This window comes from Amborella trichopoda, chromosome 13 (genome assembly GCF_054954075.1).
Source record: "Amborella trichopoda isolate Santa Cruz 75 chromosome 13, AtrichopodaSantaCruz75HAP2 v2.0, whole genome shotgun sequence".
In the NCBI taxonomy this organism is placed as follows: Eukaryota; Viridiplantae; Streptophyta; class Magnoliopsida; order Amborellales; family Amborellaceae; genus Amborella; species Amborella trichopoda.
The window spans coordinates 9,415,196-9,487,284 of NC_142348.1; the positions used below are offsets into that span (position 1 = coordinate 9,415,196).

The following is a 72,089-nucleotide window of genomic DNA, read 5'->3' on the forward strand; positions in this document are numbered from 1 at the left end:
CCCAGCCCATTGCCACCCCTAGCCTGGCCATATTATTGGAATGGCCCGTGAGGTCCAAGCCCATACTCATCTATCCGATTATGATTGGGTTTAGTGGGAATTGGATGACCTCCAAAAATTTAAATAGTTTATTTTTAAGGTTCACGATTATTTGTCTTTTCATATTTACTGTAGTGATTGAGATTATCAACCTGCGAAAATTTTTATCTGAAATTCATCTTTCACATTTATTGTTGGAAGGAACCCACATTTGAGTAGAAATACACCAAAGAATTTAATTATAAGCCCTAAAATCCGAAAAGGACGGTCTTGATAAGAGACTGATAAGTAGGTTTCTAAAATTTCTACAATGGCCCGATGCCTGGGTAGCCCTGCCCTTCAAAAACTTGGGCGTCCATCCTAAAATGTGGCCTGAGGGAAGGGCCAACACAGCTAGCGGGTCAGGCCAAGCCTAAGCCATGATATGGCCAGCCCAGTCCTACCATATTTCCCCTATATTTTTTCTTTTTTTTGAATTGCATCTGTTAGACCCAGCCTAGCCTTCAGCAAACACTGGACCAAGGCCGGGGTTTGGCTAAGTTCATTTCAATCTAGTCTGGGCTAGGGCAGATACCGGATTGTGCTATAAAGATCATGGCTTGGCTAGGGTCAGGTCTGGCCAGGCCCATTGCCATCTCTAAAATGAGTGCTCATAAGTGCCCATCGTGCATAGGGGACGAGCTGGAGCTTGACCCGATCAACAACTGGGTCCGAGGTTAGGCAAGCCTCGTGCAAACTAAGCCCTGCCAAATTCAGGGGTGGAGGGCCCTCGGCCAACAAACCCTAATTTAAGATTCATTAATCATTTCTTAAACACATTAATGATGGTCTTTCGTTTGTTTGGCCGTCCCGTATGTGTGGATTTGGCCTTTTTATGTTTGCTTTGGAGATTGATATTGCGTTTGGCATTTTATTAGAGAAATGCCAAACGAAGCTATTAAAAAAATATACTGGTAAATGTATAGCATATTAGGAAAGAAGTTGAAACTTTATGGCAGCTTTGTTCACATGAAATTGGTTTTAGACATTTTTATATAAAAAAATTCTCTCACGTGATTAAGTATGCATCTTGCAAGTAAAACCCATTGTGGTTATATGATATATCAAGCTGTTATTACCATTATAATAACAAGATGCTGTTCAGCATAACCACCGTAACAGCAGATCGTTGGACCATGAATTTAACCCTAAGAAATACAAAGGTCCATTTTGTGAACCAATAACAGATAACAACAGCCATTCCCAAAAAAAAATGAGAGATGTCTTATCAAAAAAAAGTTTATATAGAGTTGAGACTCCAAACTATCAAATTAGAGCCCACCTCAAAAATTTCATTAGTGGAGGTTATTTTAATGCCCAAATATCCTCAAATTAGTCATCTCGACATCAAAATACATAGACATGTGAAAAAAAAAGATTTCAAGTTTTGGAAATAATGCAATCTTGTAACACATTTTTGGACCGTCAATTTTAAATATTGTCAAATTTTTATAGATCAGCTCAATCTACACTATTTTTGAAGCTTTAAATTTTATATTTAAAGATGAAAATATATTTTAAATCTATCACAAAGAATTTTAGTATTCAAACCAAATTTCGCAATACTATTTGAAGGTGGACTTTACTTTGATTGTTTAGAGACACAGCTCTATACAAACCGCACCCACAGCTCATATTTAACATAGCAATTGTAAAAGGAGCCCCTTAGTTCAAATCAGACTTTAAACTCTTGGCTGAGCCCTAGCCCAATTCGTGTCACTTGGTGAGCCCGAATGGACTTGCCAGGGCTTTACCCAAGCTAGAAAAATCCTTGGGGGAACAAAAAATTTGGAAAGAGATTTTTTTTCATTTTTTCTTATTTTTTGTTTTTTAGAGGGGTTGTTTGTGGAAAAGAAAGGAAGAGTTTGGGTCACGTGCCTGGGGCAGGGAGGGAGAAAGACAACACAAGGCAAATAGAAAGATTGCATGGGGCTAGGAGAAAGGGAGGGAGTGAAGGTAGGTGTTCAAGACTTGGTGAATTTGAGTTGGACTCGGTTGAATTACTCGGCTTGGACAAGATAAACTAAAAAAAATATCTCGATACAAAATTGTCCTTGAATTACCTATGCGGTGTTCGCCTGATTACAGTAGCAACTCACACGAGTACCATAAACTCGGCATGATCTTTACAACACTGAGGCAAGTTGCTACAGTATTCCCAAAGTACCATTGTTGAGAAAAAAGAAATTAGACCATTTACCTTTGATACAAGGAGGTCACAGTTACTTACAACTATCCAATGTAAAATCTGATAGCTTGGGTGTGTCACAATATCTCATTTGAGCTTGGTCAATAAAATAAATACAACCACCGAATTTCACTTCCAATGGTCAAAGATTAAACGTGACCACCTTACACTAAAGATAAATGATGTCATTGTATACTTTTCCATTTATCTATTATGTAGCTATCTTTCAACCGAAGACCCTTTCTCTCAAATATTTCTTCCTAAAAACCATCTTCGTATATCTGGCTCTGCAACATTAAAAAGCCGAACATTTGCTCTCTACTTGCCATGAAAAACCCTTTGGTGTAATTTCTCATCGCCACATATTTTGATTTTTCTTGAATAGCCTTCCTTCAATTCCATTTCCCACTGTCAATTGTCAGCTAGAGTTAACAGAACAAGGCTTGCTTGTACCGGGAGGTTATTGGAATCTGATGGACGTAGAGTCTTGGTTTTCTCTGCATATTCTTCAGGCCCTTCTTTGAATCCCAGTTTTACTTTCCTCATCTCCTCTCTCTCCCTTAAATCCCATTTTCCATTTTGGAGTGAGACCAAGCAACGTACTCGCCTGGGTCAGAGGTAGAGGCTGAGTAACTCACCTGATTTTGAAATTACTGAAAGAGAAAATTAGTTCTCAAAATTGAAATCCTATAGTTTCATTTTTATTACAGCATCCTTTGCAATTACATCATCATGAAAGCCAATGAGCCATTACTTTTTCCATGAGGTCACCCAAGCAACAATCCACCTGAACTCATATGACCAATGCCACATCATATGCTTGTAGGGATCAAGCAAAGAGATTGAAGGTGGAAAGAAGTATAAAAACAGAAGAAGAGATTGCATCCATCATTCTCAAAATGAAGTTAAGGGAGATGGTGGTATTGGATTATACCTAGGTTCACGAGTTGTCTTCTTAATGTGGTTTTGACAGAGGGCTTGATTAGACTAAGGTATGACCAAATGTGATTAATTGGTAGAGATGATTGGCTGAGTTTTTTTATTACCCTATGAGAAAACCAAAGGAAATTTTGGGCATATGTTTCGGCTACAGCATTTGGTGGCTCGCTAAACTTAACGAACATCATGAAACCAATTAGAAATCAAGGGATTATACACAATGAGACTATTTATCATTGTTACAAAGAGGTCATAATTGCTACCAACTATTAGATGTTAAATTTGATGAATTGGGATATTCCACAAAGTTCGAAAAAATTTTATTTTTTTGAACTATGAGTTTAGTCAATGATACACTCACAATCATCGGATTTGAAATCTGACGGACAAGAATCTCCTTGTATTAAAAGTAAATGGTCTCTTTTTATACTTCTCCTTAAAATAAATATTGCTAATAAAAGGGCAATGATGTATTGATCATTTCCTAATAAAAGGATAATAGTATTAGTTGCTTTGAAATCCGAGGAGGCTCACCACCATGCTCCATAATGAACAGAAAAATAAGCTATAAAAGAAAACAAAAATAGAGAGCTTTATTTAAACTAAAAGATTAGGAAAACTCTACAAGCTAATATTTAACCAACGGGTCACCTTATTCAGTGAAAGCATTGGTGAAAGTTAGGGTAGAAGAGGAGGGAGAGTGGTTGTTGGCCCATAACATTATTGTTCACCTGTGAAAACCGTGGTCAATTACAAGTTGGATTTGAAATCATGACAAGATTTTATGTAATTCAAATTTTCAAATCTCTCTCTCCTAGAAAAAAGGTTTATACCTCCAAGGATTATTACGCCTTTATCACAATATGGACATTTCTGTATGGCCAGAATCTGACTCGAGGGAAGATCTCTTCTTTGGAGAAGAGAATGAAGGCTTAGGAGGCAAAACTAAAGTTTGCGAGTTACTATCAAGCATTTCAACCACCTTGGTTATACTTGGACGGTCCGTTGGGTTGATTTGTATGCACCAAAGACCAACTACCATCATCCTTTTTGACATTTCTTCTTCCTCTCCTTTGATATCTCCCACTTCAAGATCTCCTCCACATTCAAGGCGAGAATACACCCAATCTGGAAAGTATACTTCACTAGAATTAGCTCGTTGATCAAAATTTTTTCTCCCACCAACCATTTCCAAGAGCAACATTCCAAAGCTATACACATCGGATTTATGTGAAACAACCCCAAATGATCTTGAATATACTTCAGGAGCCATGTAACCAATCGTTCCTCGAGCACCAGTTAGTGATATTACACTTTGTTTATTGGAGTATAGCTTTGCGAGACCAAAATCAGAAATCTTGGGGCAAAAGTCTTCATCCAACAAAATGTTATGAGGCTTGATATCGAGATGGAGTATGCGAGTTTCACAACCACGGTGCAAATATTCGAGCCCACGACTCGTACCAAGTGCCACTTTATACAGTGATTCCCAATGGAGGCAATGGCTTCGCGGTTTGTCAAAGAAAATGAATCTTTCGAGAGAGCCATTGGGCATGAAGTCATATATAAGAGCTTTTTTCTGACCATCAGCACAGAAACCAAGAAGGCCAACCACATTTATGTGGTGTATACGGCCAATGGTTGCAACTTCATTAATAAATTCTTCACCACTACCCTTTGGCTCTGTTAGCACCTTTACAGCAATGAGGCGCCCGTCAATGAGCTTACCTTTATATACACTTCCAAACCCTCCCTGACCTAACTTTTCCTTGAAGTAGTTGGTCATTTTTTTGATGTCCTTGTATGAGTATCTTGTGGGCATTTCATTTCTATAATTCTTAAGGAACTCCTCAACATTCTGGCCCTCTACTCCTTTGGACATTTTAATTATTCTTTTGGACATCATAATAATTGCTATTGTTATAAGTATTGCTCCCATTGTAATTGTAATTAAAATACCTGTAAGAAGAGAAAACAAGTTATGAGCAGCAATGGCATGGTGGCAAGATGTATAGCAAGAGTAAGATCTGTGTGATATGGGTAGGAATAAAAAGTTTGTGAGGATAATGTTGGAGGATGATAAATGAATTTTTCAAACTCTACCATAGCAGGTCATGCCAATCTCAAGCCTAGATAAAGGAGGAGGGTTATGTTTGTAGGCAGCCACATTGTAAAACTTTTCCACATATTTTCATGAATCTTGAACTTATTAATGGAACAGGATTAGTGTTTCTAACCCCAAACAATTGAGATAAGGATAAGACGATGATGATGTTGAATATAATCATAAGTGAGTCAGTTATTTGAATTATTCATTCTAAAGAATTACAATTTGCACTAAACATCAATGATTTGGATTATTCATTCTAATTAAGCATAATTTGCACTAAACATAAAAATATATCCATCCAATTAGATAGTCATTGGAGAAGTCTGATTAGCAGGCATAATATGGATGAGAGAGAGATAGAGAGAAGGTCATTGATTTGGATTATTCTTTCTAAAATAAGTACAATTTACCCTAAACATTAAAGTTTCATCCATCAATTAGACAGCCAAAGGTGAAGTCTGAAAAGTAGGCATAATTTGGATGAGAAAGAGAGAGAGAGAGAGCCAGAGAGAAAGAGACCTATTATTACTTTCTTTTTTGTCCTGACTCGGTCATTACCTGCAAAATAGCAATCCAGATAAACAATAGTAGAAAGAGAAGAATAAAACGAGTAGTTAATATAGAACATTAGAAAAAATTACTTACAACATATTTCTATAACTAACTATGATGACATCATCTGGAATGTTTCTCAATATACCACAAAATTAGACTAGAAAAATGAAGACCTTGCTATATACATCATTTACTTGCTGGGTGAGTCGCAACGGAAAAAATCAAAACTTGACAACCAACAAGTATAGAGCAGATAGAAATTTCTTGCCCCAAGAAATGATCCACATTTCTTCTTAATTTTTATTCTTTTATGATTTTTTTTAAGGACTATTATTATGAAACTCAAGGTCATTGATTTGGATTATTCATCCTAAAGAAGTACAATTTGCACTAAACATAAAAAATCTATCCATCTAATCAAATAATCATTGGTGAAGTCTGAATGCACGCATAATTGGGATGAGAGACAGAGACCTACTATCAATTACCGGCAAAATAGCAATTCAGATAAACAACATTAGAGAGAGGAGAATAAAATGGATAGTGAATAAAAAAATGTTAATTAGTTAGTACATACTTATATGTCCAACCGTGATGCCATCGGTAAGAATGTTCTTCAATTTACGATAAAATTAGACTAGTAAAATGAAGATCTCGTTATATACATTGTTGGCTTGCTGGACAAGTCACAACAAAAATAACAACTCAATAGCCAATAAATATGGAGCAGATAGAAATTCCTTACCTCACAAAATGATTCACATTTCTCCATGACTTCGCTTCTTTTTCGCTTAAATACACTTACTTTTAAAAAATTAGAGGGTGTCTTTCTCATCGTTAGGCCATAATCTTGAGCTGAAGACATATAAATAATGCAAATCCATGAGTCTCAGAGGAGTAGACTCAAGAGATTCTTGCGCAAAAACCAAGAAGAGAGTTTGTCCGTGTCTGCCAAAATGTGTATGTGAAAATATATTATTATGACCTCAAAATATTTAAAGAAAAAGAATATTTAAGGAACAAGAGAACTAACCTATAGAGGGACAAATTCCCTTTAACTTTCATATAATGGAAAAAAATTGATTTTTTATCGAAAATTGGGGCTACATTAGACCTCTATAGCGGTCAGAACACCATTGATTTAGGTTTTGAAGCATATCTACATCTATCATCAATCAAACCAGTGTACAATACTACCATGGCTAAGTCTAATTGATGCTACTTTCTAATGACTAATTCTATTGACTTCAAATTTACATGATGAGAGAGGACTTAAAGACGAATCCAACAATCCAAGTCTCACCTGAAATAAAATAGCAACGAGGCAGATATTTCCATTCAAAGTTGATGCATTTTCTATCGTATATTTCAACAGTAGAACTGACCATTGGGGGCACAATCGTATCATCACACGGACTTACGGACCCTAGGAACTTGATAATCTAGTAGAAGGGCTCATGATGCATATCTTCACAAATTTGGAGCCAAAACGCTCCATATCTTGGTAGATATTTAGTTTGGCGATCAAGCTTTTGCATAGTTTTATGACTTCTATTGTAGCTTCAATTGCATCCACACGCCAGATCCATAGATTGCCACCCTCCCATAATTGATAGGACATTGGGGCAAGAACCCAAAGGTCTAGGCCCCATGAGAAAACTACTTGCAGATTGGGAGATATCTCAATAATAGTGCCGGGAGGTCAACCTAGCTCATGAGTACAAACCTCGTAGATGACTGATATGAGCCTTGGTTGCCGATAGGTACAGATAAGGGTCCGATAATCTTCAAATAATCCTAAACTTTAGGAGAGGATTATTATACCTACATATGACTTTCCAAAAGTTTTGGATCAATCTCCTAATAACATTAGGGAAATGGCAGTTAGGGAATCTTATGGCGACCAATGAATTTCGTTGATGTATCAAATGATGTCTAATTTGTATAATTCTTGGACCAGAGGTATATAAGGTCTTATCGTCAATATCTGCAAAATAACACCTCAATTTGATATGATTTGCTGAGGTTTCACAAGGTCCAGATGTCAAACCCTCTTTGATGAACGACAAATCTAAATACATAACAAATAACACCAATCTCCTCTAATATCATGCGGAGAGGCATTTAGGGACTCTTGGAATATAAGTCCCAGATTTTGATCTCATATCAAATTATTTGATAGTCTTTTATAACAAACCATTCACCAAGATATATGACCGGGTTTCACGATGTATCAGGGCCCTAGATGGCAAGTCCGCATTTTGCTACACCTGGCTAGATATTTGAAGTGTATTGTGCAAATATATTCTATAATCAAGTACATTAGCTTTTCATCATGACCTGTAGTATGTTAAACATATATGGGTTTGACAACTGCTGGGCTCTATCATTTTAAGATTATCTCTTTCCTATAATTGTGGAATTTCAAAGAGTGTTTTCCCTTGCATTTTAGCTCAAAAAACACATCCAACAGTCAATATTTCTTCAGAAGCGAGAGAAAATGACAGATAGAGCCTATTATTTTTGTACAAGGAGAAAAAGGAAGAAGTGTGTAGGGAAAGGAAGGAGGAACTGATGTCATGTTAACCACTCGATTCCTTTCCCATTATATCTTAATAATAAGTTATATCATGGACTTGCTAACAATAAGACAACTTCTCTTCTCCTCCTAATTTGAATGGTATTTGATCTAGATTACACTCATCCAAATTAATCATTTATTTAGTTTTGATAGGATTATGTCAAAATCAAGCTCACCAGAAAATTATGATTAAATTAGCATTTCCGCTAGTCTTATGAAACTTTATATATCTCATGGGTTTCAAATCTTAGCAATCCTAAAAGTTTTGGGCTCATTACGCAAGCTAATACTCATCAATTAATCAAACATGCTCATGGAGTCTAAGAAATCATTTACAAAAAGGACATATATCACATGTAATACTTTTCCCAAAATTGTCTTTAATAGAATAAACTCAGTAAAAACTTATATAATTACAACATATAAGTATCATGTTATATATGAATGTCACTGTATACCAAATGTAATGTGATGCCAATAGTCTTACTCCAACCATGTTATTATTCTTTTTTCACTTGACAACTTTCTTACCTCTATTCCGGCTAAATGAATTATCACGATATGGTAGCAAGTTAATTAGCAACATCAAGTCTCCACTCTTTAATATAATCTTAGGATAGTGAGAGTACACAAGGTCACTCGATGATCAACATTTCGCTCACAGTGCAATAAGAGTTAAGATCATTCTATTCACCTTTTATGTATATACAAATATTTATAATATCAATATTAGTGGTCTCGCTAAGCCAGTGCAACTGAATCACACATCGTGGTGTAATTGATAGAAAGAACTAGGATGCACGTCGGATGCACTACATGCAGGTCTTAGTCCAATCGCATCCCATTTTTGCCTCATTTTAACTAATTGCTCCAAGGTCGGCCCAGCATAAACATTCCCATTTCAAACTTTGCTTTTGTATCATCATCATCATCCAAACCTTATCCCAATTATCCGAGGTCCACTATATGAATCATATTCCTCTATGATAAGATGTGGCAAAATTTTACACTAGCTGCCTAACTAACCCAACTCCTTTATCCGGACTTGGGATGGGTTAAGGGAAAGTTTAAAGTCTCCACCCTTATTAGACCAAAATGTAACTAATCACAAGAGACAAAAAGAGAAAAAAAATGAATTTGGCTCTTATCCTTGTGAGCAAGAAAATGTCAAAAGATGCACGAAATATGATGCCATCTGGGCTGTCAAGGAGGTAACTCAGCAAAAGAAATCATTAACACACATTAATACTGAGGAGGTGACCCAATAATAGAAATTATTAACATATATTACGAAAGAAATAAGGTAACAAAACCACTGTCAATGTGCAAATGGGTACAAAAACCAATGTGAGATTTGATAAACAACAAATAAAATGCTATAAACAAGAATCAAAATGTGCATAATAATTGCACCTTGCAATGTAAAAGGAAGAAAAATGCAGACTTTAACTTTGGCTGATAAATAGGGATTACAGACTGCATCTCGCTCAGCAAGGGATCATTGTAGAAAAAGAAATCTGACGATAAGAAGGAATTCAAATTTAGAAGTTGAGCGGTGACAAAATAAAAGCAAAAAAATAAAAAGAGTTGAGATTTTGCAAAAGGAAATATTGAATAGGTAAGTTGAAAAGGGCAAACAAACATAACGAAGATGAGAACCCAGGTTTTAAATGATAGTATAAGCAGTTCAAACAAAACCAGGAATAAAAAGATATAGTTACAGATATGGTAGCAAAAACAATTTCATAGAAGCAAGAACTATAACTTTTGTCAAAACAGTAGGAGCAAACAATGATAAAAAGAGGAGGCATCAGGTTCACTATGCAATCAAGAATATAAATAAACAATCAGAAGAAAAAAAAAAAAAAGTGAAAACACCAACAACCTCAGCAAAAAAAAAATGCAAGCAACAAAATGGTCTGAAATTGAAAAAAAAAAAAAACCAAATTGGGGTTTACACGCAAAATAAAGAAAGAAAGATCATTTCTTAGTTGAGAATAATGTCACAAAACCCGACGAACGAAACCTAGATAATGCAAAAAAATATGAGGAGATGAAAAATCATACAATAGAAAAAGAAAAAGATCTCATTACATAGTAATAAGGAAAAAAGGTTTCTTAAAAAACAAAAAAGATCTCATCACATAGTAATAAGGAAAAAAGGTTTCTTAAACAAACTAAGATCGAATGAATATATGGGGCCCCTGAAGAGAAAATAAATTAAAATAAAATAGAGTAGCCAACATGTGGTTCAAAATATTTGGATCAACTTACTCTAGACAAATATGAACCACGGAGCTTAGGGGCCTTGTACCACCCGGTTGCCACTTTGAAGAAATATGAACCACAAAGCTCAAATTTGGCTTTCGTATACAATTTTTTATTAAGACGTATGTTACATGAAACATGTTGGTTCCTGACATAGAGCCTCAACCTTTCATCGATGTCATAATTACAAATCACACGTATGTTTCATCTGCCTATGTCTCGAAGGTGATTAATGCTATGTGAGTGTTGGACCTCACTTTCTGATGATTTAAACAAAAAATATCATGTGTCTTTGTGCATGTGAAATGTATGTCCAAACCCTTTGTGCATGAGCAATACATAACACGATAAAACAATCGTATAAATGGAAAAAGATCCATATAACATCCACGGAATGAATGAGTCGTCATCAAAGCATTTTTCTAGGTAATTAGTTTTGCTACACAAATTTTGGACCGTCATTATTCTTTAATATGGGTCATAGTCTCAATGAGGCCAAAAGTCTTCATATCTTTTCTCACTATTTGCAACTGTCCTTTTGGGCCTATCTTTTATCTTTCTTAAGCATTCCACTTGAACTAGCTCGCACCTCCTAACACGTGTTGTATTGGATTTGTGCCGCCCATGGCTAGCACATGTAAGTTTACTTTCTCTCATCTAATCTTATTGGTACCACACCTAAATTCTCCCAAATCTATTTATTGAAAGTTGGATTATGCAATCAAACATGGTGTATATAAATTAAAATTTTTGAGAGAGAGATAAAGAGAGAAGAGATAATAAGTGTAGTGATTTTATGAGATAGGAGAGCATCCTTTTATAGATTTCTTATGTCTTAGGGTTTGCATCAATTTGTATGGTCAAATCTTGATCGTCGATCAAGGAAGACTTGTGGGGTGAGAGATGTGAGTGATTCATCCCTTTGATCCACCATCAAGATTCAAAGGGGTGTGTGCTAGAGCCTCTTCCTCCCTTTCCTAGTACCATTCCCATCAAATCTTTCAAATAAAGAAAGTTTCTATTTTTATATATCTAATTCTTATTTGTTAGATCAAGCAATCTAGATTCAAAGATTTACTAAATATTTCAAATATTTAATCTTATCATATAAGTTGGCTATACCCAAAAAAAAAAGCCAACAAACAAGGGGACAACTGTCACCCAATCATGGTGAAGACGTTAGTCACAATGGGTGAGGCGTGCCACCCTTTGGTGACCATACGTTGCCCCACCCAATCCCACATGTTCAAAATTGAGCCCCTATATTTATGGAGGTCTCATATATTTTTAGAAAATATTTTATTTTGTATTTGAAATTTTAAAATCTTATATTTTATTTAAAATATTGAAAAATTAATTTTTTTCTTAACTTATAAATCCAAATGACAAAAATAAAATATCAAAAGATTCACAAAAATTCAAATAAACATCTAAAAATCATATATCATAAAATTAATTAAAGCTAATTAATTTTGATGGGAATGGGATCCGTTAGATCTAGGAATTTATCAATATACAGGAGCACTCCACCTTCAACTGCGGATCACGATCCACCTAGTTTTCTCAAACTAACCTAACAGTTTCCATGACTCACAGTCCACTGCAGGGGCTCATGATTGGACTACTCAAAATCAACCGATAGACTAAGGGACGCAAGCCCATTATATGGATTTCAGGTTCTCCCCTAGAGACCAAAAAATTATGGTCCTTCAGACCATGATGCAACCATGACTCTATGGTGCATAGGGGTAATCTTTCACACATGTACACGTTTCACCCTCATTGGTGAGTCTCAATATGGTTATCTATGTACATGTCGTGAGATGATATAAGGATGAGGTTTTTAGTTATGCCTCTAAAAGTTGTTTATCACACGGAAGGGCCATACAGTCCCTCAGCTCTCATCTGGGCATACTCCGACATCATCTAAGGCTAACCTACAAAAACTTTCTCAATAGATCCCTATGCTCAGGTATTTTGGGTTTTTTCAAACTCGGCTGGCCTAGCACGTCGAGCCTAGTCAAAAGTATTGACAAATCACATTTGCCCAATATGATCCACAAGAGTACCACATTCCCACTGAGCTTATGTTTCACAATATAAAATGCTCATACAAACTCTCATAAGGCTTTTAAAAGACGTATAAACAAAACATTCATTTCGAATTCTTTTCTTCTTGTCTTACTACTCATCCATTTAAACATCCTCATACCTGCTACACTCATTCTATGAACAATAAGTATGACCGTGAATAGAATCAAGGACTCCTAAAACCCATACCTTGATATGATTATATTACAAATCTCTCAATCTCTCGGCATAGTCAAAGTATCTGTCATACAGCTAGTGGGAATATGTGTTATGATTATGCTCAATCATGCTTAATGCATATGTGCTTTGTTTCAATATTATACTTGGATCCTCTGTGAAAGCTATTGCTGCAGTTTGTCACATAACTCATTTTTTGAGACTCTATACCTCCTCGATGGTGGCCTTGGAAACAGGCCTCAACTTTGCTTTTAAATAAAATCGACGGTTTAGGTTACTGCAACTTTACGTTTACAAGTAAAATTACGAGCTTGATAAAAACTTTTTTCTTAAAATAATTTTTGTTAACTGCCTTAATTTTCCCTCTCCAAAATTTATCATCCGGGTCATTGTTAACCCCCTCCCTCATCTGTCATCGAAGCGAAGGACCCAAACCCACTTCATGTATATTTTTAACATAATAATAACCAAATTAATCATATTCTTTTAACAATTTTAAAGTAATCGAAATTGAAAACTCAAGAAAAGCCCATAACGGGTCTTTTTGTCTACAATCACTCGGAGCTTTTAATAAAATATTTTCAGGGCACAAACTACAAAAAAACAGGGCAATTTCAGACAAGTTTGGGTATGTTGGGAATGTTACTGAATCCTCTTATTGTTTATTTTCCAAAACAGAGATGAAATTCTAAATTACTGAAAGGTTTTACTTTCAGTTATTGTAAAAGCATTATGGGGAAGAGCTCTATCTAATGCTTCCTATTTCTCAGCTCCAGCAATGAAGAGAATGGGTTAGGGATGGGATTACTGGTATCAAGTGGAGGACATGCGTCAGGATAAGGCTGGTCCTCACAGAAACACATGAATCCTGGCGGGCTCTGATTATATCCGCACCGGCCACCCGACTCCATGCACGGTGCGCACCCATCTGCAGTCCATGACACATTGAAACCCGCCTCCACAAAGAGTCGGAAGAATGTCTCAAAGCAAACCTCTCTAAAACTGGAACCTCCACCAAAAACCGACAACGTCGATAATCAATGGATAAGCCATAAGGCATGGCAAAAGAATTTCCGAGGCAAGGCACCCGAATCGCAGTTGGCCAGCTACAAAGTGATGCAGGACAATCCATATAAACCAGAAGCGTCATGACTCCAGTGGAGTAATTGAATGGATAATTGTCAAGGGTGACATTATGTTTAGGATAGGGGCATTCCATACTGTCAATTATGCTTTGAGCAACTACGGAAATGGTGCTAGTCTGGTAATCGATATGTCTCACTTGGTATAATTGATTGGTCAAGTTTAGGAGGGGGGTGTTGTCGATGCAGGTGAGATTGAGGCCCCTGTTAGTGCAGAATTCTGACCGCCGGTAATTGACTGTGAAAGGGTAGCTGACACGAATGGCACCACAATCGTAAGCGCCACAGGCCTCATACGGGGAATCCGTAGAGAAAACAGGAACCCAAAAGAGAGGAAGGAAAACAAGTAGAGCAACAAGTGGTCTTGAATGAAACAGTGGGTGTTTAGAGAGAGAAACCCAAGCATCAAGTGGGTGTATAGGGAGAGAAAGCCAAGCATGGTTGCAAGAGGAGAAAAAAGTAGAGAGAAAGCTCGATGGGTGAAACTTGAAGATCTCTTCCTCATTATTTATTTAATGGGCGTTTACTTTTATAGGCACAATTGTTTCAAATTGGCGAGTGATGAAGCAAGTTTGAATTGATAGAGAGAAAAAAGTAAGTTGTTTATGTAGAATCGGAGCCAGAATAATTTGACCAGGTTGGGTTTCTTCTCCACGGTTTTAATTGTGTTATAAAGTGTGAATATTTTTCTTTCAAAAATATAGGCAATAATACCCACCACTATTATTGGGGTGGGAACGGGTCCGGTAGGGTCCTAGTACGGCTGAACCCAGACTGAAATTCATACATGGGACCCAGACCCGGAACTGAACCCGGTCGAGCCTAGAATACCTTGATCCCAGAACTGGACCCAGTCGAGTCCAAAATACCTGGATCCGGACCTGAACCCAGAATTTACTTGGGCCTGGTGACCTGCACAAAACCTCTTTCGAGAATGCAAAATAACTTGATCCCCTTTCCCATTCAAACTAATCAGGACACGTAAAACCAGCATTTTTTATGTGGTTAACGGTTAACCAAAGAAACATCCTGCCAATCTAAAAACAATTATATGGTCTCTAAAAATTTCACAAAAGCAATGAGGTAAGCTACTCACGAATCATGAATGCCACAAGTAATTGATAAAAAATATCAACAAAAATTAATGCAGATCAAAATCTAGTGGCTAATAATTTTAATTTTATTTTTGTTAATTTTATTTATAAGAATGAATTATTGAAATTAGGATTTTTAGGTTTGGTTTGATAAAGTTCACCAATAATGATGCTGATAAAAAATCCAGTATATAATCAATTTCACAAAAACCAAGAGCAATATAAGAGCTAAGTAACCAAAGAACTATATATGTCACGACAAATTTCTTGAAAAAAATTATAAAAGAACTGTGGAAGAAACCGAACATGGATAAGAATGAAATCAACCATAGAAGAATACCGCTGTCACAAGCTTCCCCATCCTTGCAGTAACAAGCAATCGTCGTTCTATTCAACGCACAGCGGCCACCAGAACTAGTGCAATTTGAGCACTCTGAAGGAAATTGCTCCCATTGAAGGGCAATACCCTCCTTTAAAAGCTCCAGAAGGTTCCAGGATCCATTGCCATGTTTCATAGCCTTAAGACTGGATTCTAGCACAGGATACTGAATCCAAGAACAAGTATATGAAGGAGTTATATCATTTACTATTTCTTGTTTATCAGTGTAATAAGTCTCCTGGGTCTTCTCGCACCCTTTAAAGGCCCAAATGGTTTCTTCGTTATTGAGGGCAGAGCGAGTATCACAATTGTAGAAGATGCTGATATTAACATAGGAGGAAGGAAGATGGAAACCCTCGATGTGGTCTGGAAGGGTAATTTTGTCAAGTAAATAAATACAATTCCCATTGTCAAAGAAATCAGATAAGGGAGCAGTGATATTGATAGTGCGCTCAGGGTAGGATATGTTCTTAACATCATACGATTTGTCCAGGAATTTGATAGTGGTTGGGGAGCTTAACCCTCCACAATCAATTTTGAAGAGTCCACATAGCTCTGGACTGGAAGCAGCAGAGAATGGGAATTGTATATTGATGCCCGAGCAATTGACAGGAGCGCATTCTTTATAAGGATTAAAATCGTAACCTCGAGAGAGAATACAACAAAAGAGAAGAGAGAGAAACCAAGCAGGTAGAGTAGCAGCCATGGCTGACACCGAGAGAAGATGAAGGAATCAGTGTGTAAGAGGTGCCCTCAACAGAATTCAACACAAACCAACTGGTAATAACCTCTAGAACCCTAGAGAGATCGTCAACCGCAATTCACTTCCAGAGAGAGAGCAAGCGAGTTATAGGCTTGGCCAAATTCTGGCACCCTTAAAAAGGTGCTGAACTTTGCTTATAGGGCAGGAAAGACTGAAGAGATGACTCCGAGTCCTCACCAGAGAAGTGGAAAAGAGGACCCCACACTGCAAACAATCTCACAACCTTTGTGTATATTTCCAAAGACTCGGATTTCCTAAAGTATAGTCCAAGTCATTGTCAACCTCCAAAGTCTTTTCTCTACTTTGATTCCTCTTTTTCAATCAAAGAAAACCAAAAAGAAAATGGGCCCCAAAATAAATAAACTACATATTTTCAACACGTAAAGCGACAATCCCAATTAAAAATTGAGTAGAAAGAAAAAATCACACTTCGCCTTTAACGCACGCAAAGAGAAATTGAGAGGACAAAAGTCATAAATTTATCTAATCAATAATTCATCGATCGAGATTTCAACGAAATGATTTCACATCATATTAGTCTTTACCAATATCAGCCCAAATTAATTCTAAAAATTTTGCAAAAACCCAGCTATGATATCAAAATTTAAAAAACCAATCCTTTATCATCAACCGCAAGTCACTTCTAGAAAGAGAGCAAGCGAGTTATAGGCTTGGCCAAATTCATGTGCATATCTGTAAACAGGAGAGAGAGAGCTTAAAATTTTGAACACTTTGGAGTTGTGCTCCTTGGGAGTCAAGGAAGACTTGACTGTTAAGAAATTTACTAAAAAAAAAAAAAAAAAAAAAAAAAAAAAAAAAAAAAAAAAAAAAAAAAAAAAAAAAAAAAAAAAAAAAAAAAAAAAAAAAAAAAAAAAAAAAAAAAAAAAAAAAAGAAGGTTGGCTCCTGGCCCCGGAGTAAAAAAAAAGTTTATGTAAGGTTGCAACCTTAAAATGTAGAAAAAAAAGTTTATGTAAGGTTACAGGAATACTGATGTGGATCATGTGCTTATAATACCTTACGTAGTTAAAATCAGTGTTTTTGTCCTTGAATTTGATAGCTGGTGGTTGGCTTAACCCCGGGCAATAAGTTCTGAGAACCCACAGAATCCTGGACTGGGAGCAGCAGAGAGGATATTCTATACTGTATGCCCGATCAATTGAAAGGAGCAAAGGGTTTGTAAATACTAAGATCATCACCCTGACAGAGAATGCAAAAAAGAAGAAGAGACAGAAAGCATGTAGTCAGAGCAGCACCGGTGGCTCTAAACTGTTGGGGATTCACCATGTGTGAACATGTGAGTTTGTGTGAAAGAGAGAGAGAGAGGGAGGAGTTCACCACTGTGTGGGATGATGATTATTGAGCAAGAGTGAGGCACTGAGTGATGTTCAAGATGAGAACCTCCGCACCCACACCACTTAAGGCTAGAGACTTAAAATATGGGAGTTCTGCCCCTTGGGAGTCAAAGAAGACTTGACCCTGACCCTTTATCTATTTAGCAGAATAAACAATTAAAAAACATATAATAAAAGGAGAGAAGCCTTAACTCTTGAGGCATGTTAGAAGAACAAAGGAAATATAGACCACTCATTCGGAAAGTTGGATAAATCAAAATTTTCTCTCCAATATTGTCCTACCAATGCAACCCTGGAGTTCCAGTGTAAACTTTGGCAAAATAAATGGATTTCAAATCTCTATTTCAATGGTTGGGTGGAAGTTTCTCACACTAACAATGAGCTTCACCAAAGCCAGCAAATATATAATAAACTAGAAACAAATTTGATAACCGGATCATTAGATCTGAAATTGTTGGGATTCATTCCACTAAAAAAAATCAAAGGAATCAGATAACTGCCACACGATCATTCAGAGGTCATACTCGTACTACAAAATTAGGGAAACATCAAGACAAGCAGACAACTTTGGGGTATATAGGGAATATTTAGTTTCAGCAAGATTATCTTATTTTCTTTTAGTTGTTGGAAAGTCATAATGGAAAAGAGCTACATCTGATGCTTCCTATTCCTTAGCTCAGACAATGAAGAGAATTGGATAGGGATGGGCTTACTGGAATCAGGTCAATTATATTATCCGCACCAGCCAACCGACCGTATGCACTGTTTGCGCATATCTGCAGTTCATGACAGATTGAACCCGGCCTCCACAATCCTGTGTAACCCCCAGAAGACAAAAGTCTCAAAGCCAACCTCTCCAACACTGGAACATCCACCAGTGGCTTACAAACTCCACATTCATTTGGATAAGCCACACCACAAGGCGTTGCTTAAGAGTCTCCAAGTCAAGAAACTGAAACTGCTGACGCCAAGGACAGAAGGCATTTCTGACGTTTAATGAACGGGGAATTGTCAAGGGTGACATTATGACCAGGATTGGGGCATTCCTTACCTTCTCTTTAGCAGTTAAGCAGTTATGGGAATGGTGCTAGGCTGGTGATTGATATCTTTTACTTGGTATATTTGTTTGGCAAGGTTTAGAAAGGGGATGTAGTCCTTGCAGGTGTGATTGAAGCCATTGTAAGTGAAAATAACTGGCTGGTGATCATTGACTGCAATTGTCTTTATACTGGTAATCTGCTGAAAAGACAGGACATCCCAAGAGAGCAAACAAGAAGCATAGGGCAACAAGACCTGAGTCAAATACTTGAGTGTTTAGCGAGATAAATCTAAGCCTGGTAGCTTTTATGGTGGCAAGAGAGAGAAACCAGGAGTAGAAAGAGAATGCTCAAAGGGTAGCCCAACTGAAAGATCGCTTTCTTACTCATTAATTGCATTTTACTTTTAACCATACAGCAGTTGAATTTGGGCTTTCTCTTTAGAAGTATAAAGCCACACGTCCAATTGTGAGGACCCTATGAGGAAATTGACCAGTGATACCAAGGATTGAAATAATCAGTGCAAACGTTAATGAAAAGTAAGGCATTTTAGCATTTTATTTGTAAAGCTAACGCTCATATACCTTAACAAAAGGGGTTTCCAGTGGTTGCATAATTCTTAATGAATAGATTTGGGTCCTCACTAAAACTCATGCTCCTCATCCCTGGGTATGAAGACTATAGCCCAAAGCTAAAGGAGAGAGAGTCTATGACTAAATACCTACATATGGACAAGGCACCATACATACACAACCTGTAAATGATTTATATGTATGTATACATGAATACGAAATAGGTTCTCTCTCTTCTCTCTCTCTCTCACTCTCTCTCTCTCTCTCTCTCTCTCTCTCTCTCTCTCTCTCTCATCCTTGACAATGAACAACACATCCTTTTCAATCTGCTCTCTCACATATTCAAGCAACCTGAACTTAAATTTGGATTGCCAGGATGGAAAGGAGACAATCCAAAGGAATGAAAGCAACAACTGTACTGCATTTTGTAGATCATCACAATATGAAAAACTTTATCTGCAAGACAATCACTTCACCAATAAGAGTGAAAAGAAATAACTCAAACCTGGGCATCTAGAGCCTTACAACAAATACAAAGCAGTAGTCACATAGGACATATAACAAGCACAAACTACAAAAAAACAGGGCAATTTCAGACAAAAGTTTGGGTATGTTGGGAATGTTACTGAATCCTCTTATAGCTTAATTTTCCAAAACAGAGATGAGATTCTAAATTACTGAAAGGTTTTACTTTTGGTTATTGTAAAAGCATTATGGGGAAGAGCTCTATCTAATGCTTCCTATTTCTCAGCGCAAGCAATGAAGAGAATGGGTTAGGGATTGGCTTACTGGTATAAAGTGGAGGACATGCGTCAGGATAAGGCCGGTCCTCACAGAAACACATGAATCCTGGCGGGCTCTGATTATATCCGCACCGGCCACCTGACTCCATGCACGGTGCGCACCCATCTGCAGTCCATGACACATTAAAACCCGCCTCCACAACTCCTGCATAAGAGTCGGAAGAAAGTCTCAAATCCGACCTCTCTAAAACTGGAACCTCCACCAAAAACCGACAACGTCGATAATCATCTGGATAAGCCGCGCCAGAAGGCATGGCAAAAGAATTTTCTCCGAGGCAAGTCGCCGGTGGCAAGCTACTAAGCGATGCAGGACAATCCGTGTAAACCAGAAGCGTTATGACTCCAGCAGAGTACTGGAATGGAGAATTGTCGAGGGTGACATTATGTCTAGGATTGGGGCATTCCGTAGTGTTAATTATGCTTTCAGCTACTACGGAAATGGTGCTAGTCTGGTAATCGATATGTGTCACTTGGTATAATTGATTGTTCAAGTTTAGGAGGGGGGTGTTGTTGGTGCAATTGAGATTGAAGCCACTAGAAGTGCAGAATTCCGGCCGTTGGTCATCGACCGCGAAAGGGTAGTGGATACTAATGGGACCACAATCGTAAGCGCCACAGGCCTCATACTGGGAATCCGCAGAGAAAACAGGAACCCAAAAGAGAGGAAGGAAAACAAGTAGAGCAACAGGTGGTCTTGAACGAAGCAAGTGGGTGTTTAGAGAGAGAAACCCAAGCATCAAGTGGGTGTTTAGAGAGAGAAACCCAAGCATGGTGGCAAGAGCAGGAAGAAGCAGATAGAATGCTCGATGGATGCAACCTGAAGAAGCAGAGAGAAGAGAGAGAAAGCTCGATGGATGCAACCTGACGATCTCTTCCTCATTCACTAATTAATGGGCTTTTACTTTGAAACGCGCATTCGTATGAAGATGTGTTTGCTGCGAGCAAGAGGAAGGTGCTCGGTTATTGGAGGAGATTGGCAAGTGATGGAGCTGGTTTGAATTGTATTAATCGAGAGGAAAAGTACGTCCAGCCACCAATTGCATTAATGGAGAGGAAAAGTACGTCGAGCCGCCATAGTTTGACCAGGTTGGGTTTATTGCCTATAAAGTGAGAATATTTGGGTTCTTTTAAAAAATATAGGCAATGATAGCCCACCTAATAGGGGTGGGAATGGGTCGGGTGGGGTCTGGGTATGCCTGGAGCCGGATCAAGACCCGACCGACCCGACCCCAAATTCATACATGAGAGACTTAGGTCGGGTCTAAAATCTCGGGCAACCGGAACCAAAAATTACTTGGGCAATAATTTATCAACTTTTTAATAAGAAGATTTGTAAAAAAAATGAAAAGCATGTACAAAATAATCTATATTAATATATATATAACCAGCGTTTTAAAAAACGCCGAGTCCTCGAAAATCGTGAAAAGGGACCGGATCGGTTAAAAAATCGAAAATCGTCCGGTTCTAGAGAGAACCGGACGATTCCGCACAGTGACTCGCCGATTCACTGTGCGGAATCGGCGAGTCCGTGAAGAACACGGGTTGCACAGTGTTCTTCACGGGATTCTTTGAAATTTGTCATTTTTTGATCATTTTTCTTGTTTTTTTTGGCATGTGATCTGATTTGCAGGCTGTAAACAGCTTTATTCAGCTTTTTCAAGGATTAAATGGTGGAAAAATTTGTTGTTTTTGGATCACGAAAAATTCGGTGTTTAGGGTTTCCGCCTTTTCTGAAATTTCATGCCAAATAGGGCATGAATCTTTCAAAATTTGTAGGCATTTTGATCTTAAAGCTGTGAATCAAAACCTTTTGTTACTAATTTGTGATAATCGTTAAGAAAATCAGAGTTTTTTGGAGATTGAAGGCTTCGGTTCACAAAATCAGGTAAGAACTTTGGGTTTTTTTTTTTTCCACCATTTGATTTATTTCACGGCATATTTTGAACATAATGAGTTCAATAATTAGGGTTTTTAATCTTTATTGTGTCTAGTATGATTTAAAATTTTCAATTTTATGTAATCTGGTCAATTACAGCAAAAAATTTGATATGAACACTGAGATGTCTGCGGAACCAAATTCCGCTGTTTTTTTTTTTTTTTTTCCGCCTTTTGATTTTGTTTTCATGATATATTAGAAATAATGTGTTAAAAATTTAGGGTTTTGATTCCTTATATTGTTGTTTATCAGAAAGTATACTCAATTGGATGTAATTTATTCACTTAGAGGTGAATTTTTGAGTTAAAATCGCTTATGTAAAACGACTCTGTGAAGAACATAAATTATTATTATTATTTTTTTTTTTTTTTGTAGCCCATGATAGAATTTTTTGTAATCCATGATCGAATTTTTTGTAATCCATGATCGAAATGTTTGTTTTTTTTTCTTGTAATCCATGATTGAATTTTATTTTTTATTTTTTATTTTTGTAACCCATGATAGAATTTTTTGTAATCCATGATCGAATGTTTTGTAATCCATGATCGAAATGTTTGTTTTTTTTTGTAATCCATGATCGAATTTTTTGTTTTTTATTTTTTATGTAACCCATGATAGAGTTTTTTGTAATCCATGATTGAATTTTTTGTTATCCATGATGTAATTGTTTTTTTCTTTTTTTGTAATCTACGATCGAATTTTTTGTTTTTTTTTGTTTTTTTTTTTTGTAATCCATGATCGAATTTTATGTAATCTATGATCGAATTTTTTGTAATCCATGATAGAATTTTCTGTAATCCATGATCGACTTTTTTGTAATCCATGATCGAAATGTTTTTTTTTTTTACTTGTAATCCATGATCGAATTTTTTTTTTTGTAACCCATGATTGAATTTTTTGTAATCCATGATCGAATTGTTTTTTTCTGTTCTTGTAATCCACGATCGAATTTTTTGTTTTTTTATGTTTTTTTTTTTTTTTGTAATCCATGATCGAATTTTATGTAATCCATGATCGAATTTTTTGTAATCCATGATCGAATTTTTTGTAATCCACGATCGAATTTTTTGTAATCCATGATCGAATTTTTAGAAAATTTGTGATTTTTTTTTTTTAATCCATGATCGAACTTTTTGAAAATTTGTTAATTTTTTTTTTTAATCCATGATCGAATTTTTTGAAAATTTTTTTTTTTTTTTTCAGGATCGAAGTTTTTGAAAAATGATGATTTTCCGAAAAGATGTGAAAATCGTGACAAGGTTTTAATTATCAGGAGGTATTAAACCATATTTTAAATTTTTATTGTTAAAGTTTTTGTTGAAAAAATTGTATGTTGATGGATTATTTACGCAAAAAAATGCATGTTATTATATTTTTAATACAAAACTGTATTTTTTTTATCTGTTGTTCATGGATTTTTTAGTTGGAATGACTGATGTTCGCCGGCTCTTTGAAGAATTGTTTTTATTATTAATTTTTTAATGCAAAAAATGTATGTTCTTGATAATTGAGTTGTAGCCATGTTTGGAGCTTGCATTTTGTATTATTCTAAATGTTTGTAATTGATATGTACGAAAATATTATTGTCAAAAAAGGTATTTTGCAATAACAAATAACAACGAATATGACTACATGAACTACCGCAACATATTATCACTACATATGGTAATTATTTTTCTTTTTGAACTGTCAGGTTAATTTAAACTTTTTACATCTTAAAACAGTTGAATCATGTTAAGATCTACACAACGTCGTCTATCATTTTATTTTTAGATCGTATGTTACTAATTTTATGCTATTGTAGTCCATGTATGTTGATATACTTATTCCATGATAATTCTATGTTTATCCTTTTGTGTGATGTGAATTAAATGTTGAATGGCGGTTCATGCAGGGAAAGAACATATCAATATTCGCATATTCATTCAAAAACATGAAAATTCTTAATGGAGTACCCTCATTTCTTATTGAATTCCTAAAAAACAATATTTATAATGAATTTTAATAATTTTTTCGGATTTTTTTGAAGCTTTATTCTGACCGATTCACCCGATTCCCGATCCAGATCGCCGATTCGTCGATCCGGATCGATTTTTTGAAAGCCCGATCCGGGTCACCGATCCGGTTTTTAAACCATTGTATCAATGGTTTAAAAACCGGATAGGTGACCCGGATCAGGCTTTCCAAAAACCTATCCGGATCGGCGAATCGGCGATCCGGATCGACGAATCGGTGATCGGGATCGGAATCGGGTGAATCGGTCAGAATAAAGCTTCAAAAAAATCCGAAAAAATTATTAAAATTCATTATAAATATTGATGGTGTATATAAACTAGCTATCTCCTCATTCATCCTATGTTTGGCAATTTTTTTACCTTTGCTAGCATTAAGAATTGCCACCATCAGTTTTTTTACATTACTAGGGACACTAGTGCATGCAGAAACTTCAACCTTAACCCCTGCCAAGTGTTGCTTGAACCTATATACCCCACTACTTATCACTCTTTGACAGTAATTACAAATAATTTTGTCTTTCTTGTTGGGATCAAGTCTGACCCCATGTTGCCATGCAGGGTCTTCTGTAGATCTTGACATGATTCAACTGTTTTAAGATGTAAAAAGTTTAAATTAACCTGACAGTTCAAAAAGAAAAATAATCACCATATGTAGTGATAATATGTTGCGGTAGTTCATGTAGTCATATTCGTTGTTATTTGTTATTGCAAAATACCTTTTTTGACAATAATATTTTCATACATATCAATTACAAACATTTAGAATAATACAAAATGCAAGCTCCAAACATGGCTACAACTAAATTATCAAGAACATACATTTTTTGTATTAAAAAATTAATAATAAAAACAATTCTTCAAAGAGCCGGCTAACATCAGTCATTCCAACTAAAAAATCCATGAACAACAGATAAAAAAAATACAGTTTTGTATTGAAAATATAATAACATGCATTTTTTTGCATAAATAATCCATCAACATACAATTTTTTCAACAAAAACTTTAACAATAAAAATTTAAAATATGGTTTAATACCTCATGATAATTAAAACCTTGTCACGATTTTCACATCTTTTCGGAAAATCATCAATTTTCAAAAAATTCGATCTTGAAAAAAAAAAAAAAAAAATTACAGCAAACTCAAACAATAAAAATTAAAAATTGGGTTTAAATGTTTAATACATCAGGATAATCAAAACTTTATCACGATTTTCACATCTTTTCGAAAAATCATCATTTTTCAAAAAATTCGATCATGGATAAAAAGAAATAAAAAAAAAAAAGTACAGCAAATTTTCAAAAAATTCGATCATGGATAAAAAGAAATAAAAAAAAAAAGTACAGCAAATTTTCAAAAAAATCGATCATGGATTAAAAAAAAAAATTAACAAATTTTCAAAAAGTTCGATCATGGATTAAAAAAAAAAAATCATAAATTTTCTAAAAATTCGATCATGGATTACATAAAATTCGATCATGGATTACATAAAATTCGATCATGGATTACAAAAAAAAAAAAAAACATAAAAAAACAAAAAATTTGATCGTGGATTACAAGAACAGAAAAAAACAATTCGATCATGGATTACAAAAAATTCAATCATGGGTTACAAAAAAAAAAATTCGATCATGGATTACAAGTAAAAAAAACAAACATTTCGATCATGGATTACAAAAAAGTCGATCATGGATTACAGAAAATTCTATCATGGATTACAAAAAATTCGATCATGGATTACATAAAATTCGATCATGGATTACAAAAAAGTCGATCATGGATTACAGAAAATTCTATCATGGATTACAAAAAATTCGATCATGGATTACATAAAATTCGATCATGCATTACAAAAAAAAAAACAAAAAAAAACAAAAAATTCGATCGTGGATTACAAAAAAAGAAAAAAACAATTACATCATGGATAACAAAAAATTCAATCATAGATTACAAAAAACTCTATCATGGGTTACATAAAAAACAAAAAACAAAAAATTCGATCATGGATTACAAAAAAAAACAAACATTTCGATCATGGATTACAAAACATTCGATCATGGATTACAAAAAATTCTATCATGGGTTACAAAAATAAAAAGTAAAAAATAAAATTCGATCATGGATTACAAGAAAAAAAAACAAACATTTTGATCATGGATTACAAAAAATTCGATCATAGATTACAAAAAATTCTATCATGGGCTACACACAAAAAAAAAAAAAAAAAAAAAAAAAAAAAATTTGTTCTTCACAGAGTCGTTTTACATAAGCGATTTTAACTCAAAAATTCACCTCCAAGTGAATAAAGTACATCCAATTGACTATATTTTCTGATAAACAACAATATAAGGAATCAAAAACCTAAATTTTTAACCCATTGTTTCTAATATATCATGAAAACAAAATCAAAAGGCGGAAAAAAAAAAAAAAACAGCGGAATTTGGTTCCGCAGACATCTCACTGTTCATATCAAATTTCTTGCTGTAATTGACCAGATTACGTAAAATTGAAAATTTTAAATCATACTAGACACAATAAAGATTAAAAACCCTAATTATTGAACTCATTTTGTTTAAAATATGCCGTGAAATAAATCAAATGGCGGAAAAAAAAAAACCCAAAGTTCTTACCTGTTTTTGTGAACCGAAGCCTTCAATCTCCAAAAAACTCTGTTTTTCTCAACGATTATCACAAATTTGTAACAAAAGCTTTTGATTCACAGCTTTAAGATCAATATGCCTACAAATTTTGAAAGATTCATGCCCTATTTGGCATGAAATTTCAGAAATGGCGGAAACCCTAAACCCCGAATTTTTCTTGATCCAAAAACAACCAATTTTTCCACCATTTAATCCTTGAAAAAGCTGAATAAAGCTGTTTACAGCCTGCAAAACAGATCACATGCCGAAAAAAACAAAAAAAATGATCAAAAAATGACAAATTTGAAAAAATCCGTGAAGAACACTGTGCAACCCGTGTTCTTCACGGACTCGCCGATTCCGCACAGTGAATCGGCGAGTCACTGTGCGGAATCGTCTGGTTCTCTCTAGAACCGGACGATTCCCGGTTTTTGAACCGATCCGGTACCTTTTTCGTGAATTTCGAGTGGAACCGGGCGAGTCCAGTTCGACTCGGCGATTTTTAAAACGCTGCATTGTATATAACCTTTATATTTTATATATAACAAAAAAATGGTTTATATATATATATATATATAACAAAAAAATGGTTTATATATATATATATATATATATATATATATATATATATATATATATATATATATATATATATATATATATATATATATATATATAAATAAAGAGTGCCAAAAGAAGATCAAAGAGTATGTATATATTATTATATTAACTTTTATAAATTTATACATAAAAATATTATATAATATTTTAAAATAATAAGGTCGGATTCGGAGCGGGTTCACCTAGATCTTGGTAAAAGAAGAGTCCATGTTTAGTATATTTTCCAATATAAGGGCTTGACCTTGTTCGAAGAGGAGTCCCTCTTTAGTCTATTTATCTATGGGTGTGGTTTGTATAGAGCCTAGGCTCTAAACAATCAAATTAGAGCCTGCCTTCAAATAGTGTTGAGAAATATAATTTGAATGTTGAAAATATTTGTGATAGGCTTAAAATATATTTTCATTTTTATTTATAAAGTTTAAAGCTTCGATCTATTAAAATTTGAAAATTTTGAATATTGATGGTCAAAAAATACATTATAAAATATACAATTTTCAAAACTCAAAATCCATTTTTTTTCTCATGTTCATGGATCTTGATATCAAGATGATCGATTTAAGGATATTTGGAAATCAAAACAACATCTTCTAGTGAAATTTTTGAGGTAGCTCAAATTTGATTGTTTAGAGCCTCGGCTCGATATAAACTTTTCCCTTTACCTAAACAGCACATTTGGTTTTTGTGAAACTATTTATGGAGAAATATTTTTGTATAAAAAAATTCACTCATATAGTTATGTGCAAGAATATTTTTACAACAATTAATTGTCAATTGGTGTAAAAAAACACATATGACTGCTTAATGTAAAAATATTTCTACGTCTAATCATACAAAATATTTATAATTGCACAAAAGTTCTCTTAAATTCAATGTTAACAAAGTCTCTCGGAACTGGTAATTTCTGAATTTCATGGTGACAAAGTCTCTCGGAATGACAAGGTTCAACGCTGACAGGCGTGTGAGCACTCCTTTCCGTCGATGTCTCTGCAAGAGGCCCTTCTAGATAGATATATTTTCTATAATATCCCAATATGAAAAACCAAGGGTGGCGACCGGCAGGGCGAGCCACGGCAGGCTCGGCCAAAAGCAAGAAAAACTAAAAAAGGTCGAAGAAAAAAATAGGGCCTAAGCCGGCCAAACCGAACGGGCGCTAGCCCTAGCCTTAGCCCAGCCCTCAGGCAACTGTTTTCATCCCATAACCTACCTTTTTAGGCTAGGCCTGCCGTCCGGTCCATTGCCAGCCCTATGATTTACCTTAAAAAAATATAATATTTCGAAAGGACAAATTCCAACGGTGGCCTAATATACACTTCACCGATTAAAACTTAGCTTTGAGGTGTTCCTAACTTCAAGATATGTAAAGAATCATAAAGATAATTTGTAAAATAACAATTGCCCTTTCTGGGTAATTATTATATATATATATATATATATATATATATATATATATATATAGAGAGAGAGAGAGAGAGAGAGAGAGAGAGAGAGAGAGAGAGAGAGAGAGAGAGAGGGAGGTCTGATACTGTGATCCCATCTTGTTGTCATTCAAAGGTTTGGAAATCTCAAAGTCTATTTCTGTTCTTCATTTATCATATGAACAGCCAGGGAGAATTCAAACCTCATCCCAAAATATCTGTTGAATTTAGAAGGGGTCAGAAGTTTAAGTTTGAACATTGTTTAGACAAATCAAAACAAAGAGTATGAGAGATGCACCAGGAATTTTAAGCCTAAAAGGTGACGACCCAAGAGAATATGATCCATTAAATGAGAACACTATCGGATAACAATTGATCGAAATCAACTTGTGAAATTTCGGTGCCGAAACCGTATAAGAAAAAGACTCGTTGGTCAAGAAGAAGAAAATTAATGGCTGTTGTGATTTCCTTTATTACTTTTCAAATAGGAAATTAATAGCTGTTGCGATTTCCTGTATTTTCCCTATATTTCACCCTATAAGAAAAAGACTCGTTGGTCAAGAAGAAGGAAATTAATGGCTGTTGCGATTTCCTTTATTTTCCCTACATTTCACCCTTTTGCAGGTTTTAGTTCTTTCATTTATCAGATGGGAAAAATAAAAGGTTTTTAATGGTTTACCTGAAACAGATTTTCGACCAACCAGCTACCAGAATCACAAGCATTAAACATTACCCACATTAAAACATTAAAATCTAAAGGATCTCAAATTAGTCAATGTGGAAACAAACGTTAAATTGGGTCAACAGGCTTAGCACCAGTCATAAAAGGAGGAGTTAAACTAGGCACTAACAGGCAGGTCCTCAAGCATGAATGAAACTATTAACAGATTCAACATGAGAACTAAAGCAAGAATTAGCAAAGACCAAATCAAATTTTGGTACAAAGAATTAACAATACCGACAGATCTACTCGGACTCATCTGAGTTATTCGGCTTGGGCCAGGACCGAGAACCAGAGTCAAGAAACAATGGTATTACTATTAACTAGATTCGGGATTCGCATAATCACATCAAGAACCAAATCAAGTACTAATATGGGTATAAGCAGGAACGAGAACAGTTAAAACTTAGTATGAACAGGCCAATATGAAACCAAGAAGAATTAAACCAGGTATTAACAGAGCATACCATCACTGCAGTTTCTTGAGTGTGGTCGATCCTTGCAATAACAGACGAACCTCTCTGTACTCGTGTTGTAACCACAGCACCCACCAGAGTTTTCACAACTGATACAACCAGAGTCATCAGAGCCCCATGTCAAATTAAACCCCTTATCCACCACCCCACCAACACCACCAGACCAGTCCGATGCTGCACTCTCCAATATAGGAACAACCACCACCTCTTCACAGTGCTCATACAAATTGGCCATTGCGGGTCGGGTGAGAAAAGAATAAGAGGAATAGTTATCAGAGTTGACGAGGCAGGGTAATGGATAGCCTGAAGGAGGGGAAACTATGATATCATTTGAGCAATTGAAGAAGAAGAACAACTCAGTGTCTTGGGGGGCATATGAAAGGGGTGAATTGCCAAAACTAACGTTTTTTTCAGGTCGTGGGCACGCATTGCTCTCCAATTCTGTGTCGATTACAGTAAGAGTCTTTGAATTGTAATTGATTCCTTCGACACAGTATGCATCGGAGTTAAGATCTAAAATAGGCCTTGCTTTTGAACATTTGATCTCGAACCCTTCGTAGCCGCAGTAAGGTCCATCCTCTCTTTGTAACCAAAATGGGTAACTGATATTGAAACCACCACAAACTTGCGAGAAACAAGCTTGGGATTGTGCATCTGCAGAAGCAAACTCGCCATTAAAAGTGACAAGGAGTAAGAGGAGCAGCATGAAGCAGCGTGAAAGCATTGGTAATTTAAATAGAGATGAAGATAAACCAGAACAGCAAAACGCAATGTGGGATTATCTCCATCTGATCACAAGCAACATGTTAGGAAAATTCTAATATAACTGTGATTGATTATACGACTTCCAAACAAGGGTCATCAGTGGTACAGTAACTCTGGCCTCAAACTTCAAAGGTCAAAACCATGGCAGACAGGGAATAAAATTTTTATTTACAAAACTTACTATTCAATGAAAATTTGTATTTATAGAATCTTACACACATATATTAGAAAAGATAAAAAAAAAACTTCCAGATTGCAAGACTTGTGCAGCTCCGCGTTGAAAATGGTATTCGCTTTTCTAAATAAACGGAGTTTCACAAGATAATTGTAATCGTGTGAAACCCTCATGCTCTCTCACCTGCCGTGTTGGAGAGAGCGAGAGAGGATGAACACCAAGCTCTCTCTCCTCTCGGTCTTTCTCTCTCCTTGGGGGAACAACGGAAAGCATATTCAAAATTTTGAGAAATTTATCGTAGACAAAGGAAAAGGTTGAAATAAGACCTAGACCTCCCATTATAATAAGATAGGTCATCTGAAACAGATTTTTTTTAAAAAAAAAAAAAAAAAAAAAAAAATATATATATATATATATATATATATATATATATATATATATATATATATATATATATTTAAACTCAGCAGGGTAAAAGGCCCTATCCGGTATTTATTAATATAAAACAAAAGGGGCCAAATACAGCTCATACACCCCGAACTCGTGCAACATCAAGACGTAATCCTTTCTTTTCAAAGACAATCCGTTGTATCATTTAGAAAACCTCTAATTACCACATATGTCCATCCCTTCAAGCGAAATCCTCCTCAACATCTACGACGATTTGAGGGTTTCTTGCACCAATCGACGACATTAAGATAGTGTTTTGTATTATTAATTTTTTTTCCTTGTTTCTTTGTGTAAGTGAGTGGGGGAGTTATCCGTTTTTTATTAATAAAAAATCAAAGGAAAACAAGTCATTATTTTACAATCCTATAATGACAGTTATGCCAAATCATGAAGTAAAAGCAGGAAAATAAAGTCCAGAATTAAAAGAAACCTTCTTAGCAAGGGCATCGGCTACTATATTGGCCTCATGAAAAATATGAGATATTGAGCATAAATGTGGTAAAAGTGTGCTTTGACAATTAGTTGTAACTGTTTGTAACTTCCATGGGGCACAACAACGGTCATGGATGGCATTCACAAGTAAGGAGGAATCACTTTGTACTTGAAGAGGAAAGTAATTATTTTTAATGGCCAAGTCAATTCTTTCTTTAAGGGCAAAAAAATCTAGATAATTATTGGAAGCATATGCAAGTGACTTCAGAAAGGCAGCAAGAAAAACATCATTGCTCTATCGAATAAAACCACCACTGCTTGCAAAACCTAGGTTCTGTAAAGATGCACCATCTGCAATGAACTTGAAATGCTGGGCATCATGGAATAAGCATGCCACTGGAATAAGGGATCTAGGTTTCTGATGACACCATGTGATACGAAAATTATCAATGACTGTTCTCTCTGACAAATGGAAAAACCCATTTTTTTGCATTTGCCAACTCCTTAATATGGGTTGAAATTCGCTTAACAAAATGTTCCCTTCTTGTAGATGTTGATTGAAAAATTCTCCTATTTCGCTCATCCTATAAAAACAAAATTATTGTGAAGAAAGTAAAAGTGAATTTAAGAAGACCATCAGATTTAAATTTGAATACTAACCAACTTCTCAACATACCAGGAGTAGAAATGCCAGGGGTGAATCCCTTACTATACCCTCATGCAACTGATCTCCATACACCCTGTGAGAATGCATTGTGAAACAGGAGATGACAAAGGCTATCATCATAGTTCCTACAGAAAGGGCATACAGAATCTAGATCCATACCATGCTGTTTTAAAAGAAATGCAATGGTAAGCAGTTGTGTAGGGCCAGCCAAAAAAACCGTTTGGCCCTAGGATGACATTTGGATGACCAAAGAGCACAAAAAAATAGGTTGCGATGGTCCTTTATTTCGAATAAAATACCAAGCTTCTTTAATCGAAAACATATCACTCGCAGAGTTTATCCATACTAAGAAATCATTTCTAAGTTGTACAGATATAGTGCAGTTCTCAACCTCGCCCCATAATCTGACCAGGGAATCTGATGTGGGTCAAGGAAGAATCCACGACTGAGAAGATCCGCCGATGTAATCAGAAACTTTCCGACCAACGAAATCCCCTAGATACTCACGTACACTGCCACCATAGGAATCTCATATGAACTGTCTTGACAACCAGGGATCAGCCCAAAAATTTACGAGCTGACCATCTCCAATAATTCATTGAACATTAACTTTCAGATGAGATAAACCCAATAGAATGCCCTTCTAAGCATGGGAATAATACGGTTTCGCCTTGACCTCCCATATAGAAATATTCTAGAAATATCTGTGCTTGAAAAATCGAGCTAATAGAGATAAGGGGCTTGCCAAAATTCTCCATACCAACTTCATCATTCATGCACTATTAAAATCGATTATATTGCGTTCCATTTAACAAGATGAACACCCTTTTTTTCTGCCACACTTGGCCATAGAAAATTTCTTTGCAGCCTTTCAATTAAATTGCAAGTTCATTTTAGTAAACTAAAGGATAAGATCCAGAAAATAGAATATGCACTGAGTACTGACTCCAATATCTATAAACATTAAGATAGTCTGTTAAATAGTAATTATTAATTTGCCTTTCCTTAATTAACCTCAAACCTTGTAAAAGAGCACAATGTTCTGCCCTTTCGCATAGTAAAAATGACATCGCCACTAGAACCAATACCAACAAGTTCCCTAAAGAAGTCCCATCAAAATTAAGCTTAATACACCTCGACAATGGTGGTATCTATCTCCCTTTAGGCCTCGCTTTGTAGGGAATTGATTAATAAAATTCTTCAACATCCACTATTGAAACACCTTCTCCCACCTTATTTATACCAAACCAACACCATAGCATTTGCAAGATTTATTTTAATGCTATCTTCATCCAAAGAAATTCCATCAATAGAAGTTCTTTTATTTCTTTCCCACATGTTCTCTCATACAATTGCCTTTCTAAAAATCTCCAAAGTCATCTTTTTTATTTTTGACAAGCTCGGCACACTCATTTGATCAATCGTCTCAACAACATCGATGATATTTTTTATAATTGTCTTAAATTCTTGATCCCTCTTTTATGGGATTGGATTCTTTTTAATTTGGGTCTACTATTTTTTAAATAGAGCATATTATTAGGGATCTAAGTTTATGGATAAGTCCTACTTATATTAAGATGGGGCCTTGGGTCTACCAGTAGATAAAGCTAGGAAAAAAGGGAGGCCATCACGTATGCCTCTTTTGGGTGGTTGTGTTTTTTCTATATACTGGATTAATTAGAAAGAGCAAAATATCCAGAAAAATAGAGGGAAACTTTTGAAGGTTTTTGTAGAGAGGGAAACTTGTAGAGAAGAATGCTTTATGGGAGATTGAATCTCTAGTTCTCTCAAGTAAGTTGCCTTGTAATTTTCTTTATTTGATTTAGTGAAAAACAACGACCGTCTTCATCTGTGGATGAATCACATATGTAATGAACCACGTAAAATCTGGTATTTTTTTTTATGTTATTTCTTTCTTACTTTATTTTTTTGTTTCTTGTTTTTCGTTTTTGTCGATTCTATTTTTTTCATACTTTATTTGTCAAAAATCACTCCATCAGGTTTGGAGCTTTCACGCACAACAAGTGGTATCAGAGCCTGGTTTTGGGTTTTCGAAATGGCAATAAATGTTTCGAATGCAAAGTTCGAGGTGGAGAAATTTGATGGCAAAAATAATTTTGGAATTTGGCAAATGAATGTTCGGGATTTGTTAGTGCAACAAGATTTACATAAAGCTCTTAAAAGAAAGTCCAAGAAAACGAAATTCATATCTGATGAGGATTGGGAAGACTTAGATTTGAGGGCTATAAGCACTATTCGATTGTGCTTTTCGAGTGAAGTGGTATTTACTATCGTCAATGAGGATTCAACTTCAAGTTTTTAATTGAAGCTTGAGAGTTTATATATGACAAAGTCTCTAACAAATAAATTATTTTTTAAGCAAAAAGTGTACACCCTGCGGATGAATGAAGGTATATATATATCCATGAATACCAGAATTATTTTAATAAAATTATTTGTGAATATTACATATTGGTATTAAAATGCATGATGAGGATAAGGCTATAATTTTGTTATCATCACTCCTTCATTCATATGAGTATCAAGTCACAATATTGCTCTATGAAAAAGATACCATAGAAATGGAAGATATGACTTCGACTCTTTTCTTTAATGATTGAGGACGAGACATGATAATGTTCTGCCACATGCAGATGGTTGAATGGCTAGAGGGAGATATGTTGAGAGAACTGGAAAGAGACATGAAAAATAGGGTTGGTCCAGATCCAAATCCAGATCAGGAAAATATAACATTTATTGCAATTACTGCAAAAAAAAAGGACATATTAAGAAAGATTGTTGGAGCTCAAAGAGAAAGAAAGATGAGCTTCTGATGCAGCCAATATAGTTGATAGAAGTTTGGCTAAGTAGAACAGATAATATGTTGTCGGTCTCGACAAATTTTGACAACTCTAAAAACTCGTGGGTTCTTGATTCAGGATGTTCCTATCATATGTACCCTCATCGGATTTGGTTTACCACATACAAGAGCATTAATGGTGGACCGATTTTGATGGAGAATGATGCAGCTTGCAAGACCATTGGTGCTATGACAATTACTATCAAGATGTATGATGGAGTTGTAAGAACATTGACTAATGTAGACACGTTTCAGATTTGAAGAAAAATATTATTTCTTTAGGTACCTTAGACTCCAATAGTTGTAAATTGTTTGGAGAAGGCGGAGTTTTGAAGATTCTTAAGGGTGCTCCGGTTGTAATGAAAGGCAAGAAGATCAGACCAAATTTATATGTGTTGCTTGGGAATGTTATCACAGATAAAGCAATAGTTTTTGTATCTGATGATGGTGATTCTGACTTGACTCAGTTGTGGCATATGCATTTGGGGTTAAGAGAACTTTGACGAAACTTAGCAAACGGTAATTGATCAATGGCATGAAGAAGTGCAAGTTGGACTTCTATGAGCACTGTGTTTATGGTAAATAGTGTAGGATGTAGTTTCGCACGTCAAAACATACCACAAAAAGCATTCTTGATTATATTCATTCATATGTATGGGGCCATACTTTCCATTGTCTCAAAAGGTGGATATCTATACTTTGTTTCCTTCATTGATGATTTCTCTAAGAAGGTGTGGATTTACACACTAAAGAAAAAGGCAGATGTATTTAAAACATTCAAATATTGGAAAGTCATGGTCCAAAGACAGACTGGAAAGAAGGTCGAGTGCTTGAGGATTGATAATGGTGGAGAGTACACTTCAGCGGAGTTTGTGAATTTTTGTAAGAGCAAAGGAATTGTTTGTCACTTCACCACTCTAGAGACGCTGCAACAGGAAGGAGTTGGTAAGTGCATGAACACGACACTTCTAGAGAAGGCCCGCAACATGTTGAGTAATGCTAATGTGCCAAAGGACTTTCAGGAAAAGGCGGTCAATACGGCGTGTTACCTCGTCAACAGGTCACCATCTACAACAATCGATTACAAACTACCGCAAGAGGTATGATATGATAAACCTGTTGCTTGTTCTCATTTAAGAATTTTTAATTGTCCTACTTATGTTTATGTGAAGGAAGACAAATTGAGTCATAGATCAAAGAAATGTATTTTCTTTGGTTACACGGATGGGGTTAAGGGCTATAGAATGTGATGCCCAGATTCTAAGTCACTAAGTTTATTATCAGTTGTGATGTTAAATTTGATGAGTCTGCCATGTTAAAGCACATTCAGAAGGATGAAGAAAAGGAAAATTGTAGCAATAGTGATGCAGTTGAAGTTAAGTTGACAACTCTAGAAAATACTCCAAAATATGTGTCAAAAATTCCCTGTGAGAGAGTGGAGGAAGATGTTTTCCATGAAGAGGTTGTTGAGTCTACTCCACTTGAGAAAGAGCTTCAACTTGGAACGAGAAAGAGAAAGAGAATAAAACAGACAGTGGTGCAGTACGGTTATGAGGAAATGATGGCTTATGCATTGGCTCCCACATGCTAATAGCCATCAACTTTTAAAGAATCTACACAGGATAGTGGCAGTAGCATGTGGAGTGAAGCCACATATGAAGAAATAATATCTTCTCAAAAGAATCGTACTTGGGATCTGTCGAAGTTGCCTAAATGCAAGAGAGTCATTGGTTGTAAATGGGTTTACAAGAAGAAAGATGAGTCACCTGAGACTGGTGGTAATCGGTTTAAGGCGTTTAGTTACAAAAGGTCATGCACAGAAAGAAGGTGTTCACTATAATGAGATTTTCTCCCCAGTTGTGAAATACAATTCTATTCGAGATTTACTAGCCATGGTTGCATTGTTTGATATGGACTTAGAGCAACTTGATGTTAAGACTGCATTCCTTCATGGAGAATTAGAAGAACAGATTTATATAACGTAGCTAAAAGGGTTTGTTGTTAAAGGAAAGGAGGATCATGTCTGCAAGCTGAAAAAGTCATTGTAAAAGCAGTCTCTTAGGCAGTGGTATATCATACATTCATGATTGGACACGGGTACATCAGAACTAAGTATAACAACTGTGTCTATTTTGAGAGATTTACTGATGATTCGTTCATCTATTTATTGCTCTATATGGATGATATGCTTATTGCTATGAAGAGTTCTTCAAAAATCAGTAAATTGAAGACTCGGTTTGCCAAAGAATTTGAAACAAAAGACTTAAGTTTAGCAAAGATAATTTTGGGTATGGAGATTTGCAGAGATCGAAAGTTGGATAAATTGTGGCTATCTCAAAAGGAGTACATTGAGAAGGTCATCGTTAGATTCGGGAGGAAAATTCAAAGCCCGTGGGTACTCCTCTTGCTGCTCATCTCAAATTGTCGGCAGTATTATCACCAAGTTCAGATGCTGGAAAGGAATAGTGTTCTTTATAGGAGTGCAGTTGGAAACTTCATGTATGCAATGATTTACACTCGTCCAGGTATTTCTCATGCCATTATTATTGTTAGTAAGTATATGGCTAATCCAAGAAAGGAACATTGACATGCGGTAAAATAGATTCTTCACTACCTAAGGGGTACATAAGATGTAGGTCTGGTCTTTGATAAAGATAACGAATGTGGTGGTTGATGTTGACCTTTCAAGTGATTTGGACTGTAGAAGATTTACTGCAGGTTATGTATTTACACTTATAGGAACTCCGATCAGTTAAAGGTCGATGCTACAAACCGTTATTGCCTTGTCTACGACTGAAACAAAATACATGGCAGTTACTGAGGCTGTGAAAGAATCCATTTGGCTTAAAGGGCTTGTAAGTAATTTGAGCTTACAACAGAAAGGGACTATTACAATACATTTGACAATGAACCAGGTATATCATGCAAGGATGAAATATATTGATGTCAGGTATCATTTTATCCATGAGATAATAACTTAAGGCAATATCTTTTTTATTCAAGATCGACACTAAGAAGAATGCTGCAGATACATTGACAAAGCTAGTTCTATTACATAAGTTCAAGCTATGCTTGCATTTAATTACTGTATTGCCAAGGTAAACACCTATAGGGTGTGTGTGGAGAAGACGATGAAATTTTTTTTTAGAATTTAAGCCAAGGTGGGAGATTTGTGGATAATCGTCTTGTATTCTTAATCCCTATTATATGGGATTGGACTCCTTTTAACTTGGGTCTCTGAGTTTTGAAAAGTAAGTGTGTCAAAGCGTAAAAGAAGCAAAGTCATAAACAAATGTGAATTAGTTTGCGAGGTAAGAAATTTCTATCTACTCCATATTTATTAGCTATTAAGTTATTGTTTCCATTGTGGCTCGCCCACCAAGCCAACAATGTATATAACAAGATCTTTATTTTTGTAGTCTAATTTTGTGGAATATTGAGAAACATTCTTAGTGATGTCATCATGGTTGGACATATAAGTATGTACTAAGTAATTAATATTTTTTATTAACTATATATTTTATTCTCCTCTCTATAATATTTATTTTGGAATGCTATTTTGCCGGTAGTTGATAATAGGTCTTTCTCTCTCTCTCTCTCTCTCACATCCCAATTATGTCTGTATTTAAACTTCAATGACTATCTGATTGGATGGATAGATTTTTTATGTTTAGTACAAATTGTACTTATTTAGAATGAATAATCCAAATCAATGACCTTGAGTATGATAATAGTGCTCTTGAAAAATTCATGAAAGAAGCAATATCTTGGAGAAATGTGAATCATTTCGTGGGGTAAGAAATTTCTATCTTCTCTATATTTATTAGTTGTCAAGTTTAAGTTTTTTCATTGCGACTTGCCCAACAAGTAAATGATGTATATAACAAGATCTTCATTTTTCTAGTCTAATTTTGTGGTTTATTGAGAAACATTCCTGGCGATCTCATCATGGTTTGACGTAGAAATATGTAGTAACTATTCTTTTTTTAATTTTTTTATCAAGTACTCATTTTATTCTCTTCTCTCTAATGTTTTTTATCTGGATTGCTAATTTCCAGGTAACGACAGAGGTAGCAAAAAAATCTCTCTCTCTCTCTCTCTCTCTCTCTCTCTTCCAAAGTATGCCTACTATTCGGACTTTACCTTCGACTATCTAATTGATGGACGGATCTTTGATGTTTGGGGCAAATTTATCTTATTTTGAATGAATAATCCAAATCAATGACCTTCTTTCTCTCTTTCTGTCTATCATACGTGTTATTCCAGCTATTCTGACTTCTCCGATGACTATCTAATTGGATGGATATATTTTATATGTCTAGTGCAAATTGCACTTATTTAGAATGAATAATCCAAATCAATTACTAAGTTTATAATAATAATCATCATCATCATCCGATCCTTACCGCAACTATTTGGGATTGGTTACACGAATCTTGTTCCACCAAAACATTTAGGATTCAAGAAAATATGTAGATTATGCTGATTGCCTACTAACACTATCCTCCTCTTTTATTTGGGCTTGGGACCAGCATGACCTTCCATGTTGGAGTTTGAAAAATTTATTTATCATCCTCCGATATTATCCTTACAAACTTTTGATTCCTACCCATATCTCACAGATCTCACTCTTGCTATACATCTTGCCACTATGCCATTGTTGCTCATAAATGTTTTATCTCTTCCTACATGTATTTCAATTGCAATGGGAGCACTACTAATTGTAACAATAGCAGCTGTCAAGACGTCCAAAGGAACATTAAAATGTCCAAAGGAGTTAAGGGCCAGAATGTTGAGGAGTTCTTTAAGAATTATGGAAATGAAATGCCCACAAGATACTCATACAAGGACATCAAGAAAATGACCAACAACCTGAGAGAAAAGTTAGGTCAGGGAGGCTTTAAAAGTATTTGCAAAGGTAAACTCATTAACGGGCGCCTCATTGTTGTAAAGGTGCTAGTAGAGCCAAAGGGTAGTGATGCAGAGTTTACTAATGAAGTGGCAACCATTGGCCGTATACACCACATACGCCTTCTTCGTTTTTGCGCAGAGTGTTGGAAAAGAGCACTTATATATGACTTCATGCCCAATGGATCGCTTGAAAGATTCATTTTCTTTGACAAACCGTAAGCCATAGCCTCTATTGGGAAACATTGTACAAGTCGTGGGCCGAGTATTTGCACCGTAGATGCGAAAATCGCACACTCCATCTCGACATCAAGCCTCATAACATTTTGTTGGATGAAGATTTTTGCCCCAAGATTTCTAATTTTGGTCTCACAAAGCTATACTCCAACAATTTAAGTATAATAGCACTAATTGGCGTGCCAGGAATGATCGGTTACATGGCTCCTAAAGTATATTCAAGATTATTTGGGGTTGTTTCACATAAATCAGATGTATATAGCTTTGGAATGTTGCTTTTGGAAATGGTTGGCGGGAGAAAGAATTTTGATCAACAAGTGACTAATTCTAGCGAGGCATACTTTTCAAATTGGGTATATTCTCACCTTAAATGTGGAGGAGATCTTGAATTGGGAGATATCAAAGGAGAGGAAGAGAAAATGGAAAAAAGGATGATTGTGGTTGGTCTCTGGTGACCAACCCTACTAACCGTCTAAGTATGATGAAGGTGGTTGGTCTCTGGTGACCAACCCTACTAACCGTCTAAGTATGATGAAGGTGGTTGAAATGCTTGATGGTAACTCGTAAACTTTGGTTTTGCTTCCTAAGCCATCATTCTCCTCTCCAAAGAGGAGATCTTCCCTTGAGTCTCTATTCGAAGATTCTCGCCATACAGAATTGTCCACATTGTTATGAGGGCGTAATAACCCATGGAGGTATAAACCTTTTTTCTAGGAGAGACAGAGATTTGAAAATTTGAAGTACATAAAATCTTGTCATGATTTCAAGATGAAACTTGTAATTGACCACGGATTTCACAGGTGAGCAATAATGTTATGGGCCAACAGCCCCTCTCCCTTCCCTTCTACCCCAACCTTCAACGATGCTTTCCCTAATTAAAGTGACCTGTTTGTTAAATTTTAATTCCTAGAGTTTTCCTGATCTTTTGCTCACAATTGAGCATGGTGGTGAGCTTCTTTGTACTTCAAAGCAACTAATATTGTTGTCTTTTTATTAGGAAATGATCGATACATCATTTGCTTTCCATTGGCAACCTTTATTTTCGGGAAAAGTATATAAAGAGACCAATGACTTTTAATACATGGATATCACAATCATTTTTGTCTGTCAGATTTCAAATCTGATGGTTGAGAGTGTTTCATTGACTAATCTCAAAGTTAAAAACAAAAAAAAAAAACAAAAATTTCTCAAACTTTGTAGAACACCCCAAGCCATCAAATTTGACATCTCTTATGGCTAGTAGCATCTCATTGTAACAAAGATAAATGGTTTCATTGTATATAGTCATTTTATTTAATGCCAATCATATAATGCTTCATCGTCATAGAATCAAGAGAGCATCAAACACAGCTAGGTAGCCGACAGTAGCCTCCTCTAATTGGTTTCATGACGTGTGTTAAGTTTAGCAAATCACCAATGTCTGTAGCAGCAACATATGCTTAATTTTTTTTTTGGTTTCACGAAAGATGCTTTTTTGACCAATAGTTACCAATCCAGCAATAAAAAAAAACTCAGCCAATCATCTCTACCCACTTAACACATCTGGTCACTCCTTAGTTTAAGCAAGCCCTCTGTCGAAACCACATTAAGGAAACAACTTGTGAACCTAGGTATAGTCCAATACCACCATCTTCCTTAACTTCATCATTTTTTCCAACTCTTTTATCCCTACAAGTATACGATGTGGCATAGGTCATATACGTTCAGATGTACTCTCAGGGAAACTAAAATAGATACAGATGAATAATGGATAATAAATTGTGCTCTATTTGAACTTAGTAGACATTGTGGAATCCAAAACCAACAACCATAGGATTTCAATTTTGAGAATTAATTTTCTCCTTCAATGGTTTTGGTAAAGTTAGTGTCAGCACTAGTTTGGGGATTGTTTTTGCGCTTGGTAAGAGTTTGTAGCAATTGATATTTCTAGGTGTATCACTTAACTTCTACTAACTCCCGGGAAATCAGCTGCATTATGAGTAGATCAAACAATTGAACCAATCCCTTTCTTTGTCAATCAAGGTTAAGAATTTTGGAATCAGATTTCATAATTTTGACAATTTCATAATGATCTTGTGGTTCGGGTGCACCAAATGGAATTTTATACAGAAATTAGAATCAAGGACAGAGCAATTTAGAATGTTGGGTATTGAATTGTGCAAAACCATCCTCTAAATCAACAGAGGGAAATGGGACTGAAGGAAGGCTATTCAACAAAAATCTGAATATATGGCGACGAGAAACTACACCAAAGGGTTTCTCATGGCAACAGAAGAGAAAATGTTGGGCTTTTTAATGTTGCATAGCCAGATATTCGAAGATGGTTTTTAAGAAGAAATAGTTAAGAGAAAGAGTCTTGGGTTTGAAAGGAAACTGTTGGTACCCCAATATAAATAAAAAGGAAAGGTTTCTATACTTCTCTTATAGCATAGAAGAACTATCTTCCCCTACCATCTAGTCGTCCAATTTTGATCAAGAGAGCCACTCACCGTTTGATCTTAGATTCGACGTCTCAAAGTATTTTATTTTTAATTTTTTTATACAAATTGTATGAATATGAGATTTGGTACGTGCCATCTTCTCATTGGGATGCACCTGTAAAAAAAATTAAAAATAAATTTTTGACAAAATATAATGACCAAAATACCCTTTGAATCTTTCAAGGGTATTTTGGGTATTTTATTTTATTGGAAATATTTTTTTATATAGTTTTCGCTAGTGCGAGTTTAATAGAGGATTGGACGTCCAAAATTTGGTGTCAAAATAGTTTATAAGAAAAACAATTAAGAATAAAATAGTGTAGAGACGTGACCTCCATTCAAAATAGATGGTTGGATAAGGAGAAATATATAAATTTTATGCTGTAGAAGAAGCATAAACAGCTTATCCTAAATAAAAAGGGCTTTAAAAAAACTTTAGAGAGAGCGAAAGATTCAAAAAGGGCAGGAGGAACGGTCCATGACTTGACATCGATGGAATGCTACCTCCAATTCCCAGTATGTTCGGTAGAGCCATACTCGTGGCATACTGTAGAAACTTGCTTGAGAGTTGTAAAATTGATGCAGAGTTTTAAGGTACTTGTACGAGCTGCTACACTAATCAAGCAAGCATTGCACATTTTACCGAGATAGTACCCTCAGGTTCTCCTATCGACACCGAGTTACTCAACCCAGTCCAATTCGAATTCACCAAGTCTGTCACATTGTTTGGACATGTTCCTTCTGTCCCTCCCTTTCTCCTAATCACTGTTGGAAAAACCGGGCGATCTAACCACTAACCGCCCGGTTAGATCGGAACCAACTACTGGTTGGTTCTGGTTTTGGGTTTTGGTGATCGGTTAGTATTTAAAAACAAATTCAAAAAAATCTATATAAATTCTTAAAAATAAGGAATTGGGTTTGTAATGTATCTTTTAATATTCTTTACATTATGGTAAAGATTTAAAATGTTTTGGTCACTAATACTTATTTTAATTAAAAATCGATTTGTTAAAATCTGTTTTTTCATTAATTTTCTACTTCATTTTGATGTTTTTTGTTTTAATCACTCTTTATATGTTTTTCATATTTTAGTAGATTTTTTTTTTTTTTGTATCTTTTTTATTTTTTCAACACTTTTTTTACCGCCCACAACTTGCCCAGTTAAAATGGTTGAATCGGCCGGTTTACCGATTAGGCCAGTTAAACCACTTTCGGCTCATGTCCGATTAACCATTCCGGTTCGATTTTGTGAACACTGCTCCCAACCCCATGAAATCTTTCTATTCGCCATATGTTATCTCTCCCCCTCCCTGCCCAGGGCAAGTGCCCCCAGCTCTTACCCTCATTGCTGCAAACAACCCCTCTAAAAAGAGAAAAAGCAAAAAAAAAAAAATCTCTTTCTCTCCCCCTCCCTGCCCCAGGCAGGTGCCCCCAGCTCTTCCCCTCATTGCCACAAACAACCCCTCTAAAAAGAGAAAAAGAAAAAAAAAAAAAAAATCTCTTTCCAAGTTGTTGGTATATAGGTGGCCATGGGCCCTCATACATGTTATTTTCTCTCTTTAATCTTTAACATAAATATTATGTTTATCACTAAATAAGGGGAGAGAGAAATTCTTATTATCGAACGGATAGAAAATAGCCACCCATATCTCAGGATTAGAGGATCACGTTGTTTAGAGTTTTAAGGAAAAAGTCGAATATTAAAGAACGCCATCCTCCATTCCTCTATAACTCCGCGGAGAGAATCCACAGAGAGTTCTCATTGTTCATGAAAATCCTCCACTCTGCGATCCTCGGTCTTATGACACCACCAGTAATCCAGGTAGTTTTTGGGTTCATCTCTTCCCTAATAATCTAACATTGGTATCAGAGCCAGGTTAGCAGAAGTGTAGTGGGTTCATAATCCACAGGTTCTAAGATCGAAATCGATTATTTGGTTTGCTATGAGTTTGTATTTTATTGAACATTATCTCTCTTAAAATTCTTTGTTTTTCTTCGTTATCAATTCTCTATTTACTCCGTTGAAATTTCTCATCTATGAGATTGTTGATTTCATAAGCCAATTCCATTTGGTTGACAATTTTCTCTCTCTAGGAAGAGAACCCACTTAGATAAGCTTATTGAATTAAAAACTAAAGAGATTGTTGTTAAGCGTGCTCAAAGATTATCCTTTTTTATCTAACTTTGCAACCTAAATTATGCAAAGACAGAGAGAATAAATCACCAAATTGTTCTTTCTTTCTGTTTTTACTTCTTGCTCATCATCAAGACAAACAATATTTTTTTTATGCTGATCGTGATATTTTTTTTTATTTTATTCATCCACTGTATTTTTTTTTTAATACAGTATACACGGATAATAGTTGATAGTAGCTATCCTTCTTAGTTGATCTGTGGATATTTTTTTTTTAATACAGTATACCCTAATCTTTATTCATCCACGTTTATCGGTGGATAATAGTTGATAGTAGCTATCCTTCTTAGGGTTTTATATACATATTAAAATAATAATAATAATAATAATAATAATAATAATAATAATAATATATAAATAATAATAATCTTTAACCCTAATCTTTATGAGCACGTTTTTCTCTCTCTGCTGTTAACTAAAGATTAGGGTCGCCGTGCGGTTTTTTTTTTTTTTAAGCCACACACAAGTTCACTGTATTTTTGCCAAGCCCTCTATTTCATCTTTTGAAAGGTTCTTCTTTCTTTCTTTTCCATTTAATATCACAGTGAAATTCACTGCATTTTAGTGAATATGAGGACTTTTACTTTTGTCCAAAAGAGTACCCTAAAGTTCTTTTTTTGTTTCTGGAAACCTCATGTTCTTAGCAGGCACACGCCTTAAGCAAATTGTTGGTTCTCTCTTTAAATTTGACGGTCATAATAATTATATATAAAAAAAAAAGGCCTGCTAAAATTTTAGAGAGAGAAAGATAGAACTTTTGCTAGAATTTTAGAGAGAGACGGACATGTCTAACTGCCGCCAATAATTAATTATTTTAATTGGTCTGTAATTTAGAGATACGTCCACATATTCTATTTACATAATAATTGATTACCTTGCATAATTATCCTATGCTTTGGCCTCTTTTACATAATAATTATCATTCTATTCCATAATTATCTTATGCTTTGGTCTTTTTAAGTTAGAAAATTTCATGATCTTGATTTTGTGAATTCATTGTTTTTTTTTTTTTTTTTTGATTATGCCATGCCATATTTTTGTTGAAAAATATCAAATATCATTGTAGACTCTCTCTTTTGTACTAAAACATATTCATATATTTATGAAAATTATTTTTATGCAAGATTTGTCATAAAGTAGTTTTTGTGCCTTACTTTATTATTTTTTTGTTGCATCACAACAGTGTAAACATAAACTGTTCGAGAAAAATTTTCTTTGAGGTTGCAGCTCACTAAGAGTCAGCAAACCTATTGATTTAACTAGTAGACAACCCTTTCTTAAACACAAATAAATTTTTTTTTTATTATCTAAAAATTAAAAATGGCATCTAGGCTAGTCATGTCATAACTATCCAAACTTGAAAAACTCAATGGGACCAAATTTTCTTTGTAGAAAAGAAAAATTGAATTCTTTTCCAAGATATGCTAGATTATGTCCTAGATACAGAACCGCCAGTTTTAGAACCTAATGCCAATGGTCAAGCCAAAAGGCGACTTGAAAAATGGTTAGAAGATGACAAAGTAGCCAGGACTACTATGTTGAGCTTTATGAAATATGGTTTGATTAGAGTCTTTGAGGATCACACCACAGCTCAAAATATGATGGGTGATCTATCTGAAAAGTATGAGACCACTTTTGAGACTCATGAGCAATAGTTGTTAGAAAAATATAATTCTTGCATAATGAAAGAAACAGACTCAATGACCGAGTATGTCAATAAAACGACAGTGCTCGCAAAGGACCTTGCTGCAGCTGGGAATCCGGTCCCCGATCGTATGCAAGTGTCCATTGTCCTTAACAGTCGCCCTCCATCTTGAGAATCTGTTGTAATTGCATTGAACCATTCTGCACAAGAGATAATTATATTAAATCTTCGCATGCATCTCAGTATTGAGGCTGAGAGAATAATGATGACGAAGTCAAATGAGTTCCTCTTTGCCCAAAGTTCATCTTCGCAGATCCCCAAAAAACCTGTCAATAATCAAAAAAATAATAGGTATAAGGGAAAGGGGAAAAATTATAAAAATCAAAAGAATAAGGTTGAGAAGACCTGTTTTTATTGTAAGGAAATTGGCCACATCAAGTTTAATTGTCCTTAGCTAAAAAATAAAAATAGAAACCAGAATAACAACCATGTTCGAAATAATTAAAATAAAAGAAAGGACTTGATCTGCGTAGTCCTAGAATATATAGTTGCCGACCATGACCTGAGAAATTGGTGGGTCCACTCAGCCTCTACTGGACACGTCTCGAGGACCAAGGACGGATTCACAGAATTGAAGGAGATTGCAGCCGGTAACTAGCGAATTTACATGGGAAATGATACCTACTGCGATGTACTATGTATCGACACTTTCAAGCTCTGTTTACTGATATATTATATGTGCCCAATATGGGGCACAATTTGATTTTTATCTCTAGGCTAGACGACAAGGGTTATAAAATAAGATTTAGGTCTGATCGGGTCACCGTTGAGATGCATTTTAGAACATTGGTGTATGGTACTAAAGTTGACAATTTGTACCGACTGAATATTAATGAAAGTTCATTTTCTTCTGGTTATTTTGATGCCTCTTTTGATGCTTTTACTTTTATAGATGATTCATATTTATGGTACTTAAGATTATGACATATCAATAAAGATAAAATGAATCAAATGGTTAAAAGAATCATACTCCCCAATTCAGGAGAAATTGTGTTCAAAACATGCGAGCCATGTATTTCTGATAAATTAACTAATAAGCATTTCCCTAAAGGGAAATTGTCTAGTGAACTATTTAGTATTATTCACTCTGATATATGTGGCCTATTAAATGTAAAAACATAGAGGTATGGAATATTTCATAATATTTGTAAATGATTCTTCACGTTGTAGATATGTATACCTAATTAGTAAAAAATCAAATGCATTAGAAACATTTAAAGAATATAAAGCTGAGGTAGAAAATCAATTAGGTAGACATATTAAAATTCTTCGAACAGATAGGGGAGGTGAATATTGCTCCGCCTTATTTACCTAATTTTGTAAGGAGCATGGTATAATTCACCAAACAACCATGTCATATACACCACAACAAAATAGTGTAGCTGAAAGGAGAAATAGAACTCTAATGGACATGGTTAGGTCTGTGATGAACCATTCAAATTTATTACTTCATTTTGGGGTAAGGCTCTCAACACTGCAATGTATATTATTAATCGTATCCTAACTAAATCTTTAGACTTGACCCCATATGAATTATGGACAGGTAGGAAACCTGATCTTACTTTTTTGAAAGTTTGGGGTTATCGAGCATATGTACTTATACTACCACAAAATAGAGGAAAATTACAAAGTAAAACTATAAAATTCTCTTTTATAGGCTATTCAGATAATTCCAAGGGGTATAGATTCTATAACCATGATACTAGATCATTAGTAGAAAGTCATGATGCTCATTTCTTAGAAAATATAGATGATGAAAATATTTTAAATAAGTATGTTAACTTACATGAAATTGATAAAAATAAGGGCTTGGAAGATCCTGTTTCTCATACTCCTTCTACATTTGGTGAGAATGATTGAATTGAATCAAGTATACCAAACAAGCTTAAAAGAACTAGAGCCCCACCTACGACTTTAGAAGAATTTTATGTATTTATGAATGAAGATAATTATTATTTAATGAGTGAGGATACCATAGATGAACCTCGATGCTACAGTGAAGCTATTAGTTCATATGACTTAGCTGAGTGGACTCAAGCCATGGATGACGAACTTGATTCGATTAAAGGAAACAAAGTTTGGGAGTTGGTTGACATCCCTAATGATAGAAAAGCCATCAGTTGCAAATGTGTCTTAAAGAAAAAGCTTAATGCAAATGGATCTATTGATAAATATAAAGCTATGTTGGTAGCTAAAGGATTTACCTAAAGGGAAGGTATCGATTATGCGGAGACTTATTCTCCTGTAGCAAAATTTTCATCTATTAGGATCATCTTTGTATTAGTTGCATATTATGATTTATAATTATTTCAGATAGAGGTCAAAACAGCTTTCTTAAATGGAGAATTAAAAGAAGATATATATATAAGACAACCAGAAGGGTATGTTATTTAAGGCCACAAAGACAAAGTATACAAGCTTAATAAATCTTTATATGGTCTAAAATAGTCTTCTATGCAATGATACTTTACTTTTCATAATGCAATCACTAAAATTGGTTACATAGCCAACAGATTAGACCATTGTGTATAGGTCTGGAATAGTGGGAGTAATTTTGTTATATTGTCACTATATGTGGATGATATTTTCATAGCCGATAATGATATTGGCATGATTAACCATACCAAATCATGGCTAAGTTCCCATTTTGAGATGAAAGGTATGGGAAAAGCCTCATATGTATTGAGCATTAAGATAATAACAGATAGAAGTTCAAGACTTCTATGTTTATCTCAAAAAAAATGATTTCGAAAGTGTTTTAAAGAGATTTAAGATGAAAAATTGCAAGCCCATAGATACACCTGTTTGTAAAGGCTTGAAATTATCAAGAAAATGTGTCCATTAAATGATATTGACAAAGCTGCAACAGAAAGAATTTCATATGCTCAAGCTGTAGGATGCATAATTATGCCATGTTGTGTACAAGACCTGATTTGAGTCATGCATATGGTCTTTTAAGTAGATTTCAGAGTAATCCTAGAATGGCTCATTGGCAAGCGGTAAAAAGAATACTTAGATAAATTCATAAAACTAAAATTACAAGTTGTGCTTCCAAGTTGACAACTTAGAGGTTACTGGGTACTCTGATACAGATTTTGCAAGAGATCCAGATGATGGAAAATCAACTTTAGGATTTGTATTCCTCTTTGGAGGTAGATGTGTTTTTTGGTCTAACAAGAAACAAGGTTGTGTAGCTCGATATACTATAGAAGCTGAGTATATTGCTTGTAGTATTAGTACAACTTATGCCGTCTGGATTAAACGCTTCATAAATGATTTTAAGTTAGATATAACTGAGAGACCTATTAAAATTTTTTATGATCATTAGGTTGTTATCTCATCAATTAGAAATGGAGCTTATAGTTCCAAGGGTAAGCATATTGAAATTGATTATCATTATATTTATGATATTATTGGAAAGAATGACGTAGCTGTAAGTTACTTGTCATTTTCATATATGATTGCAGACCCTTTAACAAAGGGATTGAGTGCAAAAATATTATCAAAGCATGTAGCTTTGACGAGACTTACAAATATTTAAGTCAGACCCAAATGGGATATTTCTTTTGATATTTTGGTCATGAGAAGAAAAGCCGCATTAGCATGAAAAACCCCATGACATGACTTTTTATATTTTTTGTTATGAGATGTATAACCGCACTAGCGTGAAAAGCCTCATGACAAAGATATGCTCATTAAGTGGTATTATATCAATATATTTGACCCTCATAGTCAAGTGGGAGATGTTGGTACGTATGGGTGGCCATGTGGCCCTTATACATGCTATTTTTTCTCTCTTTAATTTTTATCATAAATATTATGTTTATCACTAAAGAATGGCCCTTCTTAGAGAGAGAAAGTCTCGTTGTCTAACGGATAGAAAATAATCACCCACATCTTAGGATCACAGGGCCACGTTTCTCAGAGTTTTAAGAAGAAAGCCGAACGTTAGCGAACGACCTCCTCCATCCCTTTATAACTAGGTCTTTTATGGCCTTAGAGAGGAATACACAGAGAGTTCTCATTGTTCAGGAAAATCCTCCACTCTGTGATCCTCAATCTTACTACACCGCCAGTAATCCTGGTAGTTTTTGGGTTCATCTCTTCCTTAATAATCCAGCACAAGTTTCCCTATTCCCCAACTATGTTTTTGGCTTGGGCAATGCCCTGGAAAGTCCACTCGAGCTCACCAAGTGATATGGCTTGGATCAAGGCCGACCCCTTAACCGAACCAAGTGTTAAAAGGTTTGATTTGAACTAAGGGGTACCTTTTATAATTGCATTGTTCCATATGAGCTGAAATAAGAAATATTTTCCCATTCTCTTTTCTAAAAACGAGGTGAAGAAATGCATCAAGACAATTTTTATGTAGTAGTTTGTTTATTATTTTAGGAGAATTGTGTAGCAATATTTTCTTGGTTCACAAAATGGGCTTTAGAGTTAAATCCAAGGTCTTAATCCAAGGTCCAACAATTTGTTGTTACGGTTGCTATGCCGAACATCTTGTTATTATAAGTGTTACGATGGGAAAATCGTGTCTTTTATTATCCCAAGAGGGTGAATATATACACATGGTACATGATCACAATCCCTTGATTATGGGGATTCCACAACAAGTATTTACCAAAATATAGTTGTTCATATTGTACAAAAAGGAAAACTTCCATAAGGATAACCAACATATGATGGTGCGTATCTTACCATAAGGAAAGTTTCCGTATGGATGCCTATGAGCTGGGAAGCCAACTAACACTCCACCTCAAGTTGGAGAGTGAATGTCAAGAACATCCAATTTGCCGATTAGTGAAAGAAATTGTTATGTGTCAAAGGTTTTGGTGAAAATGTCAGCGACTTGATGGGTGGTTGGAACATATGATATTTGTAGAATGCTGGATTGAATCTTGTCTCTGATGAAATGACAATCTATTTCAATGTGCTTCATGTGTTCATGGAACACTGGATTCACGGCAATGTAAAGACTAGCTTGGTTGTCGCAAAACAAGATAGCTGGTTTTGAATGGTGGACACCCTAGTCACAAAGAAGAAAATGAAGCCACGTAATTTCACAACTTGCAGATGCCATGGCACAGTATTCTGCCTCAGCAAAAGAGCGAGCGATTGTGTGTTGTTTCTTTGTCTTCCAAGATAATAGAGAGTTTCCTAACATAGCAAAATAGCCAGTAGTGGAACGACGCATATTAGGACAACTTGCTCAGTCGGAGTTACAAAAAACTCGTAGTTGGAAAGGCACTGTTAGAAGGCATGAGTAAACCTTGACCTGAAGAGAGAACTAGACACAAGGTTGCTGCAAGATGTGGTTTACGAGGTTGACTCATACACTGACTGAGGATGTGGACATGATAGACAATATTAGGCCTATGATAGTCAAGTATATCAATCGACCAATAAGCTTCCGACACATAGTAGGATAAGATATAAGGTCATCAATAGTGATATTTATTTGTGGTGTTGTTCCATGGGTAGATGAATAGGACGTGCCCCAAGAAGCTCGAATTCGTCAATAATTTCCATAGTGTATTTGCGTTGGGTGATGTAGATGCCCTTTTTGGAACGGACAACTTCAATTCCAAAAAAATATTTAAGGAGCTCGAGATCTTTCAAGTGGAACAATGATGTCGTTCACATACACAAGAACTATAGTGAACTCATGATGTTTTCGACGTGTAAATATAGAATAGTCGGCTTTAGATTGAACAAATCCAGTATGGAGGAGAGCATAGGAGAATTTTACAAACCACTGTCGAGAAGCATGTTTAAGGCCATAGAGACGCTTATGTAATCGATGCACCCGTTTCTCCCCCTGTCTACAAAATCCCAGGGTAAGAGTCATATATATTTGTTTATACAAGTCCCAATGTAGATGTAAGGGCCAATTTCAGAGAGAAGCAATGGCAAGCAAGCAGCGTACTGTAATGATCTTTGCAACAGGGGCGAATGTCTCATGATGGTCCAGACCCTCCCACTAGGTGTAACCCTTGGCGACGAGACGTTCTTTATATCACTCAATACTTTGTAGACCTATTTGCAACCAATGGGCTTTTTGTCAAGAGGCAAGGTGGTGATTGTCCAGGTTGTGCATATCTAACAATATGGAAAGCTTCTATATGGATGACTATGAGCTGGGAAACCAGCCAATAATAAGGACCCGGTTTCTATGTGGCCAAGCTCGCATACGTAGAAATGAGGGTTTCTTAATAAATCTATTTTTGAGATGGATTTTCAGACTTAATTTTTAAGGACATGTAATCTCTAACATGGAGATTATGAATATGAAAAAATAAATAAATTTTTAAAACTAAAAATAATAATACTAGTAAGAAAACATTTGGACCGTCAGTTTCCATTGTTTTTAGATGAAACTCCTACTTGCATCCATCTCTAAAATGGATGCTTTACATTGTATGGATTGCACATGTAGATATGCGGTCCAACCCGCATGAAATAATTTTCCTTATTATAATGGTAATAACAACTTGATATTTCATATAACCACAGTGGGTTTTGCTTATAAGACGTAGGCGCTAATTAAATAACATGTACTTGAAAGTGACTGTTATAACGATTCAGTAAACGCTTGATACTGCGATCAATCTTTCTCATTTTATCTTTCCACCATGGAAAAAACAAACAAATCACGACCATTGAGGAAGGCAAGATTGTTTGGTGCGTCCAAGCCCGCACCGGTTACTTTGAGAGCTTGGAGATCTACTCTGTCCACCAAAACTGGGTCCCTTAAATAATAGTCTGCCAAAGAAAAAGTTAATTCAATGGTTCAAACATTTTCTCCAAAAAATATCATTTTTAGTTTTTAAAATTTACTTATTTTTACAGATTAATAATCTTCATATGAAAGATTATACATTCCTGAAAAATTAGGATCAAATTCTATTTCAAAAAATAAATTATTAAAGGGTCCGCATTTTGACTCCATGGACTCAGAAAGAGTGTTCTTGAGGAAGATATTCATCATTTACCCCACCATGATTTTAATCTTGAGAAATTTTAAATTTTCAACTTCTTTCCTAATATGCTATACATTTAGCATTATATTTTGTTTAATAGTTCCTCATTTGGCATTTCTATCAGAAAATGCCAAACGCAATATCAAACTCCAAAGCAAACAGAAAAGGGCCAAATCCACACATACGGGACGGCCAAACCAACGAAAGACAATCATTAATGTGTTTAAGAAATGATTAATGAATCTTATATTAGGGTTTGTTGGCCGAGGGCCCTCCACCTTGTATTTGGCAGGGCTTGGTTTGCAATAGGCTTGCCTAACTCTCGGACCCGATTGCCTGACCCCTATGCCCAATGGGCACTTACACGTGCTAATGTAGAGGTGGCAATGGGCCAGGCCACTAGTCAAGCCATGATCGTTATAGCACCGTCCAGTGTCTAGCATGGCCCATACTGCGCTGAAAAGGCCCTAGCCAAGGCCCAGCTTTGGTCCTGTCTTGGCCGAGGGCTGGGCTGGGTCAAAAATATAGGGAATAAATGGTAGGACACGGCTGGCCATATCATGGCTTTGGCTTGGCCTGACCTCAGGTCATTGTAGAAATTTTAGAAACCTATTTCAGAGTCTCTCATCAAAGCCATCCCTTTAAGAGCTTGGTCCTTATAATTAAATTATTTCGTGTACTTCAAGTCAAATGTGGGCTCCTTCCAACAATCAATGTAAAAGATGAATTCCAGATAAAAATTTTGGAAGGTTGATAATCTCAATCACTATAATCATAAATATGAAAAGATAAACAATCTTGAACCTTCAAATGGACTATTTCAAACTTATAGTAACTTAAATTTTTGCAGGTCATCCAATTCCCACTAAACCCAACCATAAACATATAGACGGGTATGGGCCTGGGCCTCCTGGCCCATGCCAATAGTATGGCCAGGCTAAGGGTGGCAAGGGGTCCGGGGGCCCGGCCTGACTTGGTAATCCAAGCCCTAAACAATTAGGGCCTGGCCCACAAAGTGTGGTCTAATGGCCAGGCATGGGCTAGGTCAACACAGGCCCGGTTTGGCCCGGTCTTATTTTATTTTATTTTTTCATCTTTTTGCTTTGTTTTCCTTTAATTTACCTGGCGCGACCCATCCTTGCCCTGAAATCCGGCCCAGGCCTGACCCATTGCCAGGCGAAGCTCTGATGCAGCACGCTTCCCAGCTGGGCTTCGGCAGGAGTATGGCTTCTTGACCATGTACTGGCATACTCGGGGCTCAGATTAGCCCCGGTCGAGCTCTGACATGGCCCACTATCACCCGATCTTGGACTTTAGAAGAACATTTCGATGCTTGCAAATATTAATTTCAAATCTGAATAGCAAATGATTACAATAAGAAAATTTGATTTTGACAACAAACATCAAACAAATGGCCATAGATTAAAACATAGGATCCTTTCAGAGTTTAAATTGACATAAACAATTAAGGCATTGATGAAGACGGGTTACTAGGTTTCTTGGATTTTGGTGGATAAAGAATTGTAAAAAACAAAGAATATCATCAAAGGCTCTCTCCCTCTCTCTCTTTCTCACATTTCGATTCACAGTGATGTCAATGTATGTATCAATGGCTGGTTTTCTTGCTGGAAGTTTTCCTCCTCATCTCTGGTCTCGATCATACACTTCAAGACCAGTCTTTCATATCCTGCCCTCCATTCGACTGTGGAAACTTTTCGGGCCTAAAATTTCCATTTTATGGAAGTGATGGTTGGCAAGACTGTGGCCTCCCACCGTTGGGCCTCACCTGTGACACAGACGAAGCTTCACTATATTTTGGAGGCATTGTCTATGAAGTCGACAATATCTCGATCCCTAACCGTGAAATCCCGCTTAAAAACATTGAATTTGCGAAGAATCTTGGTTCTGGCAACTGTCTCCTACCTGCACTATCTTCCAACACAAAATACGAACTACTTTTCATCGTCTTTCGCCCAATATCGATCTATACATCTTTGAATGCAGTACTAGTGTTGATCATTCCCAGTTACCCCTGGAAAATGCCAGTGAGTTTTACGGTTGTATCGGTTCCTATCTCTACTATAGTGATACTTTGACCAATGTGTCCCATTTTCAGAAAGATCTTGAGAATAATTGCGCGTTCGTGTCACTTCTTGTTCAGAAATCCAGTTATAAAAATCATAGGGATGAACTCCCTTCTGTTTTTGATGAGGGATTGGAGTTTCAGTGGCCATTTTACAGAGGTTGCAGCATATGTGAGGACCAGGGGGTACATGTGGATTTAACAACACGGTTGGAGATTTCGTTTGTTACTGTAGTGAAGGGTCGCGATTGAGCGGTTGTGGTTAGTTCAACTATTGAATCTGAAGTTGGCTGAATTTTGGTTTTTTTTATGTCCAAGTAATTTTCACAACTGCTATGTACACAGTGATTTGTGTAGGGACACTAAACTTTTTTTTTAAATACTAAATGCTATATTTATATATAAAAATTATAAAGAAAGTCGGTCAACTTATTTTTTTTAATTATTTTTCAAAATTACTTCTTGGTCCGAGAACATCCTCGGACAGATTTTTAATTTTTCTTTTAGTTTTTATGTTAGTAGGGCATTCCTGTAAAACTTTGGGCATTGCCTTACTAACAGAAAAAGCTAAAAGGAAAAAATAAAAATTCAGATCGAGGATTCCATCCTTAGACAGTTTTGAAAAAATTAAAAAAAAGGCAGGTCGACATACCTTTTTTGTAATTTCGGCCTATAAACGGACGATCTCATATTTTAGAAAAAAACGTTAGGGTCCATAAGTAAATCGCACTAAATTAAAAAGGAAAAAAAAGACTTTTGATCTTCGGACAATATAATGGAGATTAGGGTCTTTTTATTTGGCCAATACACGATTATTTCTTGAAATACTTAGCTTGCATCATCGGAATTCCCAAGGAAAGTAGGGCATGTTTGTAGAAATTGTATATTTTTTATTTGTCATAAAAACTTATGGCCCTGATGTGCCAAATATTGGGCAAAACAAGAAAGGAATTTTTTATAAAAAGCATCTGCAATGATGAATCTTTGGATTTTTAACCTCCTGTTTGTATTTACTATTTAGAATAAGAAAAAAGTTTATATAAAGATGCAACGTTATAGTGTAGAACTACGGATGCACATCAAAAATCCATAGAAAAAGATAGTTTTAATGTTGAAAAACCCTTTGATTGATCATCTCGACATCGAGATGTATGACCATGAAAAATAAAAAGATTTTAAATCTTAGAAATCGTGCATTTTACAACATATTATCTACACCGTCTATTTTTAAGATTTTTATATATTTATAGATCTACTTGATTTTAACAATTTTTTAAATTTAAAATTTTATAATTAGGTATAAAAATAGATTTTGAGATAATCCTAAGAACAGTTTACATCAAAATTATATATCATGATAAAATTTGAAGGTGCACCTTACCACTAGAGCTATGGATGCATCCGTATGCCAACTGCACCCTTAGAATAATGACTTATACACCGTGTTATTTGTAGGTTTCCAAAAACACCAAAAATTTAAATTGCATGAAAAGCCAACATAATGGCAATTTTATTGTGATATTATCCCTAATTTTTTATTGGATTAATGGTCCGTTTGGCTCCCTAATTATACAAACCCAAGTTTTAAATCGTAACCTTACTATGCCAACCTTCGTGAAACTTGAAACATGATTGTTACCTAAATTATGCAAATCCCATCTTTGGATAATCTGATTGCATAACATCGGTTTACTATTTATTGAATAAATTATCCTATATTACTTTGTAAACAAATAATAATCATACTATTATTATTTTTTTAATAATATTACTATATAATATTGCGATACTGTAGTATGAATATTAATAATAATAGTAGAATAATGGTCCTATAGATCATTTCTCATAATATTATTATAATAACAATCGTTATAATAATATTATTATTGCAATATTGTGTCATCTCTATCGTGCTTATATAAAGCCATGTGGATAAGCACGTCTTTTTTTTTTTTTTTTAGTACCATTCTTATGCCCACTTTTTTGCAAACAAAACGTGATTATGGGTCTAAAAATGAATGTCAAAAATGTTTTTGTGTGAAATATCCTAGGTTTGCAAAACATGATTTTGCATACCCTAGTATCCAATGACCCAAAAAGGACAAATTAATTCAACTGCCTAGGGTTTAAAAGAAATCTGATTGTATCTAACATTGTAAAACGCTAGTCATTCAAGTCTATCAATTGAAGGCTTGAAGGACATAGTAGGAAAAAGGGTGGGTTTCAGAGAAGCCAAAAGATTTCCTACTCCTGCAGGAGTATACAATTTATTTACTCCCTTAGGCAAAATATATGCTAGGGATACATTTAGAACTCAAATTTTACAGATATAATCATAGAATGTTCTCACAACTTTTTTTTTTTCAAAATAATCGCTTTACATACTAAAAAAATTAGTTCCTTAAGATTGAACATAGACATTCCTGAAGGGCTCAATCTAAGTGTCACAAAATATAAAATTTTAATGTTTTTATTTGAAAATAAATATATAATAATTATTATATCGTTCCCAAAATTTTAAACTAAAAAAATCACTCTACCAAGGTGTTTTGACCGAGGGAGTATATGCACAATATGCTTGAGCACAATATATGCACTCCTCCATGGTACGCCGCATTTTTCTTCTTGAGTCCGCGGCTTTTGTATAGTGTCCTATTCCAAACAAATGATGAGGATTGGGGCGTAGATGATCTTATGCCTCAATAAATTATGACTCATAATCTATTGAGGGATTACTATTTTTCATTTGGTTTATTTATAACTCGAAAAATAACAAAAGAAATGGTCAAATTACCTCCACTATTATTACTTTGTTAAAAATTGCATAAACTGCCCATGTTGCGGTATTTGGAACCTCGAAAATGTGAATGTAATTTTATACTTTTATCAATTAGTCTAATTTGATATCTAATAAGTACGAACAATTGTGACATATGTTATTTTTGTTGTTTTACAGGTTTTGATCAAATACATACGGCCTCTCCGGGTACGAGTTTTAAATTTTTATACTTCTTCCGTAAAAACAACTACATATGTGCATGCACATACATGAGCTTACACATGTGCTCTGCCCATCATATATAGATTTGTTTCAATTACATTAGTTGGAATTACAGGTAATTTGACAGGTGATGTTGGATACATGCAATTTCCTTGGAATGGTGAGATTTTCCTCTCTTCTATCTTGAATTTTAGAGTGGAATCCGGTTAGTATCGGAATTCGCTTTCTCGAGATGATATCCCAGAGATGTTACTTCATAAAATAAACTTACAAGTATAATATTATTGGGGCAAGCTTTTTATGCTGCCCCTACAACATAAAACTTATGTACTTCCTCTTATCCAACTGTCCATATTGAATGGAGGGTTAAGATTGCTCTAATCACAATGTCACATCTCTACACTAGTTTATTTTTAATTTTTTTTATATAAACTATTTTGACATCAAATTTTGGACATCCAATCCTCTATTAAACTCACACTAACGAAAACATTTTTCTAAGAAGGTTGATGGTTTCTGCTGTTTGTGATCCAAAAACTGGGGTAGAAATAACTTTTAGCCAGAAATTGATTTCACTATTTTGGGTCGAAAATAGAAAAAAATTTTGTCTTACCTTTGGAATTTTTTTCCCATCACACGTTTAAAAGCGTTTCCGCTATCTCTTCCATATAACACCATTTCTTCACACTCGCTCTCCCCTGTTGAAGTACCATCGAGACTTCTCTGCGCCAAGATGAAAAGAAGCAGCCTCACCACTGATCAAACTTTACTCCTAGGAATTTTAGCTCTTTGTTGAACACCATTTTTATAGGTAGTAAAAATCTTTATTTTTTCGTTTTTGTTTTTACCATTATCATCTCTCTTTTTTTTCTTTTTTTTTTAATTGATAAAGAATCATTAAACTTCTTAAACTTGCTTATGTTTTGTTATGATGCAACTGTTTTTCTCTCTAAAATTGCTACTCGATTTAACGGATTGTCTACAAAGAGATCATTTATCATTTGTATAAAAATAATATATGAGAGTTGATGGAACTTCCACATGGAAAGAAAGGAGTTCAACCTTCTATTTCTCAAGGGTATCTAAGAAATTAACCTCCTAGATATAATGAGCTTACCCTTACATTCTAGATATCAGGCTTACCTTTACTTTTTAGATATCCAGTATGAACTTATCCCCATCTCATATAAGGGCCTGAAACCGTTTAGAAAATAACTATTTATTTACATATTATATTTTGGTAAAGATTTTAAGGAATGATAAACTTTACAAAAAGTTCACATGGGATTCTTCCCATGAAAATAGGATGCCAACTAGAGGCCTCATGACCACACATATCAACATTAAGTAGTTTGAGGATGTTAAAACTTATATTATTCTCATTATATATGCTAATACTTTTAACATTTAAGTTCACTCTCGTTGACTATTCTCTCTGTTCAATATTCACCACTTCTTACAGTTATAATTATCGTAATGACGGGGGCGTTATCATCTGCAGTATTGATCTTCATTCTCAAATGGTCCTGTTACAAGACCTGCACCTTCTTTTGCATGAACCAATTTCAGAATGACAAATATGTGGAAGAGTTCCTCAAGAATTATGGGATCCAAGTGCCTCAAAGGTATTCATATGTTGAAATAAAAACAATGTCTAATTTATTTGAAGAAAAGCTTGGACAAGGTGGATATGGCAGTGTTTATAAAGGAAAGCTCTCAAATGGAGACCTTGTAGCCATCAAAATCTTAGGGGATTCAACAAGTAGCAGAGAAGAATTCATAAATGAAGTAGCAACTATAGGGAGAACAAGCCACGTGAATGTTGTTCGGCTCCTTGGGTTTTGCTCCGACGGAAACAAGAGGCGTCTAGTCTATGAATTCATGCCCAATGGTTCTCTTGAGAAGTTCATATTCTCTGATAAACCAAAGGGAGAAAGATAGAGTTCTCAGATGCTGTACGATATTGCGATTGGTGTTGCCCGTGGAGTCCAGTATTTGCACTGTGGATGCAACACCCACATTTTACATTTTGATATAAAGCCACACAACATCCTCTTAGATCACAACTTTCATCCAAAGATATCGGATTTTGGGTTGGCAAGGCCATATTCTCATGAAACCAGCAAAATGGTTACACTAGCAGCAAGGGAAACCTTCGGATACATGGCCCCGGAAATTCTTTCGAGAAATTATGGGGCTATCTCACATAAGTCTAATGTTTACAGTTATGGAATGTTATTGTTAGAGATGGCAGGGCAAAGGAAGAACAGTGATTCAAGAATGGGGAAGCCAAGCCAAATATACTTTCCAGCTTGGGCTTATAAACAACCTGTTGGAAGTGGAGATTTGAAGCTTGGGGCCATGAATGAAGAAGGGGAAATGTTGATTAAGAAGATGGTAATGGTGGGCCTTTGGTGCATACAGTTGAATCCTTGCCATCGCCCTTCTATGAGAACAGTGATAGAGATGCTAATGGGCGATGTCAGGGACTTGGAAGTGCCCCCAAAGCCTTTTGTTTCACCTGCTAGGGGGAGATTGGGCCGCTCACTTTCTTAATAATCACCCACCACTCGTGTGCCATATCCTATAGACAACCATTAGAGCAGTACATCTTTGTTTTCTCCTCTTTTCGTTTCTTTTCTTTTTTTTCTTGAATTTTATGACAAACGAAAATGGTGGATGCATAGCCCCTCAGCTTGATGAATGTTAATAACTTCCTATGAAACCAGTGGTTTAAAATCGGTGACTCGGATCGATGAATCGGCTGAATCGGTCGGATTAAGCTTTAATAAAAATCTGAAAAAATTATTAAAATTCATTATAAATATATTTTTTTAGGAATTCAATAAGAAATGGGGCTACTCCATTAAGAATTTTCATTTCTTTGCATGAATATGCGAATATTGATATGTTTTTTCCCTGCATGAACTACTATTTACCATTTAATTTATATCAAACAAAAGAATAAAGATAGAATTATCATGGATTAAGTATATCATCATACATGAACTACAATAAAACATATAATTCATAGCATACGATCTAAAAATAAAATGACAGACGACGTCGTTCTTCATCTTGGTCACGCTGGTGCCATTGATTGAATTCGTGTAACAATTTATTGACTCGTTCTAAAACGAATCATCCAAATTAGTGGGCTCCAGACTATACCCAAATACCTGAGTATTAGTGTTTTGTTGTGGTCATAATCCAAAATCCTCGAAGCTTATCCATCCTTCATGCTCACCTACACTGTCGTGCTCATCCCTACCCTCTTGCTGTTGGGACTCGATATGTGAATAATTTGGCTGGGATTGAGTGGCTTCAGAATCATCATCTCTCTCATTTTCCCTTAGACCCCCTTCTCACTCTCCTTATTAGGTGCAATATCACCGACATCTCTGATGAATTGTGGATATGTTGGCGGACTGCTTCCTCTTTCATATTGCTCATCACCTTCTTCAAGATCTTCCTCACCGATAGCCTCAAAGAACGCTCTTTTGTGCAAAACTAGCTCCTCTTCTTCTACTACCCATTGTTCTGCTGTTTCTGTGACAAATATTGTGTCCAAATTTATCGGCCCATAGTCCTCAAGTTTCCTTCCTATTTGTCGCTCTCGGAGGTTTAAATTGTAATGAATGTAGACTAGTTTATGAAGCTTATCCGAAGTGAGTCGATTCATCTTAGTAGTGTGCAACCATTGGAACGTACTCCAGTTTCGCTTATAGCCAGTAGCAGAACATGTCTGGGAGAGCACATTGAATGCTATCCTCTTTAAGTGAGGTGCATCACTACCATATATCTCCCACCATTCAGCTGGATTAAAATGTAAAAAGCATTGTAAGGGCAATAACAATTTATAAGATAACCTAGATCCATCTTAGTTCAAGAATTCCTGGCAAGTCTAGTTCCAAAGGATCCTATAGCATCCCAATACATAGCAAGCCAAAACAAAATATTTCGTTTTAGTGTATTATTCCTCATAAATATAACAACTCAATCAAGTTCTTACCCAAATATTAAATAATACCTCTTGTATTGCTGCTCCCTGGTTTCGATGACTTCTCTCCAACCTGGCAATAATGTATCTGACCCCTTCCATAATCTTATGGGGATATTCAGGTATCAAATAGAAAATTTTGGGTTGAAGTGGTAACATAGAAAATATATAGATAGAGAAATGTCATTTAAAATTTCATCAAAAAATAATTTAGAATGAAACATTCTAATGATATAAATATATATTTACCTGCATAATGAATTGGACGACCAAATTTGGTGTTCCGCCTTCTTTCTATAATCTCGATCACTTTACTAGTAAAACTACACTTCTCCCCAATAGTTGATTTGGCTCTCTCGATACGTTCATAAAGGATGCTCATGGTAGCTTTCTTGTCAATATCCATCATTTTAACACTGTGATCAAAGGAGCAGTGGCCTCTACGACATTGGAACATCGAGACCAAAACCTCCTATTTGAGACTATGTCGTCCACTTTTAGCCCGATACTGAACTTCGAAAGGCGGTCATTTAACCACTATTCACTGGTAAACAATCTCTTTAATGCACTTTCAGATTCCTGAATGGAGTCCACAACAAAGTAATCTGTCGCAAAGCGGGTTATGGCAGGCTTGATTATCTCTTTTTTCTTATACTGTTCTCTGAACAAAAATAAAATTTTAGAGTGGTTATATATAAATCTTGACACCAACCTCGCTTCCTGTAGAGTATCCTTTACAATTTTGATCTCACCGATCTCCTCTAACATAAGATCGATGCTTTGTGCAGCACACGGGGTCCATACTAGATGCTTCATCTTCTCCATCAACTTGCTGCCCGCAGAAACACATGCTCGCGCATTGTCCGTAATAAACTGGACTACATGCTTATCTCTCACCTCCACTATCTGATCATATAATCGTACCAAGAAGTTTGCATCATTCTTTATCCATGATACGTCTTTGCTAGACAAAAAAGTTGTACCTTTTGGGGAATAGGCTAAGAAGTTTAAAAGCTCCTTTTTGCTAGCTTTATTCAACCAACAATCACTCATGAGAGTAATACCTGTTCTTAGCCAGCTCTGTTTATATTCTTCAATCCACTTTCTGACTTTCTCCACCTCTTCATCCAATATTGACCCACTGAGCTCATATGTCGTCGGGGGTTTTACCCCGAGCCCGACTCTTTGGATTGCATTGACCATAGGTGGAAAATATGGGTTATTGGCTGCATCAAAGGGGATCCCTTTATCATAGAACCATTTACCAACATATCTGCCCAACATGTTTTTCGTACCTTTCACCATGCCTTTGAGGGTCATCTGTTGTGATTTAGGCTTTGAGAGAAATGGGTCTATACGACTATGACCTGCAATACTAATACTCCTAGATAAGCTAGAAACAATTTCTTCAACGTTTGATTCCTTTTGATACATATTGCCACTACCCCTCCATACATATTTGAGCTGGGCCCGTCATATATGCTCGAGCTGGGCTCGCCATATATCTTTGAGCTAGGTCCATCATGTATGCCCATGCCATAACCACCAGGCATTCTAAACCTGCGTTCCCTCTAATATGTTTCCTGTAAAGTCACTCTTGTGGCCATCTTCAAGTCACTATTGTATTTCTCTTCTGGATCATTTCGCTTGGCGGCGTATATAAACTAGTTATCTCCTCATCCATCCTCTGCTTTGTAATTTCTTTACCTTTGGTAGCCTTGAGAAATGCCGCCATCTGCTTTTATACATTACTAGGAACACTATTACACGCAGAAACATCTCCCGTAACCCCTGCCAAGTGTTGTTTGAACCTATGCACTCCACTAAATATCACTCTTTGGTAGTAATTACAAATAATTTTGTCTTTTTTGTTAGAATCAAGTCATGTTGCCATGCAAGGTCTTCCGTAGATCTTGTCATGGTTCAACTGTTTTAATATGTAAAAAGTTAAAAATTAACCCGACAGTTCAACATGAAAAATAATCACCATGTGTAGTGATAATATGTAGGGGTAGTTCACGAAATTATATTTGTTGTTAATGTAAAATACTTCTATTGACAAAAATATTTTAGTTCCTACTGGGAAAAATAATTTATTTATGTAACATTATAGATAAAAATAGCCTATATCCGTCACTATATATAGAACAAAAAAATTTATATTGATATAGTATCAATAAAAAATATATTTACAATGGTATAGTAATTCACAATGCTAATATATATAGACGTGTCACAAATCTTCATTTCGACAAACATGCATTAGTTCATACTAAGAAAAAAAAACTCTTTATGCAACATTATAGATAAAAAAAAGTCTGTATAAGTCACACTTAGAATCAAGAAAAAAATTACAATAATATAGTCATCCATAATGCCACTACACGTATATTTGATACAAAAAACATTTACAATGATATAGTCATTCACAATGCCACAAATAAAATTTACAATGATATAGTGGGCACAATCCCAACTCAATTGAAATGATCACAAATAGTCGTACATCTCAATTACAAATATGCAAGATAATATAATAAAAAATGCAAGCTCCAAACATGGCTACAACTCTATTATCAAGAACATACATTTTTTGCATTAAAAATTTAATAATAAAATTTAAAAATGCAAGATAATATGATTATCATACATGCCACGATTTTTTTAAAATGATATTCACTTTAATTCCTCATGATAATACAGTTTAACAACATGTATTTTTTGCATTAAAAATTTAAGAAATTAAAAATACATTTTTAATGCAAAACTGCATTAAAAATATAATATAGTTTAACAGCATGTACTCGATAATGTATTTTTTTGCATTAACAACAAATTAAAAAATACAGTTTTGCATTGAAAATATAATAACATGTATTTTTTTGCATAAATAATCTATCAACATGCAATTTTTTGCACTAAAAATTTAACAATAAAAATTAAAAATATTTTTTAATTCCTCATGATAATCAAAATCTGGTCACGATTTTCACAATTTTTTGACAAATCACGATTTTTCAAAAAAAAATTGATCATGAATTAATAAAAAAAAAAAAACGCATTTCTCTACAGACACACCTACTATCAGTTATTCCAACTCAAAAATCCGCGTCAAATCAAATAAATTACATCAAATTGAATACATGTTTTGATAAACAACATTATAAGGAATCAAAGCTCTATAATATTAAAACATTATTATAAAAAATTAAATAAAATTGATTAAATTGAGGAAAAAAAAAAAAAACACAGTTCTTCACACACATCAATCATTCAACCTTAAAAATCAAGCTCAAATTAAATAAATCAGATCAAATTGAATACATGTGATGATAAACAGCACTATAAGGATTCAAAACCCTATAAATTTATTATTTACAAAATATTGAGTAAAATTGATATAATGAGGGAAAAAAAAACAAAAAAACCGCAGTCCATTTTTTTTCACAGACATCAGTCTTTTTTTCTAAAAAATCAAGCTCAAATTGAATAAATAAAATCAAATTGAATACGTGTGATGATAAACAACACTATAAGGAATCAAAACCCTATAAATTTAACACATTATTTACAAAATATTGAGTGAATTTGATAGAATGGTGGAAAAAAAAAAAAAAAAAAAAAGGGGGTTGTTCTTACTTGTTTTTCATGCACCCGTGGGTTCAAATTCAAATTTCAAAATACTCACAAATTATGAACAAAAACTTCTGAACAACACTCTTACGATCAATAACACTCAGATTTTACGAAAAATGATGCTCTCTTTTGCTTGAAATCAAAGAAATGGCGAAACCCTAAAACTCACTCTTCGTTCTTATATATCCAAATTTTTTTGATCAAAATAGGTAATTTTTACTACCTTTTATTGACTGGAATGGCTGAAAAATTTAAATGAAAAATGATAAGAAAATGAAAAAAAACCATAAAAATCGTGAAGAATATTGTGCAGCCCGTGCTCTTTGGCGAGTCACTGTTGAGAACCGGCCCGATTCAGTGTTTCACCGTTGGGAATCGCCTGTTTCTCTCTAGACAAGGGCGATTCCTGATATTGCAGTGGAACCGACATGGGTATAGCGGTTCTCGAGTCGAACCAGGCGAGTCCGGTTCGACTCGTCGAGTTTTCAATCCCTGCATGAAACCAATTCCAGTGGACCCGATCTTTAACTAATGTTTTTAAGAACGGGATGGTGGCCATACCAATGACGGCCTGCCCAGCCGGACCGGATTAGATTCATCCTTGCTGCTTATAGAAAATAGAAAATAGGAAAATTCAGAAGATGAAGAAAAGAAATAGAGAAAAGTTGGAAAAATAAGGAAAGTTTAATAAAAACATTATAGGAATATGAGTCTTGAATACTTCACTTTCCATAGTTCCATTAAGGAAAAATAATTAAAAATTAAATAAAGCTAAAACGAAAAAAACCTAATATTTTACTGTATCTACCAAAAAAGCAAAAATCTATACTGATATACTTATTAAAAGAATAAACAATCTTTGCATTGATTTGGAAAAAAAAAAAACATTTCTTAAAAAACCCTAAAAATCCACTCTTTTTTTTTTTCCTTTTTCAAAATATAAAAGTAAGAAATCGAGGAAATAGTGTAATAAAAATCTTTTGGGCTCGAAATTAGTTGGATTGATGTCTTGTCCTGACGGTTGCCTAAATTTTGACAAACATATTGGTGGTTTCCGGGTACATAGAAAAAACATCGCAACATAGTTGCCTCTCTCATTCTAAAGACAGTCCATTTTAACGCCCCAAATCTATTATGTCGCAATGGCCATATGATATCTATTACATTTTTGGTTCGATTTGTTTAATTATGGGGTAACAATTTGTGAATAGTTGAATTACTCGTTATTTAAACCAACCACTTTTCTCATTGCAAGATAGAATAATTATTTCTAAGATATCGTCGTAAATGGGCAGATGTCCTTATGTGATCGAAAAATTTTATATACCAAATGTTTGAAAATATATTTCATTCAAAGTTTCTGAAATACAGTTTACTAAACAAGTTACCGTATATACGAAGATTACACGTAGTTTTTCAGGTGTGTTTAAAAATAAAAATAAAAAAAAGTAAAAAAAAAAAAGTTGAGAAACATTTTCTATAAACTGTTGGGTAACGATTTCATGTCACAATGTCATTGTAATATAACGAAATCACATTTCTCAAAAGCTATATTATACCCTAAAATTTTCACACACCCTCTCTTCATCCCAAAAATAAATCTCCAAAAAAGTAGATTTCAATTTGCACAATAGATATGGTCAAAATGAGTTCTCCTCAAAAAATGAATATTTACTATCTATTTGATAATTTTCACGATTTAAACCTTTATGAACTCCAAATTAACTTTTTCAATAATTTTCATCTGATGTGAATAAAGTCATCTAAAACGTTGCGAAAGGGGAAGAATTCTTATAAGGCCTAGATCTCATAGCCTCACCAAAGTGGACGGCCAGAGTGTATATTTAAAATGGGATGAGACAATTTAATTGTTAGATTTGGTGCTATCCAAAATCATCTAAATAAAGAAATCCTTGTGGGATAAAGATATTCCCAAATTATGTGGATTGAAATATTTCTATATTTTGTGGGATTGAGATTTTCTCATATTTTACGGGATTGCGATTGATATTGATAAGTTTCCTAATTGAAATAGAAATTCAAAAAGGATTACTATTGGATATATCTCTTGGTATTTTACGATATATGTTATATCAATACAAAGTTTCCTATTATGTGTGGATTTCTAATTATATATATGCGATGAAAGTGTATAAAATTTGTATACTCAATTTGGGTCACCATATGGGAATGGTGGTTCCTCTGGAGAGAGAGAGAGCGAGGTAGAGCCTCTTGTGCATAAGATGTGATTTCCTCTCAGAGAAGAGAGCTTCCTTTAGACAGAAATATTGTGATGATTCCTCTTTTGTACTCCCGAAGATTGAGAGGTTTGTTTCTTATAGAGAAGCGGTTCTCATTGAGATTTTGAGTGGTTTCCCTTTTAGTGACATAAAATCTCGTTTACTCTCAAAGTTGTTCTCTTCCTAGAAAGTGGCTTAGTTATGGAATAGATATGAGAGATCGGCAATGGTGCCGTTTAGGAGAGCGGGTTTAAAAGGGTTGCTCGACTTGGGGTTTTTAGTCGAGGTTTGTTCCAAAATCTTTGATGTAACTTTAATTGGAATTAGTGGATTTCTGTTTGTCGTGCCTGTGGATATAGCCCTTTTGGATGAATCACGTAAATCTTTGTATTCTTGTTGTATGTGTTCATAATTATTTCTCAAACTTTATTTGTCAAATATTGACCTATTGGGTTTAAAGCTTCTGTGCGCACAAATGATATCAGAACACTACATTACCTTTGATACAACGTGGTCACAATTCCTTACAACCATTTAATGTGAAATTTGATAGCTTGGATGTGACACAAAGTTTGAAAAGATTTCTTTTGAAGTTTGAGCTCGGTGAATGGAATAATTGCATGCACTTAATTTCATATCTAATGGTCAAGATTAATGTGACCACTTTGTATTAAAGGTAAATGATCTCATTCTATGCTTTCCCATTTAAAAATTGTGATCAAACAAATGTCCCTAACATAATTTTTAAAAATTACTTCATTACATTACTATACGACCGTTACATAAAATCACTCCCCTCAACTGTTTACATATGTATATAATTTTTCCAAACAAGCCACAAGTATACTGTCATGTTGCAACCTATGATTTTATGGGATGGTGAATTAGACATGAGAGTGCATTTAAGATGCATTCCGAAGCAATTCGGTAACCAAATGGACTTTTCTCAAAGTGTGGAAAAGCGACTACACACTTGAATCCACCACTTGGTGGTGGGCCTTCTTCTACACCCTTTCACAAAGTGTGGAAAACCGACTCCCACTTTTTTGGGTCTTGTTACCAAGCAAAGCAAAACCGAGGAATTTCTCCAGTTGTGCATGTTGCTAAACATTCCGTTTGGGACATGGGGATAAGAGCCAAGTTTGGGCCGATGCCTTCACCACACTCATTGTGAGTCGTTTACCTTTTTAGTGCTCCAACTCTGAATAACCATCCGGTATAGAAAGATTAGTGGTCATGAAATAATAATGGCTTCATTACAAATCAGTCTATAGATGTCAAATTAAATGGCTTGAGGTGTTTCAAAAAATTTGAGAAATATGACATCCAAATGGCTTGGGGTATATTAAGAAATTTGAGATTTTTTTAAAACTTTGAGTCTAGTTAATTGCCCCAATTTAACATCTTATAAACAAGATGGTTGTGATCTCCATGTACTAAAAATAAATAGTCTCTTTATACAATTTTTTTTATTTGGTACACTCTCGATGCTTATGCCCGAACAAAAGATTTGAAATTCAAAAAAAAGGGACGGATAATAAAGTCTTTGAACTTCTTGACCAAGTAGGAGATGATATTCTTGTCTAAAAACAAAAAGAACACATTACCTTTACTGGTCGTGGAACGAAAAACTTTCTTCACTACTGTAAATCCCATTGTTGTCCTAGGTAGCCTTAAGAACCGCTAAACTATTACTTCGTTTAAAACATACTTGACTACTTGCTTGACAAATGCAAGTAATCCATCATTGATAAGCCAATCAGAAAATTCATTACATTGTTTAATTATAAATAGGTCTTTTTCCTTGGAGATGAGTTAGTCAAGAATTTAATATATTGGCCCCAAAGTATATTGAAGCCACCGTGGTCAACCAGAGTTTGGTGAGAAGTTAGCTTCTATTGAGGTATGGACAACAACAAAGAGAAGAGAAAATCTGGGTTAGGATAGGTCAGACAAGACCGAGATAGAGAGAGAGGCCAACTCGGTGGCCGATCACTTGGCCAAGAATGCGACATGTCTTTCTGAGGCCACGGTTTGGCATGCCCGGCCACTTAATTTTATTTCTCTTCTAATTTCTTTTGATATGGTTAAGACTTCTCATGAAAGAACTATACTATAAATTCTTTATCCTTTTGTACCATTCTTACGTAATAATGAATTAATAGGTAGGGGCCCATTTTTTTGGGGTAGATTAGTGAAGAATACTGACCCCTACCCCTCTTTAGAAATAATTAGCCGGTTTCGAATGCGTTAGTGAAAATAAAAACCTAAACCGATAGCGCTCAAATAATTCTACCATCGTGACCTCAACTCCATTCTGGATTCCCCCGTTGACTTACCCAAAAGAAGAGAGAGAGAATCTCAACAATATTTGTGTGCGCCATAAAGGTAGATGATCTTTCAGTGGTGAAATGATTTTGTGTTTCTGTTGGAGCATATTGTTCATTTGCTCCTACGGGCAAAACTCAAACATGTATATTTTTGGTATCTCATGGAGAGAGAAAGTCTCAACAATATTTGTGTGCGTGTGTGTGAAAGGTAGACAATCTTTCAAGGTGAAAAGATTCCGTGCTTCTGTTGGAGCACATTGTTCATTTGCTCCCACGGGAAATACTCAAAGCTATGAATATTTTTGGTATCCCATGACACTTGTTAGCTTTTTTCCTTTTAAAAGGTCGTTATTTCTACTTCATATTCATGATTTTGCAGCTCCAAAATAATTGCAGTTATGGTGATATATGAAGAAATAAAATAAATCGTATAAAAATAAAAATTTAAAATAGTCAATTTATGCTTTAGAATCATAATTGTCGTGGGATGTAAAATATTAGGTCTACAGTCGACCTTTGTGGCAGATTTTTAGAAGGAGAAGCACCACACCCCATCCTTGAGCAATTGGCCTTTTTCTGACGACAAGGATCCTTATAAAGTGGTGCAGAAAGGTGGAAAAGGACACGACGTCGGTTGCATCATAAAGCCATCTGTTTTATGTAAAGGACCCGGTTTCTATGCGGCCAAGCCCGCATAAGTAGAAATGCGGGCTTCATAATAAACATACTTTTAGGATGGATTTTAATACTTAATTTTTAAGGACATGTAATATTTAACTCGAAGATCATGAATATGAATAAATAAATAAATTTTAAAAACTAAAAATAATAATTTTCGTAAGAAAACATTTGAACCGTTAATTTCTATTTGTTTTTAGATGGAGCACCTACTTTCATCCATCTTTGATAGATGCTTTACACTTTCTAGACCGCATATGTAGAAATGAGGTCCAGCCCGCATGAAACAATTTTCAGTGTGTTATAAAATAATA

General features: G+C 35.1%; 1 protein-coding gene and 1 pseudogene across 18 annotated transcripts; one reads left to right on the top strand and one right to left on the bottom strand.

Moving 5' to 3' along the window:
- Positions 1–2,307: 2,307 nt before the first annotated feature.
- On the bottom strand, positions 2,308–30,992 carry LOC18424719 (rust resistance kinase Lr10). Of its 18 annotated transcripts, none has more exons than XR_016047358.1 (5): positions 20,117–21,235; positions 5,835–5,873; positions 4,039–5,164; positions 3,857–3,936; positions 2,308–2,904 (listed from the first exon to the last, which is right to left on the bottom strand). XR_016047358.1 is itself a non-coding variant. In XM_088855588.1 (4 exons), exons 1-3 carry the CDS (start codon positions 20,898–20,900, stop codon positions 4,062–4,064), a joined length of 1,926 nt encoding a protein of 641 aa, XP_088711714.1. In that variant the 5' UTR covers positions 20,901–21,235; the 3' UTR covers positions 2,308–2,904; positions 4,039–4,061. The 18 variants fall into 18 exon arrangements, 16 of the variants coding, with proteins under 16 accessions (XP_088711714.1, XP_088711721.1, XP_088711726.1 ...); XR_016047359.1 differs by lacking the exon at positions 20,117–21,235 and adding an exon at positions 13,796–13,964; XM_088855588.1 differs by lacking the exon at positions 3,857–3,936.
- A 29,375-nt stretch (positions 30,993–60,367) lies between these two features.
- LOC18432209 (rust resistance kinase Lr10 pseudogene) lies at positions 60,368–61,566 on the top strand (annotated as a pseudogene).
- Positions 61,567–72,089: the final 10,523 nt, after the last annotated feature.

Coding starts and splice junctions, on each gene's coding strand:
- LOC18424719 (XM_088855588.1), bottom strand. CDS start 20,900: ATGCTTGGGTTTCTCTCTCTAAACACCCACTTGATGCTTGGGTTTCTC. Junction 5,874..20,116: donor ATGTCCTCCACTTTATACCA/GTAAGCCAATCC, acceptor GCTATTTTGCAG/GTAATGACCGAGTCAGGACA. Junction 5,165..5,834: donor AAAAAAGAAAGTAATAATAG/GTCTCTTTCTCT, acceptor CTCTTCTTACAG/GTATTTTAATTACAATTACA.